Source organism: Hakea prostrata, chromosome 11, assembly GCF_041222555.1.
Source record: "Hakea prostrata isolate BN-2017 chromosome 11, UWA_Hpros_2, whole genome shotgun sequence".
Classification (NCBI taxonomy): domain Eukaryota; kingdom Viridiplantae; phylum Streptophyta; class Magnoliopsida; order Proteales; family Proteaceae; genus Hakea; species Hakea prostrata.
The window spans coordinates 23,452,223-23,524,311 of record NC_142610.1 but is presented as its reverse complement, the minus strand read 5'-3'; the positions used below and the strand labels follow the sequence as shown (position 1 = coordinate 23,524,311).

Sequence of the window (72,089 nt, the reverse complement as noted above, 5' to 3'; positions counted from 1 at the left end):
TATATAGGTGAAAATCACAATACATAAAGTTGAAAGAGAAATCATCTCTTCTATTTATTTTATTTAGAACCACTTAGGAATCTAGATGGACTTTATTTTTGGTAGCAAAATTCATGTGCGTTTGGCTTCTAATTCAAACCAACGAAGCTGTTAGGTTTGGGTAGGGGCGGAGGACATTTACAACTGCAGAACAGGCCGCCACCACAAACAAGTTCGCACCCATGACCACTACAATCTAAATGAATCCCAAATTTTCTTCCTGCTTTCATCGACACTGCTCCATCTCCATGCACACTTGCAAACAGACCTACAAATGAAACAATAAATGTTACTCAAAAATTAATCATTTGCAAAAGAAAATTATGAAATACACAGTTGAAAGAGGAAGAAAATTATGAAATACACAGTTGAGAGAGAGAGAGACAGACTTGAAGCAGTGAGCAGGATAAAGAGTAACATGGCGAGCTTGATCGAACCCTTGTCCATGGCTTTGACTCAACTTTGTGATCAAAGCTTGTTTCTTTGTTTGATGTGAAGGTTTGTTAAAGGGAGATGGGCCATATTTATAGGGAGGTGGCTCCGTAATATATGGGCATTCAAGGAAAGAAGATCTTTTCTTTCCTCTTTTGTTTTTGGGAACAAACGTTTTTTATATATTGGGGTGAGAGGGTATATATTAAATAATAGTTCATTAAGTAGAATCAAATCCACAACCTCTTTAGTAAGGGATGTGGGTAATCAAGGGAAGAAAATCTTCTGTTGTACATAGCAGTATAGCACTATAGCACCACAATGTTGACATTTATAATATATTAAATAAAGGGCTGAGATTAGAGGAATAATTTTTAAGAAACCCAATGTTAACCGGACCATTTCTAAAAACACAGTCCTAAAACTTTCAATTCCCACCAATGGTGGATTAGTAGAGCGATTAAAAGCCCAACTTCCCATGGGGAGGTCTTGGGTTCGCACCCATCAGGCGGCACCTATATTAGTAATATTCCCCCACCCTATATATAAACTCTTTGAATTCAAAAAATAATAATAATAATAATTCAATTCCCGTGATTTTCCCCACTCATTTGAGACTCCTCAACTCCATCTTTTTCTCTTTGACTCCCTTTCCTCCATCGTTTCCTCCATTGTTGGGAGCTTGTGTCGTAGCTTTGGGTTAGTTCTACTGTTCCATCTATGAATAATGAGTTTCGATTTATTAAAAGAAAACAGAAGAATTTGGAGAGAACATATTACAATTGTCAATGTTAGTAATCATTTGAATCTTACTGGGGTGGATTCAGTCATGATATTGAGAATCTATAAGAATCCATACCCAGTCCTCCAACAACTTTCTGTGTTCTTCTAGCAGATAGGGATTGTTTTTCTATTTTTTTAATTCATTTCCTTTCGGTCACTGTAAAAAATATCATGTTTGACTGAAATGGTAAAAGGTACACCTTCTTATTCGTATACAGAAAAAAAGACCCTAGTCAAAAAGAACGGCACAACTTAATAAGTGTTAAGGATAATAATGATCTTTTATAGCCTGAGAGCAAAACATGAAAATCACAAACAACCCTAGCGGAATCTAGGGTTGCCCTAGCCACCACTACTCTATGCTTGCAAAGCTTCAAGAACTCCACTCACTACCTCCATGCATGCAAGACTTCAAGAACCAGACTCAAACTCAACTACTCAAGAGACTAGGGGTGGACCCACTAAGGTGCCGGAGGGGACCATGCTCCCCTCGGATTTTTGAACTTTTTTAATAATTTCTTTAATTTTTCATTTTTTATAGTAATTTTCTTCATTTTTCCAGTTTTTTTCTCTTCTCACATGTGAAATGTCACTATTTGGCCCCTCCCTCAATATTGAGAACAATTTTTAAAGATAAAATAATGGGTATAAATGTCATCTCTAATTAAAAAGTAATTCATCAATCCCCATTTATTCTCCCCTCTCTTCTCTCTCACATCTTTTCTTCCTATTTATTCTCTTCTCTTTTAAACGTGAGTTAAAAGGAATTTTTTTTAAAAAAAAATCTTATTAGATATTCTAAATGTCATTCCTAATTAGAAGCTAACTCTTCAATTCCTATTTATTTCTCTCATATCTTTGCTCTCTCCTCTTTTGTTCCTATTTATTCTCTTTGGTTTCTTTCTTCTTCTTTATTCTTCTTCCCTTTTTATAAGCGTGGGTTAGGGAAATTTTGGAAAAAAATCTTCCCCAAAATTAGGTACTCTTTCTCTTTCTCAATTTATTTATTGTTTATCTTTTTTTTATTATTATTATTTACTTTATTTTTTTTTATATTGTAAATAAAATGTCTATAGTTAATAAAGTAACTAACAACTAACTACCATTGGTTTGTAACTCTTACCTTAAAAAAAAAAAATTGGCTTGCAATTGACTTTTTAGGGTTGAAGTCATGTATATATTTTTTTTTAACTAATGCTTTAATTTTTTTTTTGGAGAAAAGGAGACTTTATATTAATAAAAATAAATAGAATACAAACAATAATCGGATTAGTTCTAAAGAACCTTGGACACCTTCTACAACATATTGAGGAACTAGCGGGCAAAGAGAGGATCCAACAAAATTTCTTGGTCCGACGTTGCCAAGGCTAACAAATCCGCGCACCTATTGGTCTCCCTAACACCATGCACCAAAATATACCCTAAACAAGGATCTCAAGTAAATACCCCAATATGAATACCCCCAATGTGGCTTGCAATTGCCACTTTTTAGCGGATGCACCAAAACCTTATAAGGGCCCACAAAATATCATTATCAATAATTTACCTATTTTTATTAAATATGTGTGGGCCCCACAAAATATATGTGGACATATTCCTAAATATAATAAAATAATCTGTAGGTGAGACCCCCCCAATAGGTCTTATAAGGGCCCACACAATATATGTGGCGAAAAAGCATCGATGCTTCCCCCAACAGATTACATCTTATCCACAAGTGGACTAGACTCTAAACACACAAGAGACACAGTTTATACCAAACACAAATAGATAACTTGAGTAATTCAAACTCTAGAGTTAGAGTCCAAGATTAATGTTGAGTAGGACTCTAATAACATTATAAATATATAATCGGTACTATAGTCATTCTCAATGAAGCAAATCACATTCATGTGGACGTAGGTTGCAAAGATCAATCGAACCACATAAAACTGAGTCTCTCTCTCTCTCTCTCTCTCTCTCTCTCTCTCTCTCTCTCTCTCTCTCTCTCTCTCTCTCTCTCTCTCTCTCTCTCTCTCTCTCTCTCTCTCTCTCTCTCTCTCTCTCTCTCTCTCTCTCTCTCTCTCTCTCTCTCTCTCTCTCTCTCTCTCTCTCTCTCTCTCTCTCTCTCTCTCTCTCTCTCTCTCTCTCTCTCGCTCTCTCTCTCTCCATAACCTTAAAACGTGTTTCTCTAAGCCTAATTCATGGCCTTTAACAATAAGCTAGCTGTAGCTTGATCCTGGTACCATTTATATATATTACAGATAAATGCCAAGCAAAGAGCTGTTGTTAGTTATTTTGCATTCCATATCAAATTTGCCCAATCAACTATAGAAGCCCTTCTCCTATGTAAAGATCATGCTGACTTGTATAGGAAGTCACCCAAAGTGTTTCCTCTCCAAAAGCAAATATCCTGTCGATTTGGACCAGGTATAGGGGAGGGAATATATTAATTCCAAAAACTCTTTCGAAATGGACGTAAGAACTCTAGGAGTCACCCATGCATCATCAACCATATATTCAAGCACGGTTGGAGAAGAATGCCTCATTCTATACTCCAAACCAGCATACCTAGTGATAGAAAAGTTCTACAACCACTGGTCAAATCAAAATCTAACCTTCCTCCCAACCCTACCCCTGAACAAAATTCCAGACATTTTTCAGGCCACAAGATAGAAGAGTGCTGTAATACTGGCTTTAGATTTCCCACTAAGTCTAATAATCATCTCTTAAGAAGTGAGCACCATGAATCTCCTTATGTTTAATCATATATGCTAACTTTGCAAAGACACACAAAGTTAACATCACGAAGTTGATGATCCCCAAACAACCTTCATTTCTTGGCAAACATATGTATACACTTCACTATAAACTTTTCGACCCACTCAATATTTTCAGTTTAAATAAAATTACTCATCTAGGCCGCTGCTTGTCTGATGATGCTCCCTGGCCACCACAAGTACATTGAAAATCCAAATTAATTTTAAAAGAACATCTTTAAAAACTTATGATTGATAAATAAAATGAAGAGTAAATTATTTTAATAAAGCTGAAAAAATATTAACTTAATTTTAGGAGCAAATAATTCTAAGACGATATTTTGAATAGTTAAAGATCAACAATACATTGAAAATTAATGCAACCTTATTAAATTGTTTTTCATTCATTCAGTTTTAAATCGAAGTCGACAAACTTAAACTAAGACCAATCCAAACTTATTTATTGACACCATTATTAGATCTTAAACTGTATAAATGATTTCAGAGGCTTTACACAAAAGTATGACTTTACAATCGGGTTCAACTAAGCAATATAATAGAATAAATTCTCTATTACTTAAATGGATGAGATGGTTGCATTAGATGAAATTACAACTAATACATAGGAAAGAAAAAACCACCCCCTTTAATTTTATGTAAGACAACTTAGGAACAGCTATGACCCCAAATCGAAACCAAAAGGGAAATTTTATTTAAGACAACTTAGAAACACCTACCCCTTATCCATGATGAAGTTTTAATAGATGTTATCTTGCTGATATGATTCTACAAGGGAGGTGGGTTATATTTATCGGTAGATTTCTTCGTTAGATTTATTAATAAATTAAGGGGAGGATTAAATTTTACTGGATATTTAGCTGAGAAGGTTGAGAAATGATGGTTGTTCTGAAAAAAGGGACCCTATGTGCTTTGTTCTTCCCAAAGTTGCCATGTACGTCACCTCCGTAGCTTGAGATGTTAGTTCAGTTTTATGAGATGAGGATGTCAGACAAAACCAACCGGAATACCCGATCTAGAGTAACAGTTCACATTCAGGTTTACAACGGTTCCATTTCGATTTTGAATCTAAAATGATAAAATTAACTCCATTGAAAATGGTTATTGGTATCCTGAATTTCATTGAAGAAAGAGTGAATTTTTATCATACTAATGAATCTATGTTACATGGTAAATATAACAATCAATCGATACCAAAACCATAGGAAACCAGTAATGCCAAAAACAATCCAAACCCGAAGAAAAACCAAAACCGGAAAACCCTTATTGAATGTAAACCATTCAGGTTGAAACTTACTATATCCATAATCATCAATTTTTGTAAGAAGAGGTTCGAGTTAACAGCATTGCTTGAGGTATGCGATATTGAACCTATATGATAAAAAGGTTAATTTTTTGGAAACAGGATGCGGGCCTTTTTGTTCAATTTTGACCACCCAATTTCATATCATATTGATTTTTGGAAGGATTGTTATCCAATTCCATACCGTACACAAATTCTATGACAATAAGCCAATGTTGGGTTAGTCAAGCAGTTAAAGACTCGCCCTCCCACAGGGAGGCCCTGAGTTCGCACCCACTCGATGGCATACATATATATAAGTAATTTAGTTCCCACCCCATACTAACAAGCTACCAGCTCATCTAGTGTAAAGAAAGGAAAAAATCATAACCAACAGCGGAAAGAAAAAAAAGAAACAAATCATAGATGCAAAGGAGAAATGTTTATTTTGATTTATTTAAGACTAACTTAAAGGAATCTCCATGAACTTGGTCCGTAATCAGAACTAACAGCGGGGGGTTTGATTGGTTCCGAGGCTAGCAGGCGACCAACAGTGGCGAGCGGTTTGATTGGTTCCGAGGCTAGCGAGCGACCAACAGTTGGGGTGGGTTTGATTGGTTCCGAGGCTAGCAGGCGACCAACAGTGGCAAGCGGTTTGATTGGTTCCGAGGCTAGCGAGCGACCAACAGTTGGGGTGGGTTTGATTGGTTCCGAGGCTAGCGGATGACCAACAGTGGGGGTCGGTTTGATTGGTTCCGAGGCTAGCGGGCGACCAACAGTTGGGGTGGGTTTGATTGGTTCTGAGGCTAGCGGGCGACCAACAGTTGGGGTGGGTTTGATTGGTTCCGAGGCTAGCGGGTTGCCCACAGTTGGGGTGGGTTTGATTGGTTCCGAGGCTAGCGGGCTGCCCACAGTTGGGGTGGGTTTGATTGGTTCCGAGGCTAGCGGGCGACCAACAGTTGGGGTGGGTTTGATTGGTTCCGAGGCTAGCGGGCTGCCAACGGTTGGGGTGGGTTTGATTGGTTCCGAGGCTAGCGGGCTGCCCACAGTTGGGGTGGGTTTGATTGGTTCCGAGGCTAGCGGGCGGCCCACAGTTGGGGTGGGTTTGATTGGTTCCGAGGCTAGCGGGCGGCCCACTGTTGGGGTGGGTTTGATTGGTTCCGAGGCTAGCGGGCGGCCCACGTTGGGGTGGGTTTGATTGGTTCCGAGGCTAGCGGGCGGCCCGGTTGGGGGTGGGTTTGATTGGTTCCGAGGCTAGCGGGCGGCCCAACGTTGGGGTGGGTTTGATTGGTTCCGAGGCTAGCGGGCGGCCCACAGTTGGGGTGGGTTTGATTGGTTCCGAGGCTAGCGGGCGGCCCACAGTTGGGGTGGGTTTGATTGGTTCCGAGGCTAGCGGGCGACCAACAGTTGGGGTGGGTTTGATTGGTTCCGAGGCTAGCGGGCGGCCAACAGTTGGGGTGGGTTTGATTGGTTCCGAGGCTAGCGGGCGGCCCACGGTTGGGGTGGGTTTGATTGGTTACCGAGGCTAGCGGGCGGCCAACGGTTGGGGTGGGTTTGATTGGTTCCGAGGCTAGCGGGCGACCAACAGTTGGGGTGGGTTTGATTGGTTCCGAGGCTAGCGGGCGACCAACAGTTGGGGTGGGTTTGATTGGTTCCGAGGCTAGCGGGCGACCAACAGTTGGGGTGGGTTTGATTGGTTCCGAGGCTAGCGGGCGACCAACAGTTGGGGTGGGTTTGATTGGTTCCGAGGCTAGCGGGCGGCCCATAGTTGGGGTGGGTTTGATTGGTTACGAGGCTAGCGGGCGACCAACAGTTGGGGTGGGTTTGATTGGTTCCGAGGCTAGCGGGCGACCAACAGTTGGGGTGGGTTTGATTGGTTCCGAGGCTAGCGGGCGGCCCACAGTTGGGGTGGGTTTGATTGGTTCCGAGGCTAGCGGGCGGCCCACAGTTGGGGTGGGTTTGATTGGTTCCGAGGCTAGCGGGCGACCAACAGTTGGGGTGGGTTTGATTGGTTCCGAGGCTAGCGGGCGACCAACAGTTGGGGTGGGTTTGATTGGTTCCGAGGCTAGCGGGCGACCAACTGGGGTGGGTTTGATTGGTTCCGAGGCTAGCGGGCGACCAACGGTTGGGGTGGGGTTTGATTGGTTCCGAGGCTAGCGGGCGGCCAACGTTGGGGTGGGTTTGATTGGTTCCGAGGCTAGCGGGCGACCAACAGTTGGGGTGGGTTTGATTGGTTCCGAGGCTAGCGGGCGGCCAACAGTTGGGGTGGGTTTGATTGGTTCCGAGGCTAGCGGGCGGCCAACAGTTGGGGTGGGTTTGATTGGTTCCGAGGCTAGCGGGCGGCCAACAGTTGGGGTGGGTTTGATTGGTTCCGAGGCTAGAGGGCGACCAACAGTTGGGGTGGGTTTGATTGGTTCCGAGGCTAGCGGGCGACCAACAGTGGGGGTCGGTTTGATTGGTTCTGAGGCTAGCGGGCGACCAACAGTGGGGGTCGGTTTGATTGGTTCCGAGGCTAGCGGGCAATAACAATAGCATTCCTTATTGTTGGGACAAATAAAGTTGCACTCAATTCGACATTGAGGCAATGTAGTTTCTTTCTTCAAGATCTGGGAGGTTGACGGGCAGTGACACCAACAACTGATCAGGTTACAAATATATCCGCACCCATGATGACAAGGAGGGGGAACCTTTTCTTCTCTTCCCTCATTGAGACCTGAAGCATTGAGCATAAAAATGAGTAAAATGGCCAGCTTGATTGAAGCCTTATCCATGATGAAGTTGTAATAGATATTATCTTGGAGGTATGATTGTGCAAGGGAGGTGGGTTTTATTTATAGGGAGGTCCATCCTTGATTCAGCTTAATTTTTGAATTATAAAGAGGTCTATCCTTATTCAAATTTATTTTTTTGCAATTAATATAATCTCCATTAATTGACAAATTTATAAGTTTCAAGAAAGGATAGAAATTTATTTTTTATGCAATTAATATAATCTCCATTAATTGACAATATTTATAAGTTTCAAGCTATAAGTGAGATTTTCCAATGGAAAAAAAGGAGGGAAAAAAAACAATAATCCGGTGAGTTCAACTCAAAAAAGGCAAGAGATCATCTTTTTTTATGGAATGATTTATTTCTAATTAAGATGTAATATGCTTTAAAGATTTATGGAGTCCGGATCCTCTACCCACATGTAGGGGTGTTAATCGATACAATTTTGGTAATTCGGTACAGTTTCGGTACGGTATCAACTTTGAATACCGAAAACCAGAAACGTACCGTACCTAATTTACACGGTACGGTATAGTTTCGGCATTTGCAAAAACGGTTCGGTACGGTTTCGGTATTAAATCAGTATGGGAAAATAGTTTAAACACGGTATCTAATGCAGTGAAATTTTGGTATAAACAGACCCATGCCACTTTTGTTATTAGTTCATTTAAATTTTAAAGAAATTGCGACCAAACAATTGATAGAATTTGATATTAACAGAGACAAAGTGAGTAAATCTAAGAAGAGGAGTGAAGGACGAAATGAAAATTTGAAATAGGGAATTATAGATAAGGTAAATGTAAAGTGTTTTCATTATAAAATTACATTTATATCCCTTAATTTGATACAATACCAATTCGGTACGGTTTTGGTACATACGGACAGTTTGAGTACCTAAAACGGAACCGTAGGGAATAAATTCGGATCTATCGGATCTAGTACGTACCGTACCGAATTTTGAATAGTACGGTACGGTGTGGTTTTAGACGGCACGGTTCGGTACAGTTAAACGGTTTCAGTACGCAATTGGCACCCTTACCCACATGGAGAGGAAAATTTTGAATTCACATGGTTAAATACTTGACCTGTGTCGATCTAAAACCAAGATCCTCTTTTTTAAGAAAATTTTGAAATTGTAGGAGTCCAAATCCTCTGCATGAATTTGGGATTCGTGTCTAGCATTCTTTATCATTCAACCTGCTCGGACAACAAGATGGTCGAGTGAGTTAGAATATCCTTATTGTTTTGGGATTTTTGTCTAGTGTTCTTTACCGCTCAACTTGCCTATATTTATGGGAGTTTCATCAGTGTCAGGCTCATTGGCAACCGAAGTTGCAATTATGTTCATGTTGCCCTCAGTTGTGGGTGTGACCCAACCTCAACTAATCAAAATAATATCTTTTCGCCTTAGACTTTTATATTTTTCAAAATATAACCAAACTTCCTTTTTTTTTTTTTTTTTTTTTTTTTTTTGGGTTGGTAAACTATACCACCCTTGATGTTTGCTCGAGGACTAGCAAACGTTTAAGTTAGGGGTAATTTGTTAAATTCATTTTATGCGTACTATTTTAGATACTCAATTGGCCACATTCACGTGTTCGCCGACATTTTATATCATTTAACATTAGTATTACATTAGTATACTCTCTCTCTCTCTATGAACTCAAGTAATTTTGATAATTTTATATTTATCCTTACAAATCCTTATTAAATTTATTATCCATACCTATAGTGAATCATCTCGGTGCTTGAACTTCCCTCCTCACTCATCTCTACTCATTTGTTTCCTCCATGCATTCTTTTCTTACTTTTTTTTTTTTTTTTTTTTTTTTAAAAGGTAGCTTTGTATAAATAATGGAAACAAAATTATATACAATAATAGAACATCCCATCCACATCATTTCTGATTAACCGAGCAAAGTCATTAGGAATGTTACGAGGGAAAAAATAACTTTAATTTACAAAGTGACAAAATCTCGCCAAAAGTCAGCACCAGTATTTAACTCCCGAATGTGGTGATGAAAAACACAATAGTCGAACTATTGCGAGAGGTCTCGAATGTCTGCAACTAACTCTTGAGCAAACCAAGGAATGCTATATTTGCCCCATAACATTGCCACATCAGCCTGAGAGTCCGACCGCACCTGGACACGAGCATATGCTAAATCAGATGCTTGTTGTAACCCGCGAAGAATCGCCTTCAGCTCCATTACCAATATATTTATTTCAAACACAACACCTGCTATAGAAGAAAAATCCAAATTATAAAAATCTTTTTGATTGCTTCATCTTTCCTAACTTCACCCTACCCAAAAGAATAGAAGGGAAAAAAAAAAAAAAAAAAAAAAAAAGATCTTTAAGCAATTCAAGTGGATCTCAACAATAAATGTGGGCCTAAGAAAAGAAAGAGAAAAATCAAATGAACTTCCTTCTAAATTATAAAGATCTTTTTGATTGCTTCATCTTTCATAATTTCACTCTACCCAAATGCAAAAGGGAAAAAAAAAATTTAAAAGGGAAAAATCTTTAAGGTATTCAAGAGTATCTCAACAATAAATGTGAGCCTAAGAAAGGAAAGATAAAATTTCAATGAACCTCCTTGTAAATTATAAAAATCTTTTTAATTGCTTCTTCACCTTTCCTAACTCCACTTTGCCCCAAAAGAAAAGAAAACAAAAGGGGAAAAAAATCTTTAAGCAAAGCAATTCAAGTGAATCTCAACAATAAATGTGAGCCTAAGAGAAAATCCACCATGTAAATTGGAAAGATCCTTTTGATTGATTCGTATCTACCTTACCAAAAAAGAAAAAGATCTTTAAGCTATTCATTTGGATCTCAACAAAAGCTGTGAGCCTAAAATACAACACACTCCCTATAAATATAACCTCACCACCTCCTTAAACAACACAATACCAACAACAAAAAATAAATCTATCCAGGTGGCGCTCGCAAGTTAACTCAAAGCTATGGACAAAGGATCAGTCAAGCTGGCCATTTTATTGGTTCTCTTGTTCACTACTTCAGGTCTTAAGCCACTCTCTCGCATGTTCTTTCTCACACACAACTCTGTATTTCATAATTTTGTTTCACAAATGATAAATTAATAAGATGTATATATTTTTTGTGAGTAGGTTTATTCTCAAATGGACATGCAACTCGAGTACCAAATCCATTATCAAATGTGCATGAAGATGAAGTGACAAAGGCACATAAAGTGAGGGTTGATAGGAATCTTGAGTGTCCTATAAGTTGCACAAAGGATTGTTACGCTGATGGGTATTGCTGCTGTAGGTGCGCTGCCTCCAGGATATCACCTTCTTTGGAGTTATGTCCACATTCTTTGGAGTTGCATTGATGAATATTCTTGTTGTAGGCCGCACCCTTATAACCATCACCTTCTTTGGTTTGAATAAGGGCCAATAATGGGTAGATGCGGATTTCAGATTATCTTAAATAAAATAAGAGGGATAATTATTATTTTTCTCCAAGGTCATTTGTATTAAAAGGTAAAAGGGTATTATAATCTAACACCATATATACCATGTAAGTGAACCATATACGGTACCATGTAATGATGTAAGTGAACCATAGTCACACAACCCTCAACATTAGCTGCATATAATACATGCAAACCTCACCGGAACCCTTTAGGATAACACAGTACAACAGCAAAAGAAGATCTGAAATAATCTGAAAACCGAAATCTTGGTCTTCCAAACGCACCCTAAGTACCTCCAACATCAACATTAGCCAAGTTGCATTTATATCTGAATTTGTCTACTTAGCTGCTAATTTCGCAGAAATGTGTATTAGTTTCCACGCAGTGAACTGAATATATGTCAGATTTCCTCTCACTTGCTGGTGAATCCACAATGAAAAAATCTTGCATTGAAGAAGCACCATGGTCGCAGCAGAGTCACATTCAATCCAAACCTCCTGAAACTGAAGTTTCTTTGCTCACTCCATTCCAAAGATGAGGGCTACCGCCTACCATTTCAGCTTCAAAGTTGGTCCTTAGACACAAATAAATATTAAAGGAGCCTAGAACCTTGGTATTTTCATCACGGAAAACACCTCCTCCACCAGCATGTCCTGGATTTCCCAACGAACATCTATCAATATTTAACTCAACCTATCGACCAAAGGGAGCAACCCAAAAAATTTCTTATGGGGGAGTAGCCTCTGCCACCTTCCCCACAATCCCTACTCTTCTAGCCTGAACCCACACCTCTGAATTCATTCTCCTTCCTTTTACTTTGTAGACATTCTGCCCAATATCAAAGAAAGCACTACGTACGACACCTGTTCCCTTGCACAAACTACCCCACCACATTTGTGTTTACTTTGGAGTTGCCAAAGTAAAAGCACATCAAAAAACATCCTAAAATCCAGGCACCACCAAGGTGAAGTCCTTCCTTTGCTGATGCCACCAAGAAATAGTCTCATGCAGAGAGGGTTTTGCTGCCTATGGAACACCGAAGTGAGAGGCAAATATTACCCAACATGATATAGCAAATGGGCAAGCAAATAGAATATGAAATACATCTTCCATCGACTTCAAACATAGGTCACATCTTGTAACATCCGTAACTAAAGCATTAGGGGTAGTCTTGGCATTTTGTATTGATATTCAAATAATTACGGTTAAAGGCGGAACTGATATGGGATTAACATACTAGAATTTATTTGTTAAATTCAATCATAAGTTGAAGATTAACTAAAAGATTAACAATCAACTTGAATAAAGAAAGAGGTCCAGGGTTCAATGTTTCATAACTGCATAAGTTATATTACCCATATCCAATATTGAGGGAATCAAATATTGAGAGAAACTAAGTATGGGAATACAAGAAAAACGTGAGAATTTAGGAGGAGATGAATGATGGAAACATGGAGTTTAAGGAGGAGAGAATATTGAGGAATATTGAGAGGAGAGAGAAATGGATGGTGAAAAAAAAACCTATTAGCACCTTGCTATTGGATAGGCTATTGATGCTCATGGTCCCATAGGAGACAATGCCAGAGGCATTGTTGAGATGGCTGGCATGAGCCAATGATGCTCTTGATGCTGCAGGGAACACACTGCTGCTATAGGGAAGCTTGAATACTTATTCCGCTTGTATTTATACCACTTTCTCTTTGCTGTGGAGTTGCTTGTTTTTGCTCCATTCTTGACCACACATGGTGGCCTCATCTTCAAGCTCTCTTAACGGGATGATGTGGCTAACACCAAAATAGTTGGCTTGAGATCTCCGGCCACCTATTTATCTGTAGATCTGCAGCTCTAGTTTCCAATTCCCTTCACTAGCATTGCACTGCTCAATCTTCCCTAGCTTTTTCTCTCCGAATATGAAACATCTATTCTGATTTCTGTAATTTTTCTGGGGACGTGTTCCCCGGTTTCTGAGTGTAATGTTGGTCTTTTTCCACAGTGCAGGAGTAGTTCCCCGCACTCACCTCTCCTAGGATTATCAAGTACCTAAATCATATGTAACCTCATAAGCTGGAGAAGATGGTGAACATTTGCAAAAGCTGCTTCCTTGCCTGCTTATGATCTTTTGCCACAATGTTGTGTTTGCTTGTTTAATGAATTTGGGTAAATTATCCAGCTATGGTAGAGATCAGATATCCATGAGAAATGAGTCAAAGAAGAGAGAGAACATCAAAACTGTTGAGGTATATATTCGAATCATACTCAAATATGGTTTAGTTATTTGAATTATACCCAACATATATTCTAGTATGAGCCATTGGATTAGTTACGATCCAACGGTATAATGGGCATTTGTGGAATGGTCCAACTAACTGTAGAACCTGGTGGTGTTCTACAAATTAAATAATCATGGTTTAATGCTTTAAGCAGCCTTGTGTTTAAACCCTAAAACCTAACAACTTTAAAGCATTAAAAGTTTTCCTCAACTTGATCATACGAGAAGTGATCGAAGATTTTGTTTGTTAGGTATTATTAATCTTCAAATTTCTTTTTGGGTGTAAACCAACTGTAAGGCATGTTATTAGTCTTTCTTCTTTTTAATTAAAATAACCATTATTTTTCTGAGTTTGAGGAATGACTTAATCAAAGAAATTTTAAAGTGTTCTATTGCTTTACTATGGATAAACGAAAAGAAGAGTTAAACAATGGATCAAATTGAATGTGAAAGAACTAGAAATAAATTGGGAATTTGAAAATAGTCATTAATTCTCCTTTTTTTTTTTTTTTGGGTGGGGTGGGGATGGAGGTGGTTGGGGGGATCATGCTTTATAGGATTTGAACTCTTCACATTAGGTTTTTTTTGAATTGAGGTTCATTTGGGCTAATTTGTGCGCACCTCGATTATGTATATCCTTTTAAAAGCTTTTATATAATTAACATAGCCACTTCGCCCCTTTCCCCAAGGGGATTCGAACTCAAGACATCAGGTTTTGGAAACCCATCTTAAAAAGCTTGGATTTGGATTAGGGGGCCCGAATACAAATCCAACCCCTTAAGTTTATTGTGCAAACACTCCCTAATCAACTTCTAATTCTTTTTTGTACCCTCCAGCTTATGGTCATGAATTTCTTCCTTTAGTCCTATTTGGAACTCCATATTTTTCTAACCCAATGCCAGCTAGGTAGACATGTGCCCGTGGGGATTTTTATGAGTTCGGATCCTCTACCCCAATGGGTAAATGATTGTGCTCCCCTCACCCCCTCTTTACTATATATTTAGGAGGGATCTTTTTCTAACACCAGTGCCAGGTAGACATGTGTTTGTGGGGATTTTTATGAGTCCGGATCCTCTACCTTGATTAGTAAAGAATTGTGCTCCCCTCACCCCTCTCCACTATATATTTAAGAGGGTTTGCAATTTCACTCACACCTCACAACTTAACCCAAGGCTAGTGACATGGGTTCAGTCAAGCTTGCCATTTTACTCGTCTTCTTGCTCTATGCTCATGGTCTATCTACCTATCTATTTTATAATTTTGTTTCACAAATGATGAACTAATCTATTTTATAATTATATTTCACAAATGATGAACTGATGGGATGTATGTATGTATTGTTTGTTGATAGGTCTATTCTCAAATGTGGATGGAACAGATCGAGTACCAGCAGGTCTACCATTCTCAAATATGCATGGAGATGGAGGAGTGATGAAGAAGGGGACTGAAGGGATACAAGATTGTCATGAAGGGTGTGAACTTGTCTGTGGTGGTTGGACCGGTTGGACATGCATTTGTATATGCTAAGAAGGGAGAGTTTCTCCTTGTAATTTTCCCTTAAAGCTATTTAGTAAATAGGTTGAAAATGCTCATTTCTCTTTTTTTAGCTTGTTTTTTTGAGAATCATGCTTTATAATTAGGTTTTGGAGAATCATACTATAGGATTTGAACCCATGAGATCAGGTTTTGGAGATTTTCTTGTTGGATTTGGATTATGGGGGCTCAAATACAAATCCACCCCTTAAGTTAACAATGCAAACGCTCCTCCCTAATCAACTTTTGATTCTTTTTAACCTTGAGAGGTTGCTTAGTTGGTAAGATTAGCGCCTCGGGGCTAGGGGCAAAGCCCTGCCTTATATTTGTATTTAAATTATATATAGAAAGCTACCCCACTAAGAATGTAGTCAAATGCGCATAAGCTGGCCTAGGCAAACCCTCATTTCCAAAAACGCAAAAAGGAAAGAACTTATAATTATTTTTAGTGCCTAGATTATTATCATGAATTTCTTCATCTCAAGTTCTATTTGGAAGTTTGACTTTTTCTAATACTTATGCCAAGCAAACACGTGAACATTTTTATGAGTCTGGATCCTCTACCCTATTGAGTAAAGAGTTGTGCTCCCCTTACTCCTTTCCACCACATATTTAAGAGAGACCCCACCTTTGAACATATAGAACTCACTTTATCAATGATTAGAGGCAGACCCCCTCTTAAATGTATGGTGAAAAAGTGTAAAATGAGCACAATCCTTTTGCCTGATCTTTTTTTTCCTTCTTCTTGATAGTGGGTAGAGGATGAGGCCATAAATGATTGTGTCACTAACCAATCAAAAATAAATTCCTATACTAATCTAGATAGCAGAAAGTACGAGGTCGAACTATGAGGAACTAAAAGGCTAAGTTACTAAGATTGAATTCAACAAAACTAAATTTAAATTAAATCTATTAATTAATGCAAAAACTTTAACTATGAATACATGAAGATCTTTGGGATTGCGAATCCCCAATGCTTTTTACTAATCAATATAACTCTACACTTCAAAGCAAATTAAGGATGGTCTTCCTAAGTATGCCCTATTTTCCCAAGACTATATCGTCTTTCGCCAAAGCTTGGCATGCTTAGTTTGTTGAGCTATAGAACATCTTTGGCCAAACTCAAACACAATCAACTAGAAGATATAGAACAATCAAATTAATGAAATAAACATGTTTCATCTACATCCCAAAGAAAAGGAACTAGCTACTCATTATCACAAAGTTCATACGACAAATAAAGATGAAACATAGAGAGAGAGAGAGAGAGAGAGAGAGAGAGAGAGAGAGAGAGAGAGAGAGAGAGAGAGAGAGAGAGGATGTGGTCTTCTTCTTGAGCAATGAGAGATGAGAGCCAAGATCCATGTTTTATGGGCCTCAAACTTGACTTGTCTAAGGCCTATGATAGAGTTGAGTGGAGCTCTCTTCAGAAAATTTTGCAATGTTTAGGCTTTAACTCAAAATGTTGTGACCTGATAAATATTCTGATCTCATCGGCCACTTTTTCAATCAAAATCAATGGGTCTCCATTTTCTTGGTTCACTAGCAATAGAGGACTTCGACAAGGGTGTCTTCTAAGTCCATACTTTTCCTCCTTGTCATGGAGGTCTTATCCATATTACTCTCCAGTTTTAGAAGTGTCAATGCCTTTCAAGGCTTAAGGATTGCTAGGAATGCTCCTGAGATCTCTCATCTATTTTTTGCTGATGATACCTTTTTGTTTTGTAGAGCCAATGTGAGGATGGATGTGTGTTTCAAGTTATTCTTGATCTATTTTCTAACATTACAGGACATGTTATTATCTTGGAGAAAAGTGAAATTTTCTTTAGCAAGAATGTGAATCAACATACTAAAGATAAACTTGTTGGTATTTTGGGAGTTAAATAGTCTGGAAAAAAGGCTCTCTATCTTGGTACTAACCTCTTTCCCTCTAGATCTAGAATCAAAGATTTGCAGCCTCTCTTAACCAAAATGCAGAGAAAACGAGTGGCTAGAAAGCTTGCTCTTTGTCTTATGTTGGAAGACACATTATTGTGCAATCTGTGCTAGTGGCTCTGCCTATCTATCATATGCAATACTCTCTTTTTCCTAAGGAAGTTTGTAGAAAAATGGATTCATTGTGTCACAAATTTTGGCTTAGGCACACTGGTTCAGGTAAACACCTCACACTTACAGCTTGGAATAAGTGTTGTATGCATGCCTAAAGAAAATGGGGGGTTAGGTTTCAAAAAGCTTGAGGTAGTGAACCGTGCTTTGCTTCTAAAACAAGGATGGAGACTAATTAAGGACCCAAAGTCTATGTGGGCCAAATGCCTTAAAGCCAAATACTTTCCAAAGGCTTCTATCTTTGATCCCAAAATTTCTCAAAAAAAGGGATCAATTGTTTGGAACAGGTTGAGGAAAGTCATTCCAGCTCTTGCAGGTTTGGTGTTTAGGAGAGTAGGGAATGACCAATCTACTTTTTTTTGGTTTGACCCTTGGATGGAATCAACTCAAAACCATACCATCGGTGAGTTCAACTCCCATTTCCAGCAAAGGGCTGTTAACTTATCTAAAGTGATTCAATAGCAAACCTTTTTTACGGATGAAATCAGGGCTTTTTTTTCTCCTTAAGCTCAACTTGCCATCAAGGATATCTCCCTCAATTAGGGACTGTTGGGTATCAAAACTCTCTGTGAATGGCTGTTTCACTACTAAACTTGTTTACAATAGAATTATTAAAAAAAAAATGCTATTTTGTAGTAATTCCAATAAAGATTGGTGGTGTTTTTTTTTTTTTTTTTATGGAAATTACCAATTCACCCTAAATTTAAACTTTCTTCTGGTAGTGTTTGCATGCAGGAATTCCAATTAAGGCGATCATTGGTTGATGGATAACGATCCCATCTAATTGTCCTCTTTGTGCCAAATGTGAGGAGACGATTTGGCATGTGTTTATGGAATGCGAATGGAGTAGGAGGATATGGACGTCGGGATTGTTAGGTCTTCGAGTGGACCATATCCACCAAAATAATATGTTGCAACTTTGCCTTCATTTTCTTCATGCTAGATCGGATAAAACTATGCTTAAGTGGTTCTTCAATATGTGTACTCTAACATGTTATACTATTTGGTCTTTTCTTAATAGTGTTGTCTTTAATAGTATAACTCCAAATCCACTTAAAGCCATTGAGTTTATAAATAAATGGTCTTCTTATATGCAACTATACCCAATTAACACAGAAGAAGACGACATAGGAATCATTATGAATCTCCATCAAAAGTGTATTTGTAAGTCCCTTCTTGCCTATCAATATAGTAATAACTCAACTTTAATTTGTGCAGGGAACGTCGGTATGCGGAAAAAAAAAATTGGTTGGTTATGGGGATTGCTTGAGAAAGGCATGATAACACTTCTAAAATGGGGAAGTGCATTTTAGAAGTGTTGACGGTGTTGATACAACAAAGGCAACTCTAGAGGGCATGGCCCATGGATTGACCCTAATGTCCAAGAAAAAAAATAAAGATTCACACAATTGGGAACAATGCTAAGCAGTTGGATCACATATTCCCTCGTTCGATCGTAACTCAGTGGCACTCACAATACATTGTTCCAATTTTTACCATTTTGGACCTGCTAGAAGATGCACAAATCACACCTTTCCAGGACCACAACATCCAGCTGTGGCCAGAAACTCTTGCAGGGAAATGACCCAAATGTAAAGATTTAAGAACAAAAATCCTATAAGCCCAACAAAATTGTATTTGTAGTTCTATTGTTTAATTAATGTTTTAGTTTGATTCTTTCAACAAAAAAAAAATTATTGATTTGTCGGTTTGATATTGATTCTTATCCTCTCCACCCAGGTGGGCCGTCCTCCTATGCCCCCACCCTCACGAAGGGCCTGATACAATCCTGCCCTTGATACAACGGCACTACGGCAGGCCTAGATTGGAGGTTGGGGGTTGGAGAAGATGGGAGGACAAGACCTGCGCTCTTTCTCAAACCGGTTCAATTGAAATTCCAAATCCAACCCAAGGGGACCCAAACCGTCCCAACCCAAGATTTAAACTAAGGCAAAAACAATCCACGAGCCACAAAAACAAAAATATCGCTTATTACAGACGTCTCTTCTGCTCACTGCTCTGTGTCATCTCATTTCTCTGCTTCTAGCTTGCTTCCTCGCACACTCCTCACTCTATACTCCTATCTTCATCTTCAAAATGCAAGTCCTGTATTTTTCGTCGACCTGTTCTGACACTTCTCTATCCCCGCTGTAGCAGGCTACGCTTTCCAATACTGTAATCTTCTCTTCTGTTCGTCGCGTTAACCATCAATTTTTTCACGTATATAAAGCTTCTGTTAATTAGTTTCTAGGATTCGTATTTGGTCGATCAGCCCTTAAAGGCGGCGTTTTTGGATTTATTTTTTCAGCCGCCATGGCTACCGGGCGTAGACGGGAAGCGAACAAGACCAAAGCGAAGAATCAGTTGAGCTTAGGTGATCTCGTCCTCGCTAAGGTTAAAGGATTCCCTGCTTGGCCTGCCAAGGTGTGTTGTTTTATTTTTCTGTCATGAAATAGAAAAAAAAAATTTTCTTTTTGGTTTGTGGGTTTTGGTAATTCTGACTGGGATTCCACCCCCCCCCCCAATGAGAATGATTGGGTTTTCAATGCTAGTACATCGAGTAACTGTGGTTTTGTTAATGGATTATATTTGCTGAAAAATTTTGAATCCTTCTTTGTATGGTTTGGATGGTTTGGGGTATATTGTTTTGTGCAGGTACAGTTCGTTATTATTGTTAAGTGTACCATTATCATTGCTTATATCTTGTCTTTTTTGGTTGGTGGGTTCTGCAGATTAGCTGTCCTGAGGATTGGGAACGAATTCCTGATCCAAGGAAATACTTTGTGCAGTTTTTTGGAACTGAAGAAATGTAAGCATCTGATTGTACCTTTTATGTGCTTGTCTTGGTACATTTAAATTGTTTTCTCATTTCTAACATGAACTTTTTTCATTTTAAAATTGGCCATGATTGAGTTTTTGGTTATTACGTATGAACTTGTTTGGTAGGAGAAATTCTAGTTTCAGTTAGATGGTTTACCAATTACATCCCTTTATTAACGAATGGTAGTTATCTTGAGATAAGAAAATAACATTCTTTTCATCAACTATAGACCTCTTGAGATAGCTAAATCACCTATGGATATTTCTTGGATCTGTTGTGTAAATTCTTGGGAGAAGGTTGAACTTTTTAAGAAAAAGTCCAGAAGGATGATGAGGCTGCTGTTTTGTTAATGGTTCATGTACTGGTAAATGGCTGGTTAGGTTGGTTTACTTCTTGAGTTGAACTATCACTGGAAGGGAGCTATCTTGTGAAAGGACTAAAAAAGATTCTTAGGCAGGAATAGGCCAAAGAGTGTAAGAATAACATTCATAGCTACTAAAAAACTACATAAGAAGAAGATACACTAAAGGGGTCCATCCAACTCGTGCTCAATAATTGTAGCATTAGAGTTGGAGGATCCTATGTCAATGAACTATGGAGACCTAACAGCTTTCCTAGATCTCTATGGTTGGCCTTATGTCACCCAAAACAAACTCAGACTGATCAGTTTGATACCCTATATTAGGAAACCTATTGTAAAATTTAGAAGACAGTTATTTATGCCACCTTTTTTTCTTTGAGTGTGTCCCTTACTTGCATGAATAACCTAACTTGTAAAACATGTTAGAACTGAACTATGAAGAGATCAAAGGTGGCAAGATTAGGAGGCTCATTCATCATTAGGTTTCCATGAAATCTGTCCCAGTTTCTAGAAAGCAACTTATTTTTTGTGATGCTTTTGATTCCCAATTCTCGACAGAACTGCTCATTTGTGCTTTTGTCTCTATGAGCTGTGATGTAACCAGAAGGACCCCCCCTAAGAGAAGCCCTAAGAGCCTAAAGAAAGGAAAGGACAGCTGCCAAAACCTTGTGGCTTTACAAGAAGGCCGAACCATATGGGGGCAATTTGGCCATTCTGCCACCCCCTTTTTGAGTTCCAATTGGTCTGTTGAGATGCAGCACAATTTTAGGAGTCCAAATCTACTTTTACTTTGTTATATTTGAGTCCTTGTTTGTTAAGATATGAAAGAGTCCTAGTCTAGCTAGGAGTCCTACTTAGAGAAGGATTTATTTTGTTAGGTCCAGATTATTTGTAGGATCTGAGATCTACTTTTGTTTTTGAGTTTGGATTTGTCTTTGCCAAGTTTCTGAAGAGTCCTAGTTAAGGTAGAGTCCCAATTAGAGAGGAATTCCCTTAGTTGCAATCCACTTACAAGGAGTCTAGATATACTCTTGTTTTGTGATTTGGGTCATTCTAGGTTGACGTATGGTAGAATCCTTGTTGAAATGAGAGTCCTTAGTCCAATTAGAGTCCTAGTTGGGATCACCTTCTAAGTTTGAGTTCTAGTGTGGGTTCATCTAGCTTGTAAAAAGATAGTTTGGATGATTAATAAAATTTGAGTGAATAAGATAAGAATTAGAGTGTGGGCTGCCAAGGGAAGAAGCCTGTGGCAGCCTAGTTGTGGCCGAGTGTTTGTGTGAATTGCCTTTTTCAAGTTCTACATCAAGTAAGCAAAGCACCCCACCCTTCCCCCACTCTTTCCTCCAATCACACCTAGCCTGCTCTCCATCCTTGCAGCAACCCCTCTTTCTCCCCCTAAACCCTAGTTCTAAAATCTCTCTATCCCCTTCCCCAAACCCTATCCCCCTTAGGAAACCTCACCTCCTCCCATCCCCTAGTTTTTGCTCCTAACCTTAGGTGGGGCCTAACCATCCCCTTAAACCCTAGAACGTCTGAGTCCGTTCTTCCTCCCCTAACCATAATCTCCATATCCCTTTTTTATTTTTCTTTTTTCTGGAATGTTCGGACTATTCTGAAGACCTAAAATTCAAGGTCAGATCTACGGCAATCTAACTGTTAGATTTGTCTAACCTTAAGGAATTTCATTCCCCCAACCATGGTGACCTTCCCTCTCAATTTCCGCCCAATCGAACCAATGAAATCCTAGGCTAAACTATTAACTCCTTTGCTGACTAAATTTGCAAAACCCTAACCATAAGACTTCTGGATTTCAAGCTTGAAGCCCAGAACAGCAAGGTTTGAGTTTGTGTTTCAATAAATCCTAGCCAAACAGAAAGGTTCGAGTTTATGTTCTAATAAACCCTGGCCAAACCCTTACCCTTCCCAAAACCCTAAATCATTCAAAACAGTCCCTACACCATAACTGCAGGGTTTGAAGAACCCTAATTTTGCTGCTGATTCGGTTGAATTGATCCTGAAGACTGGCCCTCAGTTTGGGGGTTACATCAAACTGTGTGTGATCTAACACCATTTAGTCTTTGACATAGGTTTTATCTTTGGGAAGGCCCTGGCTTTGTGTTTTGGTGGGATTTCATCACCTACCAGAACTGAGTTCCTTCAAGGGGATGGTCAACATTCTGCTAAATATTCAGGTCATTTGAAGCCCATAAAGTGGAGTGCTTATTAAAGCATGGTTGTACATGTTTGATTCATTAGAATGAAAGCAAATACCTTACCTGGTAGTTTGGCTTTGGACCTAGGTTGCTTGCACAGAGTATGGTTTGTTGTATCCTTGCCCTTCTATAATCTGTTCATTACATAATTTAGGCATTTAATGCACAGGGTATCCTATTTCAGGGAGTAGTTGAGGAAAGTAGGAGTTAAAGCTCTGAGGTCAAGGGGCTGTTGGGGGAATTAGGAGATCTCACTTGGGTTGATGACTAGGGTTAGGATGCTGCAGATTTCCTCCAAATATCAGTTTAATCTGATGATGGTTTTAGGTGGTCTGGTTAGGGTAAGTTTTCCAAGGGGAAAAAAGGGCACAAAGATTCCTATACTGTTAACTTAAGTTGGATCCAAAAGAAAACCAAATTAGACCAATATGACCCCTGGTTCGATTGAAATAAAAAATGCTTAAAATAAAACTAACTGTAAGCTTTTTTCAAAGGCAGCTTTGGAGCCCTGCTCTGGATCCTTAGAGGAGGCCTATTACCACTTAGACCTATGGGATTAGAGGCTCATAACCGTTATATGTGAAAATAAGCCTAAATTGGACCTTGATCTACATTAACTAGTCAAGGATTGGGTCGGGCCTTTTTTTTTAATGGAGGAGTCAAATTTTGAATTTTTCATGTAAGCTTGTGAGGGGGCAAGCACTGGACATGAATTTTGGATTAATGCCCCCCCCCCCCCCCACACACACACACACATATATGCTGAAGATATTCGTCATGTGTTTAACTGAGCCTGAAGGAGTCGATGTTTAATCCGATTTACACCTTGATATCAGTTTGGCTAGAAGTTGAGCCAAGACAGGGTGGGTAGATGGATTTAGTTTAATCCAGAAATATATGTTGTAAGACGATCCTGTGATTGGAGCTCCATCTCAAATCCTGCTGCCTCATTCAGAATGTATGACATGCTAAAAGTGATGACTGCATATTATTATTGACTGAACAGTTATGCTTTCTCGCAGACCATTTGATTGTATATTTTGTTACCTTTTCTTCTTGAAAGAACTTTACTGCTTTTGGCTCTTTAATTTGCATCTTTGTGTTTTCTGTGCAGTGCTTTTGTTGCCCCTGCTGATATTCAGGTATTCACAAGTGAAGCCAAGAATAAATTATCTGCGAAGTGTCAAGGGAAGACAGTCAAAGATTTTGCTCATGCCATGAAAGAGATCTGTGAGGCTTTTGAAGAGTTGCAGCAGAAGAATTTGGGTGCTTGTAAAGATGACACTGATAAGGCAGTACCTGGTTCCATATCTCCAACAGGTGTTAGAGAGGCTGGAGGGGAAGTTGAAAGTCAGACTGAGGCAGTTGAAATGAGGGAAATCACAAGTAATGAGAACTCGGGCGATGCAGGACATGGGTTGGAGTATTGTTCAAATAGACAGGGTGGGACTGACAAAATGAGTATTAAGCCTGATGTCTGTTGTAACACAGAGCAAAGATCATCTCCTGTTGTATCTGTTAAGAAGAATGATAAAATATCAAATAATGGCACATGTTTTCCAAACAGAGAGATTCGAAGTATATCTAAGATGGAGTATCCTTCTCCACTCAAAGAAGTCTCTGGTGATAAGAATGGAGATATTGATGCTGGAGGAGGTTCCTCTTGTGGCCCCGTTGTTGGTGAAAGTGATGGTTCCCCCCCTTTAGTGGTGTCTGTTTCTGGGAAGTACTCTGGTGGAGGACAAAAGGTGAAGAAGATGGAGGCTCACATAGAAAACAAAATAACAATTTCAAGGCCCAGAAAGCATGGGGATTCAGACCTAGAAGGTGATGTTGATCTTCAAGTCTCTGGATCACATCTGCAAGATGGAGTACAAAACGGAATTGTTCCATGTGACAGCGTAAAAGATTCACATGGTGATTTGAGATCAGATTTGGGTGTCAACTATGGAAAGAAAGCTAAAGGAGTGTCAAAAGCTAAACAGCATGTCAGGGCGCCATGTGATGTACATGGCGAGGATGCATTAGGAAATACAAAGGAGCAGGTGATGGATATGCAGTTATTTTCTGGAGACCGTAAGAAGAGGACTCAACATACTGAATTTAAGGTAACAAATGAATATTCACTTCCTGCCAAAAGATCAAAGCGAGGTGGTGCTGGTGAGGATACAACCTGCAAATCAGTTAGTAAAAGCAGTAGTGATTTGCCTGGTCTGCCTGCTGTTGACAGCAAAGGTAATAAATCTATGCAGGGTAAAAATTCATCTTCACATGTTAAGGTTGAAAGCCATCTGGCATCTAGAACTGAAACACTTGGTGTTGGAACCAACCTGCCAGGTGAGGTAGCTGTTTTCCCCCTAACAAAGCGCCGTCGTCAGGCAATAGGTGCAATGTCTGATTGTGCCACAGTTACTGCTGGGGATAAACTAGAGAATAGGTCTGGCATCCCTAAAAATGATGGCTCCATCTCAGACAGTTATAGATCTCCTAAACAAATCAATTCAAAGCCGAGGACAGTTCATCGATTTAGTGATGATGATATCCAAGAAGAGCTCAAAACTTCCGTACATGGTGAATCAAGCAGCTTGTTGAAGGATGTGCCTTCCTGGTTGTCAGATTCTGTTCAGAACACTGATACGCATCATGAAGGCCTCAATAATGCTCAACCGAGTGGTGAAGATGGTACACATAAAGATTTGGTACCTACTGCCCCAAAGGATAGCCCTTCTGAGTATGGAATATGCTATGTGAAGCTTCTTGACAAGCAATTTGAAGAGAAGAGGTTGAGAAAGCCGATGACGGCGAATTTTTCGCATAGCCCTCGTAAATTGGAACCACAAAAATCATCTGCGAAGGAGGTTAAGCCAACCTTGTCCTTGCCTAAGGAACCCCTCGGGTTGATCACTGCTGCAAACTGGGTGGAGCATAAATTCATCAAACCCCAGACTAAAGCAAATGGTAAAATTTCAAGAAAGCCCCAGGTTGGATCTGCTAAAGCTTTAGGTATGGGTTCTGATGGCTTAAGCCATCTTTCTAATCGAGGAACAACCCAAAAGAGCAGGAAAGCCTTATCTGCAGAAAAGTCAAAGAAGAATTTAGAAACTAATTCAAAGATAAATGTTTCTGTTAATGCAGAATGCTCAACAGTGAATGATTCTCACCTTGAGGAGCGGTAGGCATCACCTTTTCTGACTATACCCATAATTTTACTTGGCGTTTGTATTTTGTTGTTTTGATTGTATGTTTCTTTATTCAATTCCAGATCAAATGTGGCTGGTGATGATAATGCCACTGGTGCATTACTACATCTTAAAATTTTGGATTCTAGCTTGTCAATGAAACATCTTATTGCTGCTGCACAAGCAAAAAGAAAATTAGCTCATGAGCAATCTCTTTCTAGTGGTAATCCTATGGCAACATTTATTTCCACTGCTACTGTGGTTAATGGGAGAAGCCCCAGTCCTGCAGTACAGCCCTTAATGTTTGGTGTTGGCCATGCTATGCATCAAGATACAATGGGATTTTATGCTCTGACATCCCTTACTTCTCCATCTGCTTATGCTCGTCAAGTTGTGTCACAACATCAATCAGAGTTTGACAATATTGAAGAAGGAAGGGTTAGTACAGGACAGAGGGCACTTGGGGGTTCACTAAGTGGTGGTACAGAGGCAGCTGTTGCACGAGATGCTTTTGAAGGAATGATAGAGACACTGTCAAGGACAAAGGAAAGTATTGGACGAGCAACTCATCTTGCCATTGATTGTGCAAAGTATGGAATCGCCAATGAGGTTGGTGGCACTTTGTTGTATATTGCTAACTCTTGTTTTCCTTTCATTGAATTTTTTATTTTTTTCCCCTCTATTTTATGTGGTGATTACCTTCTTAGATATCTTTGAAAGTTCTCATACTGACCTAGGTTTATCAAATCCTTGTTGTAGACTTGGGTTTATCCATAGACTTGATTAATTATCTTACCCATATTTGTCATCATACATGCAATCATACCAGATTAAAGCATCTGATATAACATATCTTGGTTAATGCAACTTTGGGTTTCCAAAAGCCCAAGGGCCTGCTTGGAATTTTTTTTTTTTGGGGGGGGGGGGTTGTTTTCATGAGATCCTTCCTGTAGGTGACGGTGTAGTGTTAGTTTGAAAGAATAGTGACTAAGTGCCAGTTCACCAGAATCTTTGATGAGCTTGCAGATATGAATGGGTCAAAATTGGGTAATTGTCAAAACTAGGGTTTCCATTGGACCAATTGGGAAATTAGGGTTGAGATGGTTGGATGGATCTCTGAAGGTTTTGACAATTTCCACTATTAATTTGGTTCCTCTTGTTTGCAGATGATTTGGAATGTAAAAGATGAACTTCTTGATTTAGGCCCTCCTTGTTGGAGTTTCTTGGGTACTAATTTTGGAGATTATACTAGGAGATGGTTGGGATGTTGTTACTTGTTAGATGGATACTTGTTGATTTGTCAAGAAATTTGGGAGTAGGGATTAATACCAAGTTAGAATTAGGGAGAGAGACTTTGGAATCAAAAGGTTTTAAACTAAATAGAATGAAGACGGAATAACTAGTGTGCAACTTTTTTCGTGACCGGATGGATGATGAGGTGGTGAAACCTGATGAGATTCCACAAAGCGATTTTTTAGGTACCTTGGCTCAATCAATAAGTGAAGAAGGTGATATAGAGGATTATGTTTCCCAAAGAACAAAAATACGGCAGATGAAGTGAAGAGGTGCATCCAGGGTCTTGTGTAATCAACATATTCCTTCAAAGCTCAAACAAAAGTTTTATAGGAGTGTCTCTGATGCATGATGCAAAGTGTTGGGCTGTTAAGAAGCATCATATAAATATACTCAGCAGCAGAATTGTAGATGTTAAGATGGATGAGTGGAAAAACTAAGAAGGACAAGGTAAAGAATGATCATGCTAGATTTGGTTTGGGAATAGCTCCAAATAATGATAGGCTATGGGATGTCGATTGAGGTGGCATGACCACGTTCAATGGAAGCCTTTAAATGCCCCTATAAGGGAGAAGGAATGTAATCCAAATCGTAGGAACCAGAAGAGTTTTGGTAGACCTAAGATAACCTAGGAGAAGTGATGAGAAAGGATATGCATGGCTTGAGCTTGATAGACAAGTATGGCCTCAAATAGAGCTGATTGGAAACTAAGGATCCATGTAGCCAACCCCATTTAGTTGGGATGCTTCTTATTGCCATTGATGATTTTAAGATATGGGTGGGATATTAAATATGGGTAGTTTTGGATTGATTGAAAGAATGAGAATTGATGGGATGAATCAGGCTAACTGTAGTATAGGGATTCGTGGGAGCAGCTCAGTTGGTTGGAGGATCGTAATTCGTAAATAAATATTGAATCTTGATATTGAAGTTTAACCTGAGGAGATACTTCTACAATTATAAAAGAAGTTGTAAATGGAACCTTCGAAGCTTCTGACGATTAAGGACTAGATTGGACACACCTCCCAATCCCACCAAGGCTAGTTTTCTCTTTTGACTTAATCTCTACCTGAGAACAAAGGCAGCATTGGGAGCTTTCAAAGCAACTTCATGAATCAATTCTTGTTCATTACATGCCTTTTTTACAACTTTATATAGAATCTCAAAAATAAATCCCAGTAGGTAACCTGAATTGACTAAGAAATTAAAAAAAAAAAAAAAAAAAAAAACCACAATTAAGTAGCTACGTCTGGAAAATATAACTGCTGATCCCGGTTTCCTTCTTATTACCCATATTTTAAGGCAATTGGCCAATTACGAAGTAAAACCATGGAATCAAAGGCCCAATTTATAGATGACCCAGCCCAAAGTTTAAAATAAGCCCCAAGTGACTTATCTACCTCAGGTGCTGGGAAATACCCATAATGGGAAAGGGAAACATTCCCAATTAATATTTAGTTAGTCCATATATCAAGAGATCAAGCACAGATCTATTTATCACAGGGCAGAAAAGATTGAAGAGAACTAACTCTTAACTCTTAACTATGTGAAAATTACAGTATTTTTATAATTTTTCGGACAGACCATATATCTCATCCGTTGAAACAATTATCATTCTCTGCTACAAGGTGCATCCTTGCTATTACAGTTCTAAACAATGCTGTTAGGGGCCCTAACTTTGAATTACTACATGACAAGTTTTTCTTGTATTTGAGGGCCATCCTCTTCCTCAGTAAAGGTCTGGTCTCTCATGGTTGCCAAACCCAGTTGGTATGGTTGTAAATATAAAAGACTAGGAGGAATTAGCACATATACTGAAGTTTTTCTGATGGTAAGCTTTGTTGATGATTTGAATTCTTTAATGTGTGCAGGTTGTTGAACTTCTCATCCGAAAATTGGAGAGTGAACCCAGTTGCCATCGCAAAGTGGATCTATTCTTTCTTGTGGATTCTATCACACAGTATTCTCATAGTTATAAAGGTAGACATCTATGGAAAGGAGTGCATCTATGGCGATAGCGATGCACATATTTTTTCGATGCCTATTTGTAATGATTTCGATGCTGCTTTTGTTGCGTGCCATTTCTGGAAGTGAGTTTTTTTATTTATAGTATATTTATCTTAACCGTATTGTTTGGATCCATCTAGCTGACCTGATTAAGTAGAACATGGCTGAGCTTTTTGTTGTAGTAATTTTATTTGATATTTTCTGTAATATATGAGCGGTTAGTTCAAAATAATTTTCTTTCCCCAAAGAAATTGAAACTTTTTTTCCTTCTTTATTTCTTTTTTTTTTTTTTGGGGGGGGGGGGGGGGGACTGGTCATTCAAATCATTTGCTGAGCTTTTTGTTGTAGTAATCTTATTTGATATTTTCTGTAATATATGAGCGGTTAGTTCAAAATAATTTTCTTTACCCAAAGAAATTGAAACTTTTTTTTTTTTGGGGGGGGGGGGGGGACTGATCATTCAAATCATTCTCTAGGGATCCCTTCTACCTGATTTGAGCCCTCCTTCCTTTCAGTTTTTATAATTCATGTGGCTGGAAATATAAATTGGCATTTGATCCTTTAATGATTAATGATGTAGGTCTGAGTCTCTTTTTTTTTTTTTTGGGGGGGGGTTGTAGGGGGTGGGGGGTATGACATGGTGGGGGTTTTTGGTTCAAACTGTATATACTGCTGTATTAACTTCCACACAGTTTTAGTTGAGTTCCCCTTATTGAAGGATGTTGGGCAACCTTTATATATATTTTCTGCAGTGAAGAATTTATACAATTGATATTTCACTGTGCAGATTGGTCGGTAGGTTGATTTCATCGTGATAAACTTGTGTAAAGAGCTATATTAGTTGTCTCAATGTTTCTCTTTACATTTTTCTTCAGGGATTGCGGGAGCCTCATACATTCCCACTGTGGAAGCAGCGCTGCCACGTCTTTTAGGAGCTGCTGCTCCACCTGGAGCTGCAGCTCGTGAAAATCGTCAGCAATGTCTTAAGGTAATGATATTTTGATATGGAAATGAAGAAAATAGATAGTTGTTGACAGTAGGCAATAGATTATTGTATGTCTAAGGAATCTACTGAATTTGAAACTAGGTACTTGACCAATCTCCTTTTCAGGTGCTGCGGTTGTGGCTTGAACGGAAGATCTTACCAGAGTCACTTCTTCGGCGGTACATGTTTTATTTTATATTATATATTTTATTTTTTTTTTTTTTTACCACCACCACCTCCCCCACCCTGCGATGCACCACCCCCTCAAAAAAAAAAAAGGGGGGCTTTTTTTTGTATGAAAGAGGGTTTATATTTTTTTTTTTTTCTTTCTTCTCCTTTCCTCTTCTTTTTTTTTCTCCTTTTTTTTTTCTTCCTCCCTTTTTTTTTTTTTTTTTTTTACTATCCTCCTTTGTTTTTTTTCCTTCCCAAAAAGAAACAAAATAAATTTTATTTTTAATCTGGTTTGATTACCCCCCCCCCTCCTTTTTTTTTTTTTTTGAAATTTTTTTTTTAAATTTTTTTTTTTTTTTTAATTTTTTTTTTTTTTTTTTTTAAAAGGCAATTTAGGAAGGGATTGATCCACGAGTTAGTACTGCTACTCTCGTAGGTTGTGGATTGTTTTATACCAATTGAAATAGGTTTATGCTTTCCTATATGATGACTTGTATTGCCTATAATGAGTTACTTTGAGGAGTTCTCACTAGATTTATGAGACTCCACAACACAATCGTGGCTTCCATCCTCTCCTCTCCTCTCCCCCATTCCTCACCTTATTCTTTCTCGAATAACATGGTATCGGGGCGGTGGTCTTCTTATTCCTTTCGATTCTATAGGAAGGAAGAATTGTACCTGGAGAAGGGAATCGATAGCTGGTTCCTTTCGGTTCGCTTCTTAGGAGAAGGCAATCGTTGCTGGTGTGGCTGTGCTCGTGGCTTCTGCTTTTTGGAGAGAAGCAATCGATAGGTTGGATTGTCGGGTTATTGTCGGCTGCTCTTCTTAGGAGAAGGCATCGATTGTGTTGAGATTTGAGACTTCGACTTCAAGAAAGAAAGCTGCGATCTGTTTTCTGTTTGGTCTTGAGTTTTGGTGGTTTTAAGGAGACTTAAGAGTGATCCGATTGTGTTGAAAGACTTGCGATCTGGTTTCTTGTTTGGACTTGAGTTTCGGTGGTTTAAGGAGACTTGATCGAGTTAAAAGGCGAGATAAGTTTTCTGGTTTGGTTTGATTTTAAGTTGAATCAAGTTTTCTGGTTTGGTTTGATTTTAAATTGGTTTATTTATGTTTATGAGATTAATCTGAATCTGGGATTAATCTGGGAATAATTCTGATTCTGGTTTCGATTCTCGATTTCGATTTCATTGTTTCGGGATTTGATTTTAAAATTGTTTGATATGGGAGAAACTTCAAATAAAAATACTATGACTGAAATTATTTCTTCATCCTCTCATCGGTTAGCGAGAAGAATTGGAGGGTGGATCAATTTCCACCATGGAGGGCTATAGTTAATTGTTCTTCTTGGGCGGGGACGGATAGATCATTTGACTAAGCTGTACCCATAGATGATGATGCTTGGGCAATTGTTGATGCACGAATACTTGGGCAGATGTTTAATTCCTTGGCAGATAACATTATAGATTTGGTGACTCACCTACAAACTGTGAAGGAATTATGGGAGTATTTGAATGTGTTGTATTCTGGTCAGAATAATCTAGCTAGAATCTCGAATTGTCCCGGGAATTTTATCGAGTAGTGAGGTAGAGATATTACCCAATATTTTGCAGATTTTAAAAGAATGTATGAAGAACTAAACTCTATTCTACCTATCTCCTCCGATGTCAAAACTATGCAAAATCAAGAGAACAATTAGCTGTTATGGGTTTCTTGGGATGTCTTGGAAAGGAGTTTGAGGCGGTTAGAGCACGGTTCTTGGTAGTGATCATGTACCCACGTTAGCCGACACATTTTCAAGAGTTCTTCGTGTTGCGGGAGAGTACCAATAACTCTGCGTAAAATTCAGCTTTGGCACGGTTTCTCGAGGCACCTCTCGAGGCGGGTCCTTGGTGGACAAAATATGCGAACTCGAGGATAATACTAGAATATCCAGTTCACACACTCTTGCGTCCAGGGTTGACTTGTCATCATTGTGGTCGTCCGGGACATATTCAACGATCTGTTGGAAGCTTCGTGGGAAGCCCCCACACATGGCGAATGCAATTATCACTTCGAATCGGCGCCTACAACTACTAAAGTTCATCCCGAGGGTAGGCGTAAGATGGTGAGGAAGATTATATTCGTTTCACTCGGTTTCGGGCCACTCAACCACAATCAGCCGCTGCCACCCTTGTTCAACGGTTGCTACTAGTTGCCTTTCAACCACATCTCACCCATGGATCATTGATTCAGGAGCTTCGATCATATGACCGGGGCTCGTATATTTTCCTCTTTTGTTCCATCATCCTCTTTGGTTACACTTGCTGATGGTTCTCTATCAATGTTAAAGGAGTGGGTACAATTCAACTCACTCCATCCATTACCCTACCCTCGCTTCTTTACATCCTAATTTGCCATTTAACCTATTATCTGTTCAAAAATTTACTTCCACTAATAATCTGTTTGGTGAAATTCTTTCCTGGCTATTGTTTATTTCAGGATCTTCGACGAAGAAGATACTTGGTGAGGCCGTATGTCCGGGGGTTGTATCTATTCGAGGAGATATCCTCTCGCTTGTTCTAGTATTTCCATCCCCCATCAAATACATTGTCGGTTGGGGCATCCCTCTCTGGAACCCTAAAATTGGTAGATAAAAGTTTTCATTCTCTTTCAAAGTTGGATTGTGAGTCTTGTCAATTTGGAAAACTTCATCGTGTGAGTTTTCCTCCTCGTATAAACACCGATCGACCACCCTTTCTCTCTAGTTCATTCTGTGTGGGGACCCCGTCTCTGTTAGTTCTACTTTGTTCTGTGATGCTTTGTTACATTTGTGGATGATTTTTCAAGAGTCACTTGGCTTTATTTAATGAAAAATCGTTCAGAATTATTTGACATATTTTGCAATTTTGTTATTGAAATTCGTACTCAATTTGGTGTTCCTATTCGTACTTTTCGTAGTGATAATGCCAAAGAATATTTCTCTGATCCGTTTTGTAAATTTATGGCTTCTAATGGGATTCTTCACCAATCTTCCCGTGTTGATACTCCTCAACAAAATGGGGTTGCGTAAAGGAAAATAGACACTTATTGGAGGTCACCCGTTCTCTCTTATTTGAGATGAAGGTTCCTAAATCCTTTTGGGCTGATGCGTTTCAACTGCTTGTTATCTTATTAACGGATGCCTTCATCTGTCTTAAAAGGTGGCATTCCTCATTCTCTCTTATTTCCTTCATCTCCCTTATTTACTTTACCTCCTCGCGTATTTGGTTGTGTGTGTTACATTCGTAATCATCGCCCAGGGATCTCTAAACTTGATCCACGTGCACTTAAGTGTATTTTTGTGGGGTACTCTGCACTCAAAAGGGATATCGTTGTTATTCTTCCGACTTACGAAGATATTTTGTTCTGCAGATGTGTCATTTTTGAGTCAACTTCTTTTTCCACCGAATCTCATAGTTTAACCGACCTAAATGATGATCTATGTATTTTTCAAAGTGTGTCTCCACGGTGGTCGTTCCTTCCCCTCCACCTCTCGCCGACATCACCAAGTGTACATGCGCCGGCCAACCACCGCTCCCCCTCCGCACCTACGGTCTCTACCTCTGTGCCGACTTCGTCTGTTGATCCTGCGGACGTTCCTGCCAAATCTGACCTTGATATTCCCATTGCTCTTCGGAAGGGTACTCGTTCTTGTGTTCAGTATCCCATCTCTAACTTTATTTCATATTCTAATTTATCACCTGGGTTCTCTACTGCTTTATCTACTATCGAGAATTATCCTATTCCTAAGAATGTTCTTGAAGCTTTGTCTAATCCTGATTGGGTCAGTGCAATGAACGAAGAATTACAAGCCTTAGAAGACAATCAAACTTGGGATCTTGTGCCTTTACCCTCGGAAGAAAGCTATTGGTTGTAGGTGGATATTCACCGTGAAGTTAATCCCGATGGTTCGTTAGCTCGCCCGGCTCGTCTCGTTGCCGGGCTATGCTCAAGTTTATGGCATAGATTATGTTGATACTTTTTCGCCTGTTGCCAAGCTTACTTCCATCCGTATTTTAATCTCTCTTGCCGCTACATACAAGTGGCCCTTGTTTCAGTTGGATGTGAAGAATGCCTTCCTTCATGGAGATCTACATGAAGAAGTGTATATGGAGCAACCACCTGGGTTTGTTGCTCAGGGGGAGAAGAATAAGGTTTGTCGCCTCCGCAAATCATTATATGGTCTCAAGCAGTCACCTCGAGCATGGTTTGGACGCTTTACTACTGTTGTAATAGAATTTGGGATGACTCGTTGTGAAAGTGATCACTCTGTATTCTTTAAAAACTCTGATGCAGGCAAGATCTTTCTTGTAGTATATGTTGATGATATTGTCATTACAGGAGATGACACTTCAGAAATTGATAGGTTAAAGACCTACTTACAAGAGAAATTTCAGACCAAAGACTTGGGCAAGTTAAAGTATTTTCTAGGAGTTGAAGTTGCTCAATCAACAAAGGGCATCTTCTTATCTCAACGGAAGTATGTACTGGATTTACTTTCAGAAACAGGAATGTTGGGATCAAAACCTATAGACACTCCCATGGAATGTAACTTAAAGTTAATGCCGAAGATGGAACCCTTCTGATGATCCAGAGAAGTCTGAAGGCTTGTTGGGAAGCTGAATTATCTGACCGTGGACTAGACCCGACATTGCCTTTCCTGTCAGTATTGTGAGCCAATTTTTGTCTGCCCCACGAACATCACACTGGGATGCAGTTATACGAATTCTGAGGTATCTTAAGAAAGCACCAGGACACGGGCTTCTTTACACTAATCATGGACATAAAAATGTAGAAGGATTCTCTGATGCTGATTGGGCTGGATCACCTATTGATAGAAGATCGACTACAGGCTACTGCACATTCATTGGAGGAAATCCGTATCATGGAAGAGTAAGAAACAAACTGTGGTAGCAAGATCAAGCGCAGAATCGAGTATCGTGCTATGGCACGGGTAACATGCGAGATGGTATGGATAAAACAATTACTCCAGAATTAGGAATTATTGATGACACACCAATGAAGTTATGGTGTGATAATCAAGCTGCGGTTCATATAGCATCAAATCCAGTCTTTCATGAACGTACCAAGCATATTGAAGTAGATTGCCACTTTGTTCGTGAGAAGTTACTGCAAGGCATAATATCCCCCAAGCATGTGAGGACCGGAGAACAACTTGCGATTTGTTCACCAAAGCTCTAGGGAATACAAGGGTTACCTATATTTGTAACAAGCTGGGAATGAGTAATATATATGCTCCAGCTGAGGGGGAGTGTTGAAAAGGGCAATTTAGGAAGGGATTGATCCATCGAGGTTAGTACTTGCGCTAACTCTCGATAGGAAAGGGTTGTAGGAATTAAGAGTTTTATACCAATTGAAATAGGTTTATGCTTTCCATATAGAATAGACTTGTAAATTAGCCTATAAATAGAAAAGTTACTTGAGGAGTTCTCACTAGATTTATGAGACTCCACAACACAATCGTGGCTTCCATCCTCTCCTCTCCTCCCCCCATTCCTCACCTTATTCTTTCTCAAAATGGAAAAAAGGGGGGGGGGGGGGGGGGGGGGGGGGGGGGGGGGGGGGGGGGGGGGGGGAAGAGGGGCCGGGGGGGGGGGCCCCCCCCCCCCCCGGGGGGGGGGGGGGGCGCGCAAGGAGCCTGAAAAGTTTCTCAAAATCCAAGACCAATCTCGAAAAAACCCATAGGATCGCCTCGACTGAGGCCAAATGGAAGCAAGGGCTTACCTGAACTTAATTTTGTGGGCACACACAACCTGGTCTTTCTTATTTTGAACTTTTCATGATCAATAGAATATGTCTGGAAGTAGTCAATTCAAATTCATGTAGACTGTTGAGAGTATCTCAATATAAGGTCACCCTCCAAAACTTGTTATGAAGGGAGGGGGAGAAAAAAGTGAAGAAGAGTTACCTATTATCTGTAATTTTTCAGAGTTTCTGACAAGTTGCAGCAACTACACTAGAAGGAAGAACAGAAAAAAAGAAGAATAAAGTTCCAACAACAACAAGGTCAATGACCACACTATTCCGATGACCTCCATTCCGTTGACCTCCACTCTCCTCCGGTGACATCCATTTTTGTCCCTCCCATGGTTGTCCCTCCTCTCTCCCCCCCCTCCCACCCCATCCTTCAAAAATCATCCCACACCTTCCGACAAACCCTGGAATACTCTTTTCAATCACCACCATCAATCCACCAATTCTGATTTGGACCTTACTTTCATCCCTTCCACCTCAAATGACCCTATCCCCACCGCTCACTGCCCTTCTGCTTCCACTGCTTCTGGTATCCAGCAATGGACTTCTGCTATTCTAGGCCAGTTCCTTGGTCCCCCTCCTCCCTTTGGCATCCTGAAAGCTTCCCTCACCAAGCAATGGAAGGCTCAGGGCCTTATGGACATCCATCATATCGACTTTAGCATATTCTTGTTCAAATTTGACTCCCCTGACTGTCGCTCTCGTGCTCTCGAAGGTTCTCCCTGGTTCGTGGGAAAATACCCTTTATTCCTAAAACCGTGGTCACCTTCTCTTCCGCTCCACAGGGTCGACTTCAGCTCTCTTCCCCTGTGGATCAGTTTGCCTGGTCTCCCTCTTGAGTTTTGGAATGCCGATTGTCTGAGTAGACTTGGATCAGCCCTCGGCAAGCCCCTTCGTACTGATGCAAAAACTTTAAACATGTCTCGCCTTTCTTACGCAAGAATTTGTGTTGATTTCTCTGCTTTAAAAGATCTCCCTTCATTCGTTACAATCGCTGATGATCTCGGTCTCAAATATAACCAGGTCATCGCGTATGACTGGGTGGCTTCACGATGTGATCTATGTTCCTCTTTTGGTCATTCCTCGACCAAATGCTCCTTGGCTCCTCTCCCACAAGCAAAGAACAATGACCATACAAATATTTTGCCGCCAGCCGACCCAAGATTTTCAGTTGAAGCTCTGTTAAAATTGAAGACCATTGATGCGTTAGAAGCAGTATCTGTCTCTGTTCCATCTTCGACTGCTCCTTCCGCATTTGCATGCCCTCCGCCATCTACCGGACCTACAACTCCAGCAACGAACATGTACCGTAGAAGAAGACGAAGGAATAAAGCTGCAACAATCCCTGATGTTCCGCTTCCAGAAAAGAACCTTGTCAGCCCTACCAATGACGCTCTTCTGAAGAAACCTACAAATCCAATCTGCTACTATGCTGATGAAGAGGTCGAAGCCCCTGAGATGCCTGCCCCCACCTACGACTCAACTGCTGCCACCATCAGAGCTCCTAGCCGATTACTTGAGGTATGTGAATCTCCTCCTTTTGACCTATTATCACGGCCTTCCCCAAATGGTGAAATTTTGAGTTCCTCTAACCCAAAAATTTCTTCGTCCAATACCCACAACAACCTTTCTAGCTTTCTCTCGAAGTCTCCTCATCGTTATCCCCAAATATCCTCTAAATCGATCCTTCCTTCACCTTCTCTCCTTAACCTGGGGCCCACCTCAACCACTGTCTCCCTCTTATGGGGGACCACGTTAAACCCTCCTGCTCCCTCTCCCACTCGTCGTAAGTCTCCCTTATCCCACGGTTCCTCTGGGCCGAATCAGGTTGCTGGGCCTAAGCCCATTACTTATGTCACTGCCTCTATTGGGCCTCTTTCGAGTAAGCCCAACTGGCCCTTGCTTGACAAATCTCTACCCACTTCCCCTATTGGGCTTCGGCTCCCTTTGCCCTCAATCCATTCTAGCACATAAGACCCTACTTCCTTGGCCCAACCGTATTACCATCCACTAACCGTTCATCCTGAAAACCAGTTTGTTACAAACCAATCTTCTTCCCCTTCATCCGAACCCTCTACTCCTAATTCGGTCTCCTCTTCAGACCCTAACCCTTTTGAATCCCATTCACTCTGGGACTCCACTTTGCGTGAGACTATCTCCTCTGGCCAGCCCCACCAAAATTGCCTCTCTTGACCCAATTGTGTTAGCTAGCTCCCCCCCCCCCCCCCATTTTTTTCTTATGTCTGAGTTTATTGTGTGGAATATCAGAGGTCTTAATGCTGTTGCTAAGCAAGGGGAAGTTAAAAATCTCCTTTCTAACTCTAAAGCTACTTTTTGTGCTCTCCTTGAGACCCATGTCCAAGTTGAGAATTCCCATCGGATTGCCAAATTCTTAGCCCCTTCCTGGTCCCTTCTCTCCAATTATTCCCATTCCCCTAATGGTAGAATATGGATTCTTTGGGACCCTTCCGCCCTCAATATATCCCTCATTAGTTCCTCTTCCCAATTTATGCATCTCTCTATTTCTCCATCCAATAATGCTCCCTCCTTTTTCCTCACCATTGTCTATGACTTTAACCGGGCCTCCGAGCGTACCCCGCTGTGGGACTCCATCCGTTCCATCTCCTCCTCCCATGCTTCCCATCCCTGGGGTGTGGGTGGGGATTTTAACATTGTTCGGTATTCCCATGAGCGAGTGGGCGGGCGTCCGCCTAATCCGCTTGCGGTTGAGGACTTTAATTCTTGCCTTGATGACTCCTGTATCACTGATCTTCGTTGGTCGGGCCACTCTCTTTCTTGGCATAATCGTCGTTTGGGTGGGGACAGAATTGCCTCGAAGATTGATCGCTTCCTTGTCAACCACCTTTGGCTCTCTTCCTTTCCGGATTCCCATGCCTCTTTCTCCCCTGCTTGCCTCTCTGATCACTCTCCTTGCCTTGTTCACATCCTTCCTTCAGTTTCTTTTGGTCCCAAACCTTTTAAATTCTTTGATATGTGGACCTCCAATCCTTCTTTCCTTCCCACGGTTAAAGAAGCCTGGGAAAAGCCTGTTCACTGCCACTCCCTTCCTCTTATCGATTTTGCTCGCCGGCTCAGGAATACTAAGGATGCTCTCCGTCGGTGGAATTATTCCACCTTTGGGAATATTACCTCTAATGTTTCTGATTGTTGCTCTTGTCTCTTGAGAACCCAATCACTCCAAAATGACCTTGCGGAATCGGAGCGAGCCCTCTCTTCTGAGCTTTCCTCCCTCATTTCTCATGAAGAGAGTTTCCTCCGCCAAAAAGCCAGGATCAAATGGCTCCAACTTGGGGATTCCAATACCGCTTTTTTCCACCGTTCCCTCAAAGCCAGAAACAATCTGAACTCCATTCCTGCTCTCCTCTCTAGGAATGGCTCTTGGATCCTTGATCCTCCGGGAATCAAAGCTGAGATTGTTTCCTTCTTCTTTGATCTTCTCTCTCCCCCCCCTTTTCTCTCTTCCGCCGCGCCCCCATTCCCCCCTGATTTAATCAATAAATTTGTGAACCCTCAATCCCTCCCCTCTCTCACTTCCATTCCTTCCCATGACGAGATCATTCCGGCCATTCGCTCCCACAAGACAAATCGTGCTCCTGGCCCTGATGGTTTTAGTATGGGCTTCTTCATTGGGGCCTAGGATATCATTGAGCATGATCTTATCAGAGCTATCCGTAGCTTCTTTCTCAATCCTTCCCAGCTCTCATCAATCAACCAAACTTTTCTCTGTCTTATTCCCAAAAAGGCTGGTGCATCCTCCCTTTTTGATTTTCGCCCCATATCCCTATGCAACCTCCTTTACAAGTTCATCTCTAAAATCCTTGCGAATCGGCTCAAAAAGATTATGCCTAACCTAGTTAGTGCAAACCAATCTGCTTTCATCTCAAGTCGCAATATTGCGGATAATATTCTCCTTTGTGCAGAGATTGTCAGGGGATTTGAGAGATCTTCTCATTCCCCTGCAGCTCTCCTCAAAGTTGATCTCCACAAGGCTTTCGATTCCATCCGCTGGGATTTTATTAGTGATGTTCTTTCTGCCATGAGATTCCCTCCTTCATTTATCCATTGGATCGAAGTCTGCATCTCCACCCCTTTCTTTTCCGTTATTACCAATGGATCGCCGACGGGCTTCTTTCCCTCTAGTGTTGGCATTCGCCAAGGTTGCCCTCTCTCCCCCTACCTTTTCTCCTTGGCTTTGGAAGTTCTTTCTCGTCTCCTCCAAGCTAAGACGGATCAGCTCCAGATTTCTCCCATTCCCAAATGTAAATCCCTCAACCTCACCCATCTCGCCTTTGCTGATGACCTTATGATCTTCTCCAAAGCGGATCACGCCTCCATTTCCTCCATCCTCTCCGCCCTCTCCTCCTTTGGATCCATCTCCGGCCTCAAGGTCAATCTCGACAAATCTTCCCATTTTCCTTTCTGGAGTGCCTGAACCCCTTCGATCCAATCTTCTAAATCTTTCGGGGTTCAAGTCTAGCTCCTTCCCTGTTGTCTATCTTGGTCTTCCTCTTATCCCGGGTAGACTCTCTCGCCATCACTGCTCCCCTATGTTGGATCATATCCGTAAGAGTCTCCAACTCTGGAAAAGGTGACTCCTTCCTTTCGCCGGTAGGGTTGAACTCATTTGATCTGTTCTCCAATCCTCCTACCTTTATTGGAGTGGCATTTTCCCGATCCCCAAGGCCATCTCGTCTGCTATGGAATCTCTCTTCTGTGCCTTTCTTTGGAAGGGCCAGGAATCCAAACATTTCCTTCGCCCCATCAGTTGGTCCAATGTCTGCCGGCCCAAATCTGAAGGGGGCTTAGGAATTCGTCGGATCCAAGAAGTTAATTCCGCTGTGCTTCTCAAGCTCATTTGGAAAATAGTCACTAAGCACGACTCTATCTGGGTCAATTGGGTGCACTCCTATCTTCTCAAATCTAACTCGTTCTGGTCTGTCTTTATTCCCTCTAATCCTTCATGGACTTGGAGGAAGCTTCTTCTTCTCCTCCGTCCCAAAGCTCTCCCTGCCATTTCCACCCATATCTCTACTGGTTCCACTACTTCTTTTTGGCTAGATCCGTGGCATCCGATGGGAATCCTCATCTCGCTATTCCCTCCCCGCACTGTGTATGAAACCCGCATACCCAAATCTACCCTTCTCTCGGAGTTTATCTCTAGAGGTTCCTGGGTCCCATCCCCTCACCATAGTCTCACGCTTGTCTGGAACTCCCTCCCCCCCCATTTTCCCCAATCTCCATGATATTGTTATTTGGAACCCCTCCATTACCAAATCATTCACTACCTCCTTTGCTTGGAACCTTATCCGCCTAGCCTCACCATCTCCCCCCTGGCCCCCTCTGGTTTGGTTTAAAGATCACATTCCCCGTCACTCCCTTACCCTCTGGAGAGCCCTAAACACTGCCCTTCCTACTCAGTCCTTCCTCCTCTCCCGCCACATTCCCGTGAGCCAAAATTGTATCCTGTGCTGGAATGGTACTAAGGACATTGAGCATTTGTTCTTCTCTTGCCCTTTATCTAGTGCTCTTTGGAGAAAAGCCCTTAGCCACATTTGGCCCCGGTCCCGCCGCTCATTTGGGTTTGTCCGTGACTGGTCTTGGATTTTGAGTAAATTTTCAGGTACCTCTATTTGTGATCGGATTGGCAAGCTTGTATTTGGGGCAACAGTCCACCATTTGTGGTGGGAGCGAAATCTCAGGCGCTGGACCTCCAAATCCCGCTCTATAGACTCGATTTGGAATGCTATTTATTTTGAGGTTTCTTCTAGGATCTCATTCGCTCCCCATCCCTCTCGGTTGTTGATTCCCCAAGGAACTGGCTCATTGTTGTATCCTGGGGTCTCAACTCCCAACTCCATTCTCCTGTTTGATCCTGTTTTGGATCCTTTGTTGTTTGCTTTTTCGTCTTTAATTGATTATTTATTCATCCAAAAAAAAAAACAACAAGGTCAATGCCCCATACCAAATTTATTACAAAACGAGGGCTGCATAAAGTATGTCATTCCCAACCACCAAAGTGTGGATCCCTTATCTTGTCAAGTCATGACCCAAGGCACTAAGAGGGTGAATGTCAACCCCAAGTGTCCATATGAGGGTTGCCTCTCTCTCTCTCTGTCTTGCCCCTTCCAATCCTCCCTCAATCTTTTTCCCCCCTTGCTCTATTGTCTGTTTTCTTTTCTTACATAATTCTTGGTTGCTATTCATTTGTTTGTTCACAGATCCAAAACAGAGGCTTTCCCTTGCCCTTTTCCTCTTTCATGTCAATTCCCTTAACAACCTCCTTCCTATCTTTACTACAAGTTCAGTTAAAGATTTAATTAGTTAGTCCTAAATCCTAATTCTGCTTGTAGCCTAGATACCTTCATTCTAGGTCCTAAAGAAGCCAGTACAACTTAATTCCATGGCTCAAATACCCAAAACCTCTATATCCCAACCCTGGGTTTGTTTTAGGGAAAATAAGCCCCTTTTGGAGGTGGATATACATCAGATCTCCCCATCTTGAAAAATCCGTCCCTAAAGTTGGTCAACATCATGAGTTGCAGGCTTGACAATGCCCAAACGGACTTTGGGTTACTTGGTTGCTTGTAGACTTGAGAAATGTACTCTTCTGCGCATGTGGCTCTTTTTTCAAAAAACCAAAATGGTAACACAATCTGTGTGGTCAACTTAAACTCCAGCAGCCATGCCCAGAGGTCTTTCTTGATTATGTCTCCACCTGGTATTGTTGTGTTAATCGTATATTCATGATCCTGTAGCTTCAGCCTTAGTAACCTTCTTGTTGAAGACCTGCGGTGTACTGTCTTTCCAAGAACAGCATCTTTAATATCCATGTTCTCTTTTGGAGTATTAGTGACTGCCATTTGTCTTCCACTGTTTCATCTATGAAAACTTTGTTAAGTACATGAATCACATGATGATAGACCATTCTCTTAACATGAGCCTTCATCAGCTGGGTTATCCAAGGATTATGGGATTAATCCCTTATCTTCTTCCTTCTCTTTATTAGACACCAACACAACTTTCTTCCTGCTAGGGTAGTCTTCGGCAAAATGTCTTTTCTCATGACAGAAATTAACATCTATCTCACTGCCCATGCTGCTCATAGGGCCCTTTCTTTTGCAATCAATTATGGGAGGGATGTGGAATCAAGAGGTGCTAATGGAGCTGGATCCTGGAGTGTATGGTTGGGAATCTGGTGTGTTTCTGTTAGTGTATATGATAATGGTAAAGGAGTGACCAAGGCAGTTAACATCACCTAAGATAAAAACTGTGATGTAGGACCAACAGGGAGCCACAAGGAAGGCCCAGGAAGGCTCCTCAGTCCCCTGCAGACCAAGAAATTTTGGTCAGCATGAAGGATATTTTGGTCATTTGGGCAGTCACAAGCAAGCCCAGGTAGGTCCCATTAGAATTGGAATTTTAATTGGAGCCCAGCTGCGTTCTTGTTTTCATATTTGAGTCAGCCTAGGACAAGTTGAGTAAGAGTCCTAGTCTAGTTAGGATTCCAATTTAAAGTAGGATTCCTTCAGTAGTTGACCAAATTTTACTAGTAGTCCAGTCCTCTTATTGTGTTACTTGTGTAGTTTGATTCATTCTAGGTTAAGTGAGAGTCCTGAGTAGAGTAGGAGTCCCAAATAAAGTAGAAGTACTTTATTTGGGTTTCAAAGCTGACTCGAAGTATTAGTCCTTCAATGTAGGCTATAAATACAACCTTATGGATGTAACCAAGACAGTTTTGATGATTAATAATAAAGTTGGTTGGAAGGGAGATATCATGTAGATTTGGGGTTTCCAAGGGAGGAAACCCTGCAGCAGCCTGTTGTGGCCTTCATCCCTGTGATTGTCTTCTTCAAGCTCTCAATAACAGTAAGTTTTCATCCCTCACACTCACAGCCACCTTTCCCCCATTGCATCTTTCCATCCCCCTCTTTTTTTCTCTCTTGTGGCATTCCCCCCTCTTCCCCAAAAGCCCTAAACCCTATATTCCTCCATCTCCTCGCCCAAAAACCACCCCTTCTGAGTTCCCCACCACTTTGCTTTCTCTAGCCTTTGATCCCTACTCTCAACCTAATTACCCACCTAAAGCCCTAAATTCTGAAATTTCCCTCCTCCTGAGTCCTAGTTTCTAGTTCTCCCAATCCCCTCCACCAAAATCCCTCCCCTGTTGGGATTATCTTCCTTCCCTTCCCCTTGCAGGAATCCTAACTGCCTCTAGAAACCCTAGAATACTGAAGCCTAGTTTTCTCAAAACTCTTAACTTTGGATATTGAATCTGAAACTGAATACGAGGATTAGATTTGATTTTTGAAACAACCAAGCCCAAAATCCTTCTGATGGAACCCTACACCTCCTCCAAACCCTAAAATTCCCATAAAATCCTAGAGACCCTGGCCGCAAAGCTTAGGATTCCAACATACCCAACCACAGTGTCTTGAGGAACCCTAATTTGCCTGCAGGATTCAACTAATTGGTCCTGTTCAAGGCTACATGAAGCTGCTTCTAAGGATGGGTAGGAAGACTAGTGGTTAACATCATCCAAGATGCTAATCATTGGTGCCTCTTTGAAGTCAGACACTACCTGAAGATGAGAGACACCAACAGAGACTGCTTTAAAAAGAGCCAGCATGATGGCCATTGTATCACCTTGGGGAGCCGCAGTGAAGTGGATAGGTGTAGATGCTGCATTGCAGTTTATTGTTGGTGAAACCCAATGAAGGTGATGTGCACCTGATTTTAGGGTTAGGGTTTCTTGGTTGATTTCTTTAAAATTAAGGGTTCGCTCAGAATCTTCCAGCAAATAAATTAAAAATATTATGGGTTGCCTATGGGTATCTAAGAAAGTTGTTGGAAACTCTTAGGAGGGATATGGGTTTGATACGGAAAACTAGGTTTGTGTAAAATTATTTGGGAAGGGAGCGAAGTCTGCAACTGGGTACGAGAAGGGTTTGGGATAAGGGATAAGTGATATAAAACAATTTGGAATTAGGTGGGAGAGATGTGAGTTGTATAGGATAACCTAGAATTATCTGGGAAAGGGCAGGAAGTCTGCAGTAAGGTAGAAAAGGGAATGGAAGCTTGTGGTGGGGATGAGGGTTTCTTAAGATCTTCTTTCTTTCTTTTTTTTCCTTCTTTTCTTTTCTGTTTTTTCCTTGAAATTCTGCTGCAAGAACCAGAAAAAATTAAAGAAACAGAAAAAGGGGAAAAGAAGGGGTATCTCAAGGAAAATAAGGGGAACAGGGGAGTCTTTCTTGCTTGCCACAAGACTCAGAAGGGCTGGGAAGCTGGCACATGGAAGGGAGGTGGGGAGGGGTTCTTGATAGAATCACAGGATAGGAGAGGGGTTCTTGGACCTTGACTGCTGTACTTATTTGTTTAGGGCTGGATTGGGGCTGCAGTTGTGAAAAAAATGCTGGAGATTGGACGAAGATGCAGGAATCTTGGAGATGAATTCCCAACCGTGGTCAGCTCAGGAAGGCCACAATCCCTTGGAGTCAAACTCAATTCTTTTATTCAATATTCAGACTTGAAAAATACAATGAAAGACTAGGCTTATTTATAGCGTCTAAAGACTCCAGCCTAAGTGGGCTTCCTTTATAGGTTAGGATCCCTTTACTAGTAATCTCAACCATCCAAATAAAGACTTAAACATATATTGGAGTCTCCTTGAAAACAGATTGCTCCTAAGAGGCTAAGACTCCAACAATAGGAAAGGAACTATTCTTGTAATAAAAGACTTGTGAGTCCTTTAAAGAAAGACTCCTAAGGACTCAAGAACTTATCTTTTAACTCAACCAAGAATTCTAGCTAAACAAGACTCCTAGCGAAACAAGACTTTTAAAAATTAGAAATTGATATCAGAAATTTAATTCCTGCATTTATCTAGGACTGGAATTTACCAAAATATCCCTCTTAGGGTGCATCACCTTGGTGGGGCCCTCAGCAGGGTTTCGGCTCAGGGGGGTGATCTTTGTTCACATCAGGAGGTGGTGTACAATGAATAATGTGTAGGGCAGGAATTATTGATTGTGGGGACAACTTTCTTGAAGCCTTGTGGTACTCCATGTAGGTGTTCTTGCGACCATGTAGAGTCCTTGAAGGTTCAAAATTTTTGTACCACAGCCTTAGTTGTTGCGAGCATACCAAATTGATCAAACATATAAAAGCCATCCAAGATAATGATTCCTTGTCTAACCTGTTTATCCCTTATAAACAAGCTCGGAACCCGATGAATCTGGAACTGCTGGCAGTCAAATCATGGAACAACCTAGTCCGATAGCTCCTTAAAGTTGCAAAAGGGCAGCTAAGAAGGATATGATCCAATGACTCTTGTTTTTTTGCTACATCTTTGGCAGATCGGTCAACTGGGATTCTTTTAGCATGGAATCCTTCATCCATTGGAAGTCCATCTACAGAAGCTCTTGATATAAAAGACTTAATTTTAGGTAAAGCATCAGTGTTCCTAATATGATTCCATATGATATTAGAGACCAAGTCCTATTTGTGGAGTTTCGAACAGGAAGCATTACTTGCTTCGAGGTCTGGACCGTGTTTGACCATATGGTATGCTGGTTTCCTGCTAAACAGCCCATTTTTGGAGCCCAACACTATTCAATCTTCATCAATGAACAAACTATGGCTAATTGCTTGAGTCACTGCTTTCTATTTTGGCTTCTAGTAGCATCTGGAGGAGATTCATACCCAGGATTTGGTTCATTACCCTAAGTTTGAGCCTGTGTGATATTGAGATCCTACTGGCATTTCATTTTGATTCTGGTACCCAGTTAGTGTGGAACCTGATTGTCATTTTATATGTTATTGACTGGTACCTATTTTCATAACGAGCCTGCTAGGAGAACGGCTGTACCTTCCAACTTCCAGGAGCTCACCATCCCACACAGAGGCCTGTTACCTGGCCTTGTTTGGAGAATATCAGTTGAGGGAAAATATATGCGTTTGTTGAGATGGGCCTGATATGATTTCAATGAGGACGATAAATGCCATGTTGTGTCGGATAACAAAGCTGGATTCCACACGATGGGATCCTTAAATCCTAGCTTACCTTTTGATATTGGTCGGCACAATCTTGACCGTGAAATCCAGTATATTTTTTATCCTTTATCGGACATACCCCAATTAAAATTTGCAACTGCCTTTCTGTAGAATCATGCTATTACGCAGAAATTCAAGAAGCGTATGCTTGCAAAGTTTGACATAGGAGAGAATGCTACTTTAATAAGAACCTCTTTACGTGCATAAGATAAAAAATTGCTGCCTCTAGCCTTGCAATTTATTAAAGGTTTCTTCATTCATTTCATTAAAAAAGGTTCTTTTTTGAAATACTAATTTCCGTCAGTATCCGAATATATTTTTATGTCCCATTACCATTGGAATCTTCCAGAGACAATCATTTTGGTAATTGTATCTACACTTTGCTGTTTTTTCTTTTAGATATGACGAAATGTTCAGTGTGGGAAAAAGGTTAAGAAGTTAGGCATGCTGAAACTTGAGAAAACTGAAAACTGAACACTAAATGGTATTGCCATGTTTTGTCAAAATTAGATTCTGATTGCAAGAAAAACTTGTGGAGCTGATGGCCCTATTAATATCATAAATACGGTAGTGAATGTGAAAACATAGAAAATGCCTTGAGAGGAACTACTAAGAAAATAAATTAATACAAATAAAGAGGAGGGCATGACATCTATGAATGAAAGGAAGTTGACAAATGGTGATTACTGAAAGCCTGGGATAGAAACGGAGAGGAATCTTCACTTCTAACTATTCTTTGCTTTCTTTACATGTTGTACTTCTTGCACATTTCCTTGTCTTGTAAGAGTATATTTATGTTTTGGTAGTTTTTGCCTCTTTTTCCTGCTTGAGGTATGTACTGTGCCCATCTGATTGCTGCTTCTTTTTGTCATGCTACTTTTTTCAGCAATGAAACATTTCAGTTGCCTGGCTTTTTATCTTTTAATGTTTTTGAGGATATGGAAGATACTCCTAACAATTTAGGCAAGGATGCTGGGGATGAATCACCACTGGAAGCCAACCATGCTGTAGAGGATCCAGATACATGTGCGGTTACTCCTAGTGATAAGCGTCACTGCATTTTATTGGATGTGGATGGTGAGCTTGAAATGAAGGATGCTTCCAGATCTCCCAAGGATGAGGCACATAGAAATGATTCCTTTGAATTGGATTCACAGCGACAGAGTTTGGATAGGATTTCTGAATCAGCTTCGCAAAATATCCCTGAGTTGCCCCCTTTGCCGCTGGGTTCTCCCCCATTCCCTTCAGAATCTCCACCTCCACCACCACTCCTTATCTCCTCCACCTCGTCCTCCACCACCGCCTTTGTCCCCATCGTCACCACCTCCACCACCACCACCTCCACTACCTTTACAACCACCACCACCACCACCATCACAGCCACCTCCACAATTACAACCACCTCCTCCGTCTCTTCTGCCTTCAGGTCCACCACTGCCTCCAACACCTTCATTGTCACCCCACCCTTCAATCCTACCTCAACAATCATTACCACCATATTTGTTGCCACCTCAGCAATCAGTGACATCTCAACCAACACTCGCTTCTTCTTCACCACAATTAGCATATCAGCAACAGGTATTCCAAGATTATTGTCGACCCCAAAGTGTAAGTCTCTTTAGTGAATAAGCTTTTCAGCTTCTTGATAAATCTGTAAATATCCTTTCAACAGTTAGAAATTTTAGCTTCTACTTTTGTGAATGCAGGGACAAATTGCAGGAAGTGCTCCTCATCCTGGCCATGGTAGTGCTGATATGAGGAATGGAATGTTTCCACGGCAGCCACCATGTGTTAATTCGACTGGTGTTTGCAGTACACGTGATGCATCAGGATTTAGTTCCTCAAGACCATTTGAATTTGGGCACAATGACATGCATATAAGCATCCAAGCTCAACCTGCCCAGCAGTTTCCACCAGCTAATGGACCTTTTGCCCAAACACCTTACCATCCTGCCCCCCCTGCACAAGGTTCATCTGATCATCTACATTGTGCCAAACCTGTGTATCAACACATGCTGCAACAATACCATCATCCATACTGTAATCCATCGCTTTCCAATGGGCGGAGGCACTATGTTCCTGATGTGCAATGGAGAATGCCTTCAAATGAATTCAACCCAAATAATCATCATGGCATGTCAGTGGGTGGAGGGAGAGCTCCAAATTCAGGGCCACCTTTTGCCCAGGAAGGTCTGTAGAACATTTTCTGTACTTTTGCCACTTGGAAACATGCATCCACAATTTTTCTTAAGGAAAAAAAAGAGTCCTTTTGTGTATGTAAAGCACAACTCCAGAGAAATATCTTTGTTTGCACCGTTGATGTTATCTTCAACTTAACTGGTATTTATTATTCATGATTTTAGCAGAAGAGATGAACTAGCTAGGAAGTCCATGACTATGTTGCAAAAAGAAACAACTACATTTAATGTGTAGCATAGATGGTGGCTTTGGGCCCTCATACGCTTTCATATCTTTAACTTTGGTGTATGTATCATATCTTTAAGGTGCCATTACAATATTGGTACGATACCTAATATAGAATTGGTGTTAGTACATCTACAGAATGTCTTTGTTATATATAATCAATTAAGTACATGTCCTATCGTACTCTTGTTCTTTTTATACATTATTGTTGGATTCTACTAGGAGTTCAATTAGAGTTTGTATAGGAGTTAAATTAGAGTTTGTATTCGTGTAAAATTCTATTCCTTGTAATTGTCTACTTTCCACTTAATTATAAATAGAGGGCTTGAGATCATTGATCAATAAACCATTCACCACAATCGTTTCTTTCAACATGGCATCAGAGCCTAAGTTCGATTAGGAAATTTTTTCCTTCTCTCTTCTTTCTTGTTTTCTGTTATTCAGTTCCGCTGCACCAGTTCGCAACTATCGGTTTTTTTTTCTCGGCAGTTCAATTTTTTTCTCTGTTCTTCAATTCCGTTGTACTACTGTGGGTTTAGGAAAACCAAGAAGAAAAGGAAAGAAGAAGAGAAGAAAGAGAAGAAGACAAACAACACCTACAACTATTGCTGCTCCTGCATTGAATTGAACCAGAAAAATAGAGGAAAATAGAAGAGAAGAAGCTGCTCTGCTTTGAATCAAACCAGGTTTTTCTCCTCGTCCCTTCTCTTCCACGGAACAAACATCGAGCTTATGTGTAAATACACATAGTTTCAGGGGCCTAATTGAAAATTTATAAGTTTTCAGGGACTTGCAAATTTACACCATTTCAGGGACTTGTGTGTAAATTTGCATAATTTTAAGGATTTAATTGTAAATTCAGATTTGTTAGGGACATATTTGTCATTTAAAAAAAAAAATTCTATTCATGTGTTTGTTTTCTTTTCAGGTATCCTGGAAATGTATATTGGGTGATTAAGTGCATGTCTAGGAAAATTTTGTCTAAGGAGTCTGGTATTTAAGTGGACCGGTTGTGTCACTCCAGTCTTTCCTGGAAACTTTCCTGATGTACTTTGGTTCAACAATATACTAATTGGAGGTAACCTGAGGAGATACTTTCACGTGTTATCATTACTAAGAATTGTTTTGGGTTGTTGTTCGGCTATTGCATTCTGCGACATATCTGTTACTTCGAAAGGTTGAAGATTGAAGAACTGCAGATAATTTTGTCAACATGACAACTATTGATGGTACTCTTGCTCCCACTAGCTCCAAACATTACCCCACTCTTTATCCTTTTTCGGTAAGCTTTGATGGGACAAATTATTGGATTTGGTCCCGATCTGCTTACCTAACTATTGCCAGAAGAGGACTTGTTGGACACATTACGGGCACCACTATCAAACCTACTACCACAAGCGTTTCACAGGATAAATGGATTTCGAATGACTCTCTTGTTATGTCATTTCTTTTGAATTTCATGATTCCAACTATTGCCCGTGGATATCTATTACTTGATACTGCAGCCCAAATTTGGAAGACTAATACTGAAACATATGGACAGTTGGGGAATGATGCACAGGTTTATGAGCTACGAAAGAAGCTTCATGAGACTACCCAAAAGGAACTGACTGTGGCCCAATATTATGCCACGTTGCCATCTCTTTGGCAGGAGTTAGATCATTATGGGGATTATCATCCCACTAACTCAGATGATGTGACTACTTATAGGAAGCACATTGATAAGATTCGAGTATATGACTTCTTGGTAGGTCTGAATGTAGAGTACGATCAATTTAGAGTGCAAGTCTTAAGTCGTTCTCCCTTTCCTACACTAGAACAGTCTTATGCTCTTGTTTAGTGTGAGGAAAGTCATCGATTAGCCATGCTTCATACTCCTATTATGGAGAAATTAGCCTTACAGTCTGTTCGCACTAAATCTGATCCGACTAAGGAGATTATCAAGTGTGAGCACTATCACAAACCATATCATACCAAGGCAAATTGTTGGAAATTGCATAGGAAGCCTGCTGATTTTGAGCAAAAACGAGCACAAAGAAAGGGAAAACCAAAGGCTAATCTTTCTGAGACAATATCCACCACACCCTCTGCAGACATTGGTTTTTCACAGGAGGAGTTCGCTACTCTGCGACGTATTTTGCAGTCTTTTATGCTAGTATAGCCTCAACCACTGCTTCCTCTACTACCCATACCAACTCCTACCTTGCTATTTCAGGTAAAACTTTTACCGGTTTTCAAGTTTCTTCAGTTTCTACTCCTTGGATCATTGATACAGAGAGCCACAGATCATATGACAGGTTTATCCTCCTCTTTCTTACAATATTCTCCAACTTTTGGAAAAGATAAAGTTCGAATTGCTGATAGCTTCTATTCTTCCATTGCTAGAAAATGGACCATTCAACATTTTCTATCACTTTCTTTGTCTAAAGTTTTACATGTTCCTTCTTTCTCTACTAACTTGCTCTCTATCAGTAGTTTTACACATTACTTAAATTGTACAGTGACATTTTTTCCATCTTATTGTGTCTTCCAGGATCTGGTCACGGGGAAGGAGATTGGATGTGGTAAGCTAAACAATGGACTTTATTTGCTTGAGCCGATTGAAGGATCTACTTCTGCTCTGACTACATCTTCTAATCAGGTCCATTCGGTAATATCAGACCTTCATCAGCGGCATCGTAGGCTAGGTCACCCCCCTCTAGGAACTCTTAAGAAAATATTTCCTGATTTAGTTTTTTTCTTATAATGAGGATGATTTTTTTTTTTAAGCCTGCATTTTTGCGAAGCAGACTCGTTCTACATATTTGCCTTCTCTTCATAATAGAAAAACAATTCCTTTTATGCTAATTCATGCTGATGTGTGGGGTCCTTGCCGACGTGTGTCTATCACTGGCCATAGGTATTTTGTTACTTTTATTGATTGTCACTCTCGTTCTACATGGATTTATCTTTTAAAACAAAAAAATGAGGTTTTTCGATGTTTTCGTGATTTTCATAATATGATTAAAACTCAGTTCAATGCCACTATGAAAATCCATCGGAGTGACAATGGCACAGAGTATATTGATAGTGAATTTCAGAGATCTCTCTGACTCTTGCATAATACACCAGACCAGTTGCATTGATACGGTTGCCCAAAATGGGGTGGCCGAACGGAAGAATCGGCATCTCTTAGAGATAGCTCGTTACATTATGATTGCTATGAATGTACCCATGGTGGGAGCAAGATCTCGCCACTAAAAAAACCGAGATATGCCAAAAAATTGGCGGTAGTCTCGAGATATGCCAAAATATCGGTGGGTTTTGGGGTCCATATCGGTTGGGTTTTAAGTTTGGTATTTTGGCCTATTTAAGGCCTTTTGAACACATTGGTGGCCTTAGATTTGTGAGAAAATAACCCTAACTATGTCTCCTAAGTCGACCCTATGTGTAAAACCGAAATTCTGTGAAATTCAAGGTTAGAGTCTTAGAGAGTCAGAGACAACATGTAATGTAAAGATATCAAGTAATTCAAGACTTCAAGTTAATGAGTTATCATTTATCAACTATCAAGTATCAAATACAAATATACAAATACAATAACATTACACATCAAGTATTCAAGTCAACAAGTGATCAAAGTTCAAAGTTCAAACTATCAAAGATTCAATGTAATAAATTGTTAAATGTCTTCAAAATTTTACAACCATAAGAATTAAGAAGATTACAACTTACAACTTACAAGACTAAAAGTATCACTCAACATTCCACATCAATTGATTCTGAATGGTGGCCACATATGACTCCCAAGTCAATTGATCACTGAAGTATGTCACATATCGGTTTATATGATCAGTATATGTCTGCATGTCAGAATACTGGAGGAATAGCACTGTGGGATAACCGTCAGTCGTGGGTGGGTGAAAGAGCTATTGTTGTTGTTGTTGTTGTTGTTCATATAGTTGTTGAGTATTTGGGTATGGGTTTCTAAACCACTCATTTAACAACCCACCTTCACTCCCATATGTGTACTCTCCAAGTGAAGGGTCTTGAGGAATAGTATGACCTCCATAAAAAGAATACCCACTGTAATCTGACCCGGTGCTTGCTGTGATCCTCGTATTGGTACCCCAATGACAGGCTCTGCTGTTGTGAATCACTCTGATCTAGGCTTATGCTTCCCATGTTCAATTCAAGATCATGCATGCTCGCATCATCATTCGGTTGCCCTTGCCCCTGGTTTGATCTGCTCTTCTTACTCCTACTATAAGTCCGAGAGATAGGGGAACTGTGGCTCACATGTGTTGGATGACTCGGACCTGGTGGAGGTGAGTCAGTTGACGCTGACTTCCACCAGAAACACGACCAGCTGACTGCCTCCATGACTAGAACTCGATGGCTGACTTGGGCCACTTGGCCGTCTGGTATCATCAGCATCATCTGAATCCCCACTACTAGTTGTCACCTCAGTTGTTTCAAGTCGACTAGGTGACTCCACAAATGGTACAACTGATCCTTCTGATGCCGCTACACAGCCTGACCCTCATCAGAAGATAGGTGCTCAGCCACAGCATTTGGGCCCATAGCAACAGCAATGGTAGGATCAGGTAGCCCTTTTGGCCCATCCAGCACTGGGTCACCTCGATCCCTAACCCACTGATATATGACATCATCTTCCTCATCTTCTGCAGGGGGCTTGTGGAATATATCAGTCAACTCAATCGGTTCACGACTGTCGTCATCTATATCATCTTGTATGTGCTTTACTCTCAATCTCATGTTGTAATGCACATACACTAAGTCCTCGAGCCTTTTACTCCCCAATCAGTTCCGTACCTTACTATGGATGAGCGAGAAGGTGCTCCAGTTCCTCTCGCAACCAGAGGATGAGCAAGTCTGTGAGAGTACTTTAATTGTTATGTCCCTGAGATTTGGCGCACTAGTTCCATATAGAAACCACTAGTCAGCTGCATAACTAAAAATAAGAATGCATTAGGCTAGTAAATCTTTATATTTATATAACTTATCATTTATCATTTATAGAGTTATAGTCTATAGACTTATAGACTTAATGACTTATAGAGTAGTGAACTATTTATCAGGATCAGTTTTTTTCCTAATTGCAACTGCAGGAGGCTTTCCAAAACTCCTAAAGCCATCCCTGAACTCCCTGATCTGTACACCAATTCTTCAATTATTGTATTATGTATATGCTTAATACACTAATGCAAGAAGTTGAAGAAACAATTAAATAAATTCTCACCTCTCCATTAATTCTCCCTTGCATGACGGGATTTGACACAAGCTTCTCCACAACCTCTTGCACTGCAGTCATCAACTTTATATCAAGCCCCAGATCATTCTTGTAATGGTACTTTGGGTTGAGGTAGTAAGCTTGCATTGTGGAAAAAAAAATTTGGTTAGTGACTTAGTGATTTGGTTGTTTACTTGTTTGTACATTATAAGTTATAACAAATAAAAAATGTAAATTAAAGTATACAACAAAAACTTAAAGACTTAAAAGTGACTCACTAACCAAGTGTAAAGGATGCATCAAGTGCGTCTCCCATCTATTATCGATGATCCTCTCGTAGGATTTGAAGGTGCTAGGGACAGCAGCTCTAACCAACTCTTTCATTTGCTGGAGGGCAGCATATATGTGGGGCATTGTGGGCTTCTTCTCCGAATCCACCATCCTTAAAACAAACACAATAGGCTCTATAATGCCCAGTGTCCTACTCAGCTGCCTCCAAAAGAAATCATCAGCAATGGTTTGTTGGGCTAGTACTGCATCAGGATGGCTAGATCCACGCCAACCAAACCACTCCTCACTTGCAAACATGTGCCGAAGACCCACCACTTTCTTCTGGAAGCTTTTCAGAGCTACATAGTTGGTGGCGAATCTAGTCAATCCAGGTCTGACTAGATCACCCTTACAGTGGTTCCTCATCATCTTTAACACATAACCATGGTTATAAATAAAATTACTAACCCTTTTAGCCCTCTCAACCACAGTATTGATTGACTTTCTTTTCCCCAAGTGCTTCAACATAAGATCAATCAAATGAGCTGCACATGGTGTCCAAAAGAGGTGGATCCTGCTGCTCTTCTTCCTCATCAACATTTCACCAGCTTTTTTGAGGTTAGCACCATTATCTGTGACAATTTGGACAACATTCTTTGGCCCTACCTCGAAGACCACCTCCCTAAAAGCTTGTAAAGGTAGTCAGCATCTTTGGTCTTATCTGAGGCATTCACTGACTTAAGGAAGGTTGTCTTTCCATTGCAGCTCACCATGAAATTAATGATGGACTGTCTAGTAGGACCAGTCCATCCATCACTCATCACATAACACCATATGTACTCCATTTTTCCTTTAATGAACCAATGTATTCATCCACCTCCTGCTTTACCTTGGGTAAATATTTATTCATTACTTCCCAAGCTGTTAGGTCTTTAACCCCTACACCTGCCCTAGCAACTGCATTGATCATCCCCTGATAGTATGGTGTTTTGGCTACATTGGCTACAATGTTGTTATAGAGCATGAATTTGCTGATTGATAACCTAGCTTCCTCCTCCCTACTGCCTTCTCTACCTCCAGCAAACATATATGGAATGCTTCTTTGATAGATGTCTTGTTGGTTGAAGAGGGAGGGGTCTTGGTAAAATGTGGAATCATAATGTCTAGTCTTCCTCCTCCTTTCGGTCCTCTCAGTCTCAGTTCCCTGAAAACTATGTCTAGGTGGCATGGATGCCCCTGACCCCGAACCACCTGCTCCCCTTGTCCGTTTATATTGCCTCACACTCTCAGCATGTAAGGACTGTCTGCTAGCTTCCATTGCAGCCTTCATTTGTCTCCATTCGGCTCGTGACTCAACACCCATAACCCTCCTCCTCTTCATCATCGCTTGACTCCTCATCAACATCAAGAATAGGTCTTGATAGCATTGTATCCACAAATTCCCTTTGCTTTTGTGCCATCTCGTCCTTTTTTTGTTTCCCTCCCCTTAAAGTTGCTGCAATTACTTTTTGCACTTCATAAGGAACCCTAGGACACTTGGCAACATCTTTGTAACCACCAGCCAAATGTTGCTTTAATCTGGTTGAACCACCAGAATTCAAAATCTTGAGGCAATACTTGCATCGAGATTTCTTCTTGTCAGCAGTCAATGGATCCCCATGTTGCCAAGCAATGTCCTGAGTCCCACTACCAGTGCCGCCACTCGGCCCACTCCCACTAGTTGCCATTTAAGATTCAAATGTACAGCACTGAAAGTCTGAAATACATACATGAATCATGAATATTCCCAAATAGTCATTAGAATAATTTTTAGATACATAAAAACATGTAAAAACAATTTATAAAACAACAAAACACACACTTTGTTCTAAGATAACATATATCCACTGTTCAAACAAACATGTTAGTATTTTTAAAATAAACTACATAATATGAACATCATTTAAAAAAGAAACAGATAAATTTTTAATAACGTATTATTTGTTATAATTATTTTATCTAAAAATAATTTATAAAACAACAAAACACACACTTTGTTCTAAAATAACATACATACAATGCTTAATAAGACATGTTTGTATTTTTAAAATAAACTACATAATATAAGCATCATTTTAAAAAAAATAAAAAAATAAAAAAGATAATTTTTAATGAAATATTATTTTTCATAATTATTTTATTTAATTAATTAAATAAAAATAAATACAACAAGCATGATAATCAAAATATTAATACATGAGATTGTAGCCCTCAAAATGTAGTTTAATATAAATAATAATCACATTCATATCATAAGTATTTATTTATAATCTTTAATTTTAATTTTTTAGATAATATATTTTTTAAATACGAAAATTAAAAAAAAAATTAATAACAGAAAATTAAAATTTTTCCCATGAAAGTGTAGATCAAAGCTTGATCATCAACATATATTTATTTCACACTCATACAATCATTGTAGAACCTTATATTTGAAAAAAATCAAATTTGGGGAAAAATCTTACATTTCTTGAAGATCCCTTGAAATAGGCTTGAATCACTACGAATATGCTTGAATTTGTTGTTGTAGATGAGTTGATGATGTTGCTATGTTGAATCCCTAACAAATTGCATCCAAATTCTGGCAAAAAATCAAGTTTTCCGGCCAAAATTATGCTTCCAGCGAGATAGAGGCTCGAGAGAGGCGAGATTTGCGTCTCTCGAGCGAGACAGGGGCTTTAAAAAGCCCCTAAAGCTTGCATTTTTGTCCCGTTAGCGTGATCTCGCCGAGATATTGGCGAGATCTCACGAGATGGGTGAGATCTGCGAGATTGCAGATCTCGCCAAAGATCTCGTCTCGCCTCTCACAAAAGGTGAGATATCTCGCGAGATCTCCCACCATGGTCTCGGTGGCCCATCTCGGTGGGTTTTAGGGCTCTGGTTGGGCTGAAACTTGGTATTTAGCCTATTTAAGGCCTTTTGAACACATTGGTGGCCTTAGATTTGTGAGAAAATAATCCTAACTATGTCTCCTAAGTTGACCCTATGTGTAAAAAAGAAATTTTGTGAAATGCAAGGTTAGAGACTTAGAATTTTAGTCTCTTAGAGTCTTAGAGAGTCAGAGAGACAGAGACAACATGTAATATTGTAATGTAAAGATATCAAGTAATTTAAGTTAATGAGTGTGGGAGCTTCGGCATTGGGTACGCCCTTTAGTTATCATTTATCAACTATCAACTATCAACTATCAAATACAATAACATTACACATCAAGTATTCAAGTCAACAAGTGATCAAAGTTCAAACTATTAAAAGATTCAAAGTAATAAATTGTTAAATACTTAAATGTCTTCAAAATTTTACAACCATAAGAATTAAGAAGATTACAACTTACAACTTACAACTTACAAGACTAAGAGTCTAAGACTAAGAATGTCAAAACTCAAAATTACAACTTACAACTTACAACTTACAACTTAGAAGACTAAGACTAAGAGTATGACAATATGAGTATCAATCAGCATTTTGCATCAATTGATTCTGAACGGTGGCCACATATGACTCCCAAGTCAATCCATCACTGAAGTATGTCACATATCGGTTTATATGGAACTGATATGTCTCCATGTCAGAATACTAGGAGGAATAGCACTCTGGGATAACCGTCATTCGTGGGTGGGTGAAAGAGCCATTGTTGTTGTTGTTGTTGTTCATATTGTTGTTGAGTATCTGGGTAGGGGTTTCTAAACCACTCAGTTAACAACCCACCTTCACTCCCATATGTGTACTCTCCAGGTGCAGGATCTTGAGGAATAGTATGACCTCCATAAGAAGAATACCCACTGTAATCTGACCCGGTGGAGTGATCCCCGAATTGGTACCCCGATGACTACAAACTATCTAAACTCTGCTGTTGTGAATCACTCTGACCATGATCTAGGCTTATGCTTCCCATGTTCAATTCAAGATCATGCATGCTCGCATCATCATTCGGTTGCCCCTGCCTCTGGTTTGATTTGCTCTTCCTACTCCTAATATAAGTCCGAGAGATGGGGGAACTGTGGGTCACATGTGTCGGATGATTCGGACTGGTGGAGGTGACTCCCTTTGTTGATGCTGACTTCCACCAGAAACACGACCAGCCTGACTGCCTCCATGACTAGAACTCGATGGCTGACTTGGGCCACTTGGCCCTCTGGTATCATCGGCATCATATGAATCCCCACTACTAGTTGTCACCTTAGTTGTTTCAAGTCGACCAGGTGGCTCCTCAAATGGTACAGTTGGTCGTCGTCCTTCTGATGCCACTGTAGCAGCCTGACCCTTATCAAAAGATACGTGCTCAGCCACAGCATCTGGCCCATGGCAGCAGCAATGGTAGGATCCAGCTGCCCTCCTGGCCCATCCAGCACTGGGCCACCTCGATCCCCCTAACCCACTGATATATGACATCATCTTCCTCATCTTCTGCGGGGGGCCCATGGAATATATCAGTCAACTCAATCGGTTCACGATTGTCGTCATCTATATCATCTTGTATGTGCCCTACTCTCAATCTCATGTTGTAATGCACATACACTAAGTCCTCGAGCCTCTTACTCCCAAACTGCTCTGTACCTTACTATGGATGAGCGAGAAGGTGCTCCATTTCCTCTCGCAACCAGAGGATGAGCAAGTCTGTGAGAGTACTTTAATTGCTATGTCCCTGAGATTTAGCACACTAGTTCCATATAGCACCCACCAGTCAGCTGCATAACCAAAAATAAGAATGCATTAGGCAAGTAAATCTTTATATTTATATAACTTATCAGTTATCATTTATAGAGTTATAGTCTATAGACTTATAGACTTAAATCACTTAATAACTTATAGAGTAGTGGACTATTTACTAGGATCAGTTTTTTACCTAGTTGCAACTGCAAAAGGCTTTCCAAAACTCCCAAAGGCATCCTTGAACTCCCTAATCTGTACACCAATTCTTCAATTATTGTATAATGTATATGCTTAATGCACTAATGCAAGAAGTTGAAGAAACAATTGAATAAGTTCTCACCTCTCCATTAATTGTCCCTTGCATGACGGGATTTGACACAAGCTTCTCCACCACCTCTTGCACTGCAATCATTAACTGTACATCAAGCCCCAAATCATTCTTGTAATGGTACTTTGGGTTGAGGTAGTAAGCTTGCATTGTGGAAATAAAAAATTTGGTTAGTGACTTAGTGATTTGGTTGTTTACTTGTTTATAAATTATAAATTATAAATTATAACAAATAAAGATTGTAAATTAAAGTATACAACAAAAACTTAAAGACTTAAAAGTGACTCACCAGCCAAGTGCAAAGGATGCATCAAGTGCATCTCCCATCTATTATCGATGATCCTCTCGTAGGATTTGAAGGAGCTAGGGGCAGCAGTTCTAACCAACTCTTTCATTTGCTGGAGGGCAGCATATATGTGGGGCATTGTGGGCTTCTTCTCCGAATCCACCATCCTTAAAACAAACACAATAGGCTCTATAATGCCCAGTGTCCTATTCAGCTGCCTCCAAAAGGAATCATTAGCAATGGTTTGTTGGGCTAGTACTGCATCAGGATGGCTAGATCCACGCCAGCCAAACCACTCCTCACTTGCAAAAATGTGCCGAAGACCCACCACTTTCTTCTGGATGCTTTTCAGAGCTACATAGTTGGTGGCGAATCTAGTCAATCCAGGTCTGACTAGATCACCCTTACAGTGGTTCCTCATCATCTTTAGCACATAACCATGGTTATAAATAAAATTACTAACCCTTCTAGCCCTCTCAACCACAATATTGATTGACTTTCTTTTCTCCAAGTCCTTCAACATAAGATCAATCAAATGAGCTGCACATGGTGTCCAAAAGAGGTGGATCCTGCTGCTCTTCTTCCTCATCAACATTTCACCAGCTTTTTTGAGGTTAGCACCATTATCTGTGACAATTTGGACAACATTCTTTGGCCCTACCTCGAGGACCACCTCCCTAAAAGCTTGTAAAGGTAGTCAGCATCTTTGGTCTTATCTGAGGCATTCACTGACTTAAGGAAGGATGTCTTTCCATTGCAGCTCACCATGGAATTAATGATGGACTGTCTAGTAGGACCAGTCCATCCATCAGCCATCTCAGTAACACCATATGTACTCCATTTTTCCTTTAATGAACCAATGTATTCATCCACCTCCTGCTTTACCTTGGGTAAATATTTATTCATTACTTCCCAAGCACTTAGGCCTTTAACCCCTACACCTGCCCTAGCAACTGCATTGATCATCCCCTAATAGTATGGTGTTTTGGCTACATTGGCTGCAATGTTGTTATAGAGCATGAATTTGCTGATTGATAACCTAGCTTCCTCCTCCCTACTGCCTTTTCTACCTCCAGCAAACATATATGGAATGCTTCTTTGATAGATGTCTTGTTGGTTGAAGAGGGAGGGGTCTTGGTCAAATGTGGAATCATAATGTCTAGTCTTCCTCCTCCTTTCGGTCCTCTCAGTCTCAGTTCCCTGAAAACTATGTCTAGGTGGCATGGATGCCCCTGACCCCGAACCACCTGCTCCCCTTGTCCGTTTATATTGCCTCACACTCTCAGCATGTAAGGACTGTCTGCTAGCTTCCATTGCAGCCTTCATCTGTCTCCATTCGGCTCGTGACTCAACACCCATAACCCTCCTCCTCTCTTCATCATCGCTTGACTCCTCATCAACATCAAGAATAGGTCTTGATAGCATTGTATCCACAAATTCCCTTTGCTTTTGTGCCATCTCGTCCTTTTTTTTGTTTCCCTCCCCTTAAAGTTGCTGCAATTACTTTTTGCACTTCATAAGGAACCCTGGGACACTTGGCAACATCTTTGTAACCACTAGCCAAATGTTGCTTTAATCTGGTTGAACCACCATAATTCAAAATCTTGAGGCAATACTTGCATCGGGATTTCTTCTTGTCAGCAGTCAGTGGATCCCCATGTTGCCAAGCAATGTCCTGAGTCCCACTACCAGTGCCGCCACTCGCCCACTCCCACTAGTTGCCATTTAAGATTCAAATGTACAAAGACCGAAAGTCTGAAATACATACATGAATCATGAATATTCCCAAATAGTCATTAGAATAATTTTTAGATACATAAAAACATGTTTTTTTTTTTTTTTTTTTTTTTTTTTTTTTTTTTTTTTTTTTTTTTTTTTTTTTTTTTTTTTTTTTTTTTTTTTTTTTTTTTTTTTTTTTTTTTTTTTTTTTTTGGGTGATTAGGTTGCAACTAGTGGATTGTCCCTTCCCAATTTTTCGGTTTGTGCGGAAATACAAGGTAAATTGAGAATTCAAATGAAACTAAACAATACAAGCAACCACAAGACAAGTATTTTATAGTGGTTCGACTTTGCAAGTCTACGTCCACTCCTCTCTTGGCCTCAAGAGAGTATCTCCACTAGTGATTCTCTTTCAATACAATGGGTAGAGATCAAACCCTTTACAATCTTTGTTACGGGGCAAGAGCACCCTTTACAATCTTTGTTTATCTTAGGGCAAGAGCACCCTCTTCAATCTTTGTTCACGGGCAAGAGCACCCAACCAATCTTTGTTCACGGGCAAGAGTACCCAAAACCAATTCTAATCTACCTAGACTAGAATTGAAAACAGTTACAAAAGAAGGATGTTACCTTAACAAGAGGTGTGACACTTTACCTCTTGTGTGTGTGTGATGCAATAAGAGTTGTATGCTCAAGATATGAAATGCATGCACCACCAAAGCCTTCAATCACCTCAAGCTTGACTTCCACAAGCTTACTTTAACACCTTGGTATGTTCTTCAAGGTTGGGGAGAAGGTGAAAGGCAAAGCACAAGGCTTTCTTGCAATTTGAGAGCTTTAGAATCACTTGGGGAGTGGGTGATCAAGTGTGTGTGTTATTTCTCTCAAATGAGGTGAATTGGGTTTATATAGAGCACCTTTGAGTGCCAAAACCCAATCCCCAACGGATAGAAAACGGACACATTTTTGTCCTGTTTTTCAGCCCAGACGGACGTCCGTCTGGTCAGACGGTCATCCGTCTCAAAAGTATCCGTTGCAAACAGCTGTAGAGGATATTCTCTTTAAACTAGCCGTTATAGTCAAATCTGGGCCAGGGACGCCGCGCGGCGCGGCGGGCCGGTCCTCGCCCGGGGCGTCCGTCCCAGACGGTCATCCGTCTGGCCTGGACTGCTCAGACGGACATCCGTCTGCCAGACGGAAATTCCGTCTGGCCTTCTGTTGTTTTCGAGAAACGAGTTATGATGCAGCGGACGTCCGTCTGCTCAGACGGACATCCGTCTGGGCTCTGTTTTTCTAAACAACTTTGGGCTGGGATATGGCTTGGATTTTTGGATCGTTTTGACAATCCTAAGCGTTGTACACCTTACTAACATGTCCTAGGTCACTCTAGTAACATGGATTACATATTATGGATCCATTTACATGTGTGTGTATGCAAAGGTGTCCTAAGCCCTGATTTAGCCTAAGTCTTGATCTTTGACTTGGTCTTCGACTTGATTTTGTGCAACGGTCTTCATGTCCATCTTGGCATGGTCATCTTGACTTAGACTTCATGTCCATCTTCATGTCTGTCTTGGCATGATCTTGGCTTTGACTTGGAGTTGGTCCACTTGTTCTCATCTTGAACTAAAACATCATAACTCAATATAGCCATTAGTAATTCATGCTTATTATCATCAAAACCAATAGAGGCTGATGTGGCAAATGCTGACATGGCATTTCCCAACAATCTCCCCCTTTTTGATGGTGATAAACACATGAATGATTGGAAGATATGAATGATAATTAATAGCAAATAAACACTCATTCATATACATGTTATTTACATGTTTTTCCATAGTGAATTCTAATTCATGTTTGTTATCATCAAAACATGGTGAATTCAAGTTTCATGTTTGTTATCATCAAAATCAATGGAAGCCGATGTGGCAAAATGCTGACATGGCATTTTCCAACAATCTCCCCCTTTTTGATGATGACAAACACATGAATGAGGGAAAATATGAATGATCATTAATAGCAGTCGATGCTCATTCATATGCATGTTATGACATGTTTTCCCCATGAATTATTATCTAATTCATTCATGCGGTTTTCTCCCCCTTTTGTCATCAACAAACAATATAGGAGCTAATGAATTATCCAATTCAAAATTATATAATTTATAGAATTTTCTCCCCCTTTTGTTATCAACAAAATATAGGAGATGCTTCTCCGCAAATAACTCTCCCCCTTTGTTATCAACAAAAATAATGCATGAAATGCTCTCCCTCAATTAACTCTCCCTTTGTCATTGACACAAGCATGAAGAGCATGAAGTGCTCCCCCTCAAATAATTCTCCCTTCTTAACTTATGCTCCCCCTGAATTAATGCATAAGTTAACAACTTCTCTCCCTCACATATGCACTCTCCCCCTACATGAATGCATAAAAGGAAAGAGAATGACATACTCTTTCTTAATACCCTTTTCAGGATCCTTAATAATTTTGAACAATACTCCAAATGAGTTGTCCCTATCAATGTCATCTATTAATCCGTTATCATTATTGCTAATGGAATTAGGATTATGGGAAGAATTTACCTCAAGGACTTCTTGTTCTTCCATGGACTTTGCCATTAAAGCCAAGTTGATTCTTTCTTCCTTGGACTCCTCCTTTCTTCCTCCTCACTTGTGTTGTAGGATATGTTAGCCATATCGGGCACTCGGACTTGATGTGGCCCGGTTTCCTACACTTGTTACAAGTGACATTAGAAACATAACCTTTTTTCTTAGAAGGATCTTTACCTTTGTGCTCCTTAGAGGATTCTCCTTTGTGAAGATGCTTCCCTCTTTTCTTTTTGAGAAGTCTCTTGAATTCTTTGGCGATTTGGTAGAGCTCACTGTCCAAGTCTTCTTCTTCACTCTCACTTTCTTCTTCTTCCTTGGTGGCACTCTTTAGAGCTATGGACCTCTTCCTTCGATCCTGCTGCACCTTGCTTGCTTGTCTTCTTCAAGCTCCGCTTCATGAGCTAGCAAAGATCCCATTAGCTCATCAATGGTAATTTTGGACAGATTCCCCGCTTCTTGAATTGCTGTCCTTTTGGGTCTCCATGAGGGTGGAAGAGCTCTCAGAATTCTTCTAGTTATGTCCTCATTTGCCAATTCTTTTCCAAGGCTATACAACTTGTTCACAATGTTAGTAAATCTACTAAATAAAGAAGTAATATCCTCATAATCTAACATTTTAAACTCTTCATATTGAAGCATGTAGATGTCTAGGTTCATCCTTTTGATATGATCAGTCCCTTCATATGTGACTACCAACTTATCAAAAATTTCTTTGGCACTTTTGCAAATGCCACATCTATTGTAGACTTTTTCACTTAACGCACATTGCAAAAACATTTTTGCTTTGTGGTTTAGTTGAATTTTGACCTTGTCGGTTGAAGTCCACTCGGCTCTAAGTTTGGGTACCTTATGGCCATGTTCATCTGTTTTGAGAACCTCATTTGGTCCACATGTTATGACGTTCCACACATCGATATCATGTGCACACACAAAGTCTTCAAACCTATTTTTCCAATAGGCAAAGTCTTCTCCATCAAAGTATGGAGGTCTAGCGGTGTTAAGACCTTCGGTTCTTGAAGGAACTTCATAAAAAGGAAAGGCCATGATCTTTGACTCTTTTAAAGATTGATTTCAATCTTAATTTGAGCTCCCGCTCTGATACCAATTGTTGGTGCAACCTAGAGGGGGGTGATTAGGTTGCAACTAGTGGATTGTCCCAATTTTTCGGTTTGTGCGGAAATACAAGATAAATTGAGAATTCAAATGAATCTAAACAATACAAGCAACCACAAGACAAGTATTTTATAGTGGTTCGACTTTGCAAGTCTACGTCCACTCCTCTCTTGGACTCAAGAGAGTATTCCACTAGTGATTCTCTTTCAATACAATGGGTAGAGATCAAACCCATTACAATCTTTGTTACGGGGCAAGAGCACCCTCTTCAATCTTTGTTCACGGGCAAGAGCACCCAACCAATCTTTGTTCACGGGCAAGAGTACCCAAAACCAATTCTAATCTACCTAGACTAGAATTGAAAACAGTTACAAGAGAAGGATGTTACCTTAACAAGAGGTGTGACACTTTACCTCTTGTGTGTGTGTGATGCAATAAGAGTTGTATGCTCAAGATATGAAATGCATGCACCACCAAAGCCTTCAATCACCTCAAGCTTGACTTCCACAAGCTTACTTTAACACCTTGGTATGTTCTTCAAGGTTGGGGAGAAGGTGAAAGGCAAAGCACAAGGCTTTCTTGCAATTTGAGAGCTTTAGAATCACTTGGGGAGTGGGTGATCAAGTGTGTGTGTTGTTCCTCTCAAATGAGGTGAATTGGGTTTATATAGAGCACCTTTGAGTGCCAAAACCCAATCCCCAACGGATAGAAAACGGACACATTTTTGTCCTGTTTTTCAGCCCAGACGGACGTCCGTCTGGTCAGACGGTCATCCGTCTCAAAAGTATCCGCTGCAAACAGCTGTAGAGGATATTCTCTTTAAACTAGCCGTTATAGTCAAATCCGGGCCAGACGGACGTCCGTCGCCGAGCGGACATCCGTCGGCTCGGAGCTCGGGCCGACATCCGCTCCCCAGACGGACATCCGTCCGGCCTGACTCGGCTCGACGGACATCCGCTCCGGCGGAAATTCCGTCTGGCCTTCGTTGTTTCGAGAAACGAGTTATAAAACGAGCGGACGTCGTCTGCGCTCAAACGGACATCCGTCCGGGCTCTGTTTTTCTAAACAACTTTGGGCTGGGATATGGCTTGGATTTTTGGATCGTTTTGACAATCCTAAGCGTTGTACACCTTACTAACATGTCCTAGGTCACTCTAGTAACATGGATTACATATTATGGATGCATTTACATGTGTGTGTATGCAAAGGTGTCCTAAGCCCTGATTTAGCCTAAGTCTTGATCTTTGACTTGGTCTTCGACTTGATTTTGTGCAACGGTCTTCATGTCCATCTTGGCATGGTCATCTTGACTTAGACTTCATGTCCATCTTCATGTCTGTCTTGGCATGGTCATCTTGACTTAGACTTCATGTCCATCTTCATGTTTGTCTTGGCATGATCTTGGCTTTGACTTGCATATGGCTTTGACTTGGAGTTGGTCCACTTGTTCTCATCTTGAACTAAAACATCATAACTCAATATAACCATTAGTAATTCATGCTTATTATCATCAAAACCAATAGAGGCTGATGTGGCAAATGCTAACATGGCATTTCCCAACAATAATCACATTCATATCATAAGTATTTATTTATAATCTTTAATTTTAATTTTTTAGATAATATATATTTTAAATACGAAAATTCAAAAAAATAATAATAACAGAAAATTAAAATTTTTTTTCATGAAAGTGTAGATCAAAGCTTGATCATCAACATATATTTATATCACACTCATACAACCATTGTAGAACCTTGTATTTGAAAAAATTCAAATTTGGGGGGAAATCTTACATTTCTTGAAGAACACTTGAAATAGGCTTGAATCACTTGAAATATGCTTGAATTTGTTGTTGTAGATGAGTAGTTGATGCTGCTATGTTGAATCCCCAACAAATTTCGGTCAAAAATCGAATTTTCCAACCAATTTTGGGCTTCCAGCGAGATAGAGGAGAGAGAGAGGCGAGATATGCCTCTCTCGAGCGAGACAGGGGCTTTTTAAAGCCCCTAAAGTGTGGAAAATTTGGCCGTTGGCAAGATCTTGGCGAGATCTTGCGAGATGGCGAGATCTGCCATCTCTCAGATCTCGCTTGAGATCTCATCTCGCTATTCATAAATAGCGTGATCTCGCGAGATCTCCCACCATGGGTGTGACAGTGTTTTCTTTGATTTTAGTTCTTCTCCTCCCCCAAACTTCAGCAGCAGCTCAACCTCAGTCCTCCAGCCCCCTACACCTTCCCCTAGCAACCGTAGCTACTCCCTCCCCCCTTCCCTACTTCTCGCTATAGCAGCAATCCCTTCCCCCTGTAGACCCACCTCCCCAGCCCCTTTAGTTCCCTTTCCCCTCCCCTAGGATTGCACCAAGCCTTATAATATAATCCCAAAGTTATTTGCCCCATTCAGCCTATTTTCCCTAACCTGGAAATTTTTTGCACTTCATCTTCCACCTTGGAAGAATTCTGCAGAAATTTTAAAAAATTTCTGAAAACCCTAAGTTTCGTAAACCAGACCCTCTTCACCCTTCCAAACCCTTGAAACCAGTTCTGAACTTACAGAAGCAGCAAAGACAAACCCAATTCCATCCTGGCCAAAACCTACCCTAACCCTAATTTGAGTTTAATTTGACTTTCAAATCTGAAACTTCAATTTTACCGTAAGACCTGATTCTCAGTTACAGGCTTACAGTAAGTTCTAGAGTACCCTAAAATCCCTGAGACATCCCTCCCTTTTGCTGGAATTTCCTGGGCAACTATATAGTCTAGGGAAATTCCCAAACTATCCCTAGCCCTAGATTCAGGTTTACATCACCACTTCCTCAAAAAAAGAAAAAAGAAAAAGGCGTTGCTTGCCGATAGTTCAAGAATGTGCTATATATCTCACTCTTTCAATGAGAAAAATCATATGCTATATAGAAAAGTGATAGATCTCGGTTGAGTCGAGATCTTGAATTGAGATTTTAGCTAGACCAAGATTCAACCAGAATAGCTCTTTAATATTCATCCATCTTGCTCAAGTTGACAAAACTCAATAGAACTCAAGTGAAAACTAAGCTGAGTTGTAACTTTGCCCTCTCGATTGATCATTTTGAATTTTGTATTTTTTTTTACTATGAAAATAAACTTGTTTGATGTATTAGACTTTTTAACATTTGAAACTTAATGTATGAGTTGTTATGTATATGAACTGTACAATGGGTCATTCAGGCGCACCTTCCGCATGTAGTTTCAAACTTGGAGATCTGAAATGGAACTCACATTTTCAGTAGATTTTTCATAAATCTTATTCCACCACTATTTTTACGGGTCTGAAATAGGGTGGATAGCAAGTCTCAGACCCAAAAGACCCTCTAGAACCCTCTGAGTTAGGAAGCAAAAATTTCCTCAAACTCGGCAAGTTCTCACGGCAAATTGGCCACTGAAACCAAGATCTCGAACCTTGTTTTTGCCTAGATGCCATAGCAACTATGAGGGGAACTAAGCAACTGATTCATTATGATTCAGACATTTTCTAAAATATCAAGTTTGAACTACAGATGTAATAATTAGCAGAAATAATTAGATCGATAGATTCAGGTCAACTGAGCTGAGGAGCAAAAGTAGCTAGAAGACATTGGACAAAGAAGACAATAAATATCACAAAATAATGAGAAATTATCACAACTGATATTTTCTTGTGATAATTTCAGTTGGAGGAAGACAATATTTTCTTGAATACCATTCTCTTATTCACATATCAGAAGCTCAAGAACTAAAACTCAAAATTGTTTATTCAAATCATGCTTGTTAGATGGGAGTATATATACTTTCAAATACTGTCTCACTGAATAAAGTAAATAGACTCAAAACAGAATTCTTGGGTGGCCATAAAGGCCCCAATCTTACTTGAATTCTATCAACATAGAAGCTAGGGTATTGATCCATTCATAATCTAATGCTTAGACCGCATCAAATCCATACTGGCTTGTAACTTGTAAATAAGGTTGAGTATCACAAATAACCTGTAAACAAGTGGCCAAACCCATATAATCCATCTATGGCTTGGAATAACCTTTTGCTTTGCCAAATTGGGCAGTCTTGACTACAACATCTTTTCATGATTTCTCTCCCTCTCTATGTATCTCTGTGTGTGCACAAGAAGCTCTCTTTTATTTTTGTTGTCCTTACTGCATGATTTTTTTTTCTTTTCTTTTTTCCCTACTTTCAATTTTGTGTAGAGCCATGGCCAGTACCCTAGGGGTTTTGTGATATCTGGATATCTTGGATCCTTGTACAAAAATAAGGCACGTGTCTCTTAGGATTGGTGTCAGTTCTTATTTATACAAAGTACACTTTTCTTTGCGCAATGAGCTAATTAGTCTATTTTTCTGTCAATCTGTTCAGTGAAGGATTGAAGGATTTGCTACACAGGAGGGGAAGTTTTCAGCCTTGCTGCTTCAAAGGAAGAGCTGTGTTACTGGATGGCTTCTCTAACTTCTAAACAACCAGAAACCATTTAGGAATGGTGTTGGGATCCCCCTTAGAATTTTTGCAAGGCTGTATATTGTAATTTTTTCCTGACAATTGCATTCAGGAGGCTTTTATTGCTGAGTGTAAGCCCAGTTTTTGTTTCATTGAGATAAATCTTCTGTTAACTTCTGTAATTATACTGTCTATACAATATAAAGAAATTAATACCAAGATAAATGAAATTTAGTGGCTTTTGTGTGCCATTGAGGGCTCTTCTTCTGCATCAGTGTGAGTATTCCAACCTCAAGAATTTTGATCTGTGTACGTAAATGGCTGCAGATAATTTTTTTTTTTTTCATTTCTTAGGTTGTGTTGATGCAGATCATTTCAATTGGAGACGAGACTGATCAAGTTGGTATCGCCTCAGCTTATGGGCCATATCCATTCCCAGAGTACATTACCTTATAGATCCCTTCTGAAAATAATATCTATTTGTCCAGTGTTGCTTGTGTTGTAAATTATCCTATGTCAGCACATTGTTAAGAGCTGCATGTGCCAAAGTTGATACCCTTGGGAAGTGCTAAACTAGAGATCAAACAGCTAAGCTGCTCATACAACTCTTCTCTAGTTTGTGTGCTCTAGGTCAGATTCTAGCATGGAATGCGTATGGTAGGCCTATGTTTTTGGTCAGGTACTAGCAATGGGATATTTAGGGTTTGGGTAAAGGAAAAAATCAGATCCAATCGTTGGAGTACATACTTATCAAGGCAATGCCTTGTGTCTAGCTTTTCTCTAGAGAGATGGTCAGTTGGTCACCTTATTGCAAGGAGCCTTGCACTATTTAGTGCAATGGTTAGGTGAAATTTTCAACTTTCTAATAGGGTGGTTCGTCCCAAATCTAAAAATTCCATAAATCTTAATATGTTAAAACATTGTTAACAACCAAAAGTGCTTTGAAATATTCATTTGCTTTTATATAGGAAAATTATTTTCATTTATAATGATAATGGTGGCACTTGTGCACATCCAACAAGGGTTAACCATATCAAAACTCCTTTAGTTTAAATCAGATTTAAGCAATCTTGAATTTGTTACAAAGCTGGTTTTGTGGTCTATTTGATTTAGTGGAAAAATGAAAAATCTTTAGCCAATCAAACTGAGATTAACATATATTATATTGTTATGATAGTATGTGATGCGTCCAAAATCTGCTCAGCCCTTAGATCTCCTCGTGATGATCTGCAAAATCGAAAGCGTCAGACGTGGCCCGACCGCTGGGGTCGGGAGTCCACCTCCGAAGGCTAAGTCAGTTGATGAACTTAATCGCAAACGGCTCTACTAGAAGCACAAAGCTAAGGAATGAAAAACTGGGAAAGGTGATCTAGATCGTAAGCCTCTGATAGTTTACGTCTACCAGTGTGTATGTGAATCTGAGTCCCTCACCTCGTAGGCCAATGAGGTTTATATAATAGAGTGTACCTTCGAATCTCCTTCGTTGGATGTACTCGAGCCTTCTTCGGGTAGTCGTTGGATCTTAACAGTTAGATCCGTTGAGCGATAAACGTCTACTAGTTTGGACTAGTAGAGGACTCCTGAGATAACCTTTAGGTTAACTGATGATTATCCCCGTGATAATGATAAGCAACAACCGTCAATTTGTGCCTGCC

The 72,089-nt window shown here is 40.3% G+C and overlaps 1 protein-coding gene across 1 annotated transcript; it reads left to right on the top strand.

The window, feature by feature from the left end:
• The first annotated feature begins 19,401 nt into the window (after positions 1–19,401).
• LOC149001031 (uncharacterized) lies at positions 19,402–70,709 on the top strand. The gene is given in 12 exon segments (XM_089139250.1): positions 19,402–19,835; positions 20,144–20,220; positions 23,921–25,978; positions 26,069–26,594; positions 29,150–29,258; positions 30,161–30,273; positions 30,397–30,459; positions 36,772–38,116; positions 48,136–48,572; positions 48,574–48,912; positions 49,011–49,494; positions 70,357–70,709. Coding segments are annotated over 12 exon segments (5,673 nt in total). The 5' UTR covers positions 19,402–19,724; the 3' UTR covers positions 70,368–70,709.
• The last annotated feature ends 1,380 nt before the right edge of the window (positions 70,710–72,089 follow it).